Here is a 72,089-nt window from a genome sequence, read left to right as displayed (position 1 = left end):
CATGTGAACACCTATTTAAGGCCCAGCATTGGGAGTAACTTTCACTACAGGGGTTGAATGCTGGAAATTGTTTATTGATGGTTGTAAGTACCAGCGGAATGTTGTGACTAATTGTTACATTTTGTCTGCTGCCCTTCAACATACCGGTGTGCTGAAGCAATACAAATGAACATGTTTGTACATGTGGCAACTTGATTGATTTAGCTGTGTCGGGTGTACAAGAATGTACAGCACATTGGTATTGTGCTTGTGCAATCTAACCCAAAAATGTATTATGAATGATAACATTGGCCGTGAAAGCTTGCGTGTTAAATTTGCTTTACAAAATCCGATTAAATTTAACTCTTTCCAGGAACCCATTTCTTTTTAGTCACTGAAGAAAATCCCCTTCCCATACATCTTGCTCTTTCTCCTAAACCTGCTTCTGGAATATGGGGTGACATTTTAGTATATTGATGTGTCGCTCGTTGAAACTAGCTATTCGTAACATTAATTTCGGGCATTCATGCTGAGTCTTTGATTATTTTGTCTTAGCCTCCATTTGCTTGTTATTTGTCTGGTTTGTCTATGGTATGAGCATAATTTTATAGAATGAGCAGAGCTCAAAGTCTGAATTAATTACTCCATAATTATTAAACATCACACTTAACGTAAAGAAGTTGCACTGGCATAGCACTGTGTTCTGTTGTTTGCCTCCATCAAAGATGAAATTCTCAGGTGTGAATTTGACACAGTAAAATTGTTTACTTCCCCAATGTAAATACTTAGATCCAAGTGGTGCTTTGGTTAGGTTTTGATTTCAATGTTAAAAATTTTAAACCTGGTTTAGAGTTAACCCAGCAAGTTGATAAAATCAGTACCACGTTTTGGGAATTAAACCGAGTTGTGGCACTGTTCTGGATCACCACCGAAGATGACATTTGATATTTGTTGATTTGAATAGTATGTGGATCACGTTGTTAGTCCCAGACCATATTAAACGTTCCATTTGGAAAAAGTTAAATATATGTACTGGGTTCTGTGAAGGAGCAAGACAATTATTTGGTTCATTTCCATAAGTTGCGTAGCTTACCTTATTCCAGAAATGACTTTCCGTGTTTCTTACATATAGCCCGCATATGCATATAACCCGCAAACGCATATACCCCGCAAAAATAACGTTTTGTGTAAAACAAATTTCAGATAGTCCGCATCGTCATATTCCCCGCATGCATTCATAGATTTAACGTCGTTACCGCAGCTTAATTCCATCATTAATACGAAGTTTACATTTGTAATGCATTCCACTATCAATTGTTAACATTAAAATCATAACGTGCACAAAGAAAACAAACTAACCGGAAACGAGTGAACTTAAAACAGTAAATAAGTAAGAAAAGTAAATATCCAATAAATAAATAACACGTAACTGGTAGATAAGTATGTAAGCGTACTATTAGGCTTACCAGCATTCGACCTCATTATATTACAGCTACTGGACCGGTGGTTACCCTTGTACAAATTTTGATTTAAAGCTTTCGTGACTGCAGTAATTCATATTCTTAGCTCTTTCGGTAAAGTCATGTTGAAGGGAAACAATAAAATAATAAAATATATATAAAACAATAAAAATTATCACGACGTTTCGACCATAACACAAACGGTCGTCATCAGGTGTGAAAAAACCGACGGCAAGAAACATTTGAAAGTGTCGGTCCACATTAATTAATTAATTTTTTTACGGTGCATTTATTTAGAAGGACGAGTCCATCTATGTTCTGAAAAGAGGAGGGGGGAGACGAAAAATTAATGTATGCTGTCTGAAAGCCAACGTAAGTGTGAACAATCAATTAAGACCTGAAATGGTTAATCAAATCCTTCCAATGATTGCTAAGCCAGAATCCATCTTCTCGGTTGAAATTGTCTCTGTGCTTGTATACGTGGATAGCCTCATGAACGAATCTCTCATGGTAGCCAGATGGCTTACAAAGAACCTCTGTCTTGGAAAAGTCAATATCATGTGAGCCTACTGAATTATAACAATGATCTGCCACGGCCGAGGTGTTGGTCCTACCGTGTTTAACGTCTGCTTTGTGTTCACGAATGCGGTCCGAGACATGGCGTTTGGTTTCTCCAATGTAACTACTACCACAGAGGCAACTTAGTTTGTAGACACCAGGGTACTGTATGTCCGGAATCACATCTTTTACAGACGGAACCAGATCACCCCTGTACAGATTTAGCACTGGTAGATTGCGCACTGCGCAGACAATAGCGGCACTAACGCAATTGCCTCCTGGCAACAAAGCCATTGGAAGTTTGAAACAAAGCTCATGGTCGCAACTGTATAGTGCTCAGCCAATAGCAGTGGCCGAAGGGACTCGGCAATTATGATTCCGCATCTGGTAGATGCTTGTTAAGGCCTTCCCATTGTGCAATCCATAGCCTCAGTTGAAACTATCGCACCCCCCTACAGCCACTGAAAGAATTAAACATAGTGCGCCCACTTCAAACATTGTCGTTGCAGAGTGTTCTTGAGTGTGATTTTTGCAGTATACATACTGTTGTTTCGTGCGTGTTTCAAGTAATTAAAAGTCGCTATATCGTAGTTAACTATAATTCAAGTAATTAAAAGTCGCTATATCGTAGTTAACTATAATTACTTAAATAACCGTTGCGATAATGCCGCCAAAACGTAAGTGGTACACCACTGACTTCAAGCTTCAAGTTTGTGAATTTGAGGAAGATAAAGGCAACAGAGCTACGGGAAAAGCGTTTTTGGTCGACAAAAAGTCTGTTCGTGAATGGAGAAAAAATATTGCTGAACTGAAAACAATGAATCCACGAAAACGTGCTAGAAGAGGACCGAAGGCAAAGTGGCCACAGTTTGAAGACAACTTGTCCAAGTGGGTGAGGGCACAACGTGATAATAACCGGGCCGTATCAACAGTCGCCATCAAGTTGAAGGTGAGAGTTATGGCTGCCGAAATGAAGATTGCTGATTTTACAGGCGGCGTCCACTGGGGATTCAAGTTTATGAAACGCAATGGACTGTCAGTTCGTGCCTGGACAACAGTTGGTCAGAACCTACCAACCGACTGGCAGCAGAAAGTGGCCGACTTTCAAGCGTTCATTCACAAAGACATCGAGACAGAAGGGTTTGGTGCCGAGTGCAGTACACAACATGGACAAAGTGCCGATGCCGTTTGACATCCCTGCCACTCGCTCAGTGGCAGACAGTGACGTCAAGACGGTCGGCATTACAACAGCCGGCCACGAACGGACCTGCTTCACCGTCGTTCTGGCGTGTTCGGCTAGTGGAGAGAAGATAAAACCGATGGTTATTTTAAAACGAGTTACAATGCCACGTGAGCAATTGCCACCGGGCGTCGTCATCGTGTGTAACAAAAAGGGACTGGATGAACACCGAGGTAATTAAATACTGGACGGAGCGATGCTATCGCAGCAGAACTGGAGGTTTGTAGCGCTAATATAATTTCTACCATTGGAAGAATTTAAAATCGTAAAATGCTGTGCTCCTGGGTGGTTGGAGAGCTCTTGCTCATAAATTGGAGGGTGGATTGAGCTGCAACAGCTGCAGGGCCTGGTAGAGTTGACAGCTGGGGTGGTTTAGTGGCTGCAACTCATTGGCCATGATTAACTCTTTATTTAGATTTTCAGTAATATTTTTTCTTCCATTCCTAACTTCTCCAGTTAAATTACTCTTATTTCCCTGCACCCCCCCATTTAGCACGGTTGGCTACATACGAGCTGTACTGCCCCTACATCACCCCGTACTGTCCTTACACATTATTAGAAGGCTTGCCCATGTGGCATGTTCTAATCACGCCCAATAAAAAAAACCACTTGTTTGAATTTTTACAATCTCTTTGGTGATGCATATTTTGACTTTTTATTATACACACTTAAAAAATAGTGGCCCCCAGGCTGCAGCAGGACCCATGATAAATGGTAGCATGCGTAACGGTCTCCTGCACGTGAAGATCTAGCAGTGCTGTGAATTAAGGGGAATGCTCAACAGCCCATCTATGCTCTGAATGTAACTACCTCATTGAGACAACTGCCCTGTCTCCCAAACCGGCTTCTAAAGAATGTGTCAAGAATGTTTTGCATGGTTTAAGAGGAAGCTTTTCGTAGTGTATATGCCACCATGAGACCAGTTAATAATCTCTTGTTCACATGCTGATATTCGTTTACTTCCTGGGGCCAACGTTTCTCCTCCCTTATGGATGTCACAACACCTACATTTACGCGTGGAAGTGGTTAACAGTTACACTAACTCGTGCAACCCGACATACAAAGCAGTAAGGAAGATTTGAAGCTTTCGTGACTGCAGGAATTACTCTTCGGTTCTTTCAGTGAAGTCACGTAGACAATAACTGTGTGTTCGCCGACCCTCTGTGTTGCACTGCATTACACTTCTTAATTTGAATAACTTTGCTTTCTCAAACTTTAGATTTTTTTTGCTCTAAACCATTGTCTCTCCTCCGGCCACTGTGGTCCAGAATTCCACACTGCTATCCTCGTTTGTCTGCTGGTCACCTCGTTTTGGTCCGCCTCCGCAGTCCTCTCTCTGCCCCGGCCCTTCCCCCCACTCTCGATTTAAGGCTTTGGCACAGAGTCGTTGTCCTGTTCGTCTTGGTGTGTGTCTCGCTTGGTCTGTCTTTGTGTATGCCTCTCTGCATGTGTGTCTGCCTATGTTGTTTCCGTAACCCCCTACCTCCCCGCGGTGCCGGACGGGCAACGCTGTCGTGGACAGTGCTGTGGTGGAGAGGGTCAATTCCGAGTAACCCTCTCCCCTCATGGCGTCTGTGACTAAATGGGGGCTCTGGACGGGTGCGAGGGGCTGGTAATCCTTCCACCTTCAATAAATTACCACTAAACCACGTGAAAAATATCTAATTAATGAGTTTGTGCTGGAGGCTCCGGGGGGACAGGCGTCTATGACGTCTCCTGGCCAAACCCCATCTGGCGGAGCCAGGAGATTGAATCTTTACCCTCGGGGCTTCTCCAGAAACAACAAAAAGCCACTACGGGTGGCCACGTGGAATGTTCGAACACTCACTGCGGAGGAGAGGCTGCCACTCCTCTGTCGAGAGCTGGACCGGTACCGCCTGGATCTCTGTGGCAATCAGGAGTTCCAGTGGACCGGCTCTGGCTCCTGCCACCATGAGGCATGGACAGTCCTCGACTCGGGGCAGGAGACTGCCAAACAACAGGATGTGGCTCTTCTTCTGAACAGAGGACGTGGCGGTGAGGTGTATGAAGCTGTAAGCCCCAGGCTACTTTGGGCTTGCCTTCCCATCAACCGGAGGCGAGGAGTGGTGGTCGTGGTTACTTATGCCCCCACCGAAGATGAACATCCGTGGAGGGATGCAGGCAAGGCTGATGAGTCAGATGCCTTCTATGACCTCCTGTCACAGGTGCTGGCTAAAGTGGCCCCTCTGGATAGAGTCATCTTGTTGGGTTACTTCAATGCCCGAGTTGGTCATGATGCTGGCACCCGGTCTGGAGTGATTGGAAGGCATGGGCCAGATCAGCTCAATAACAACGGGAGGAGGCTGCTAGATTTTTGTGCAGCCCAAGGGCTTGTAATCACCAACACGCTGTTCCGGCATGGGCGCATCCACACAACATCATGGATGCATGCTGGGTCCAAGCAAGAACATCTGCTAGACTACATAGTGACGTACCAGCGGATGCGAGCCCATGTCCTTGACACTAGGACCTACCGTGGAGCTGATCTTCCCTCTGACCATCGACTGTCATCTGTAAGATGCGCCTGCCATTCTTCCACTCTGGTGGTGGGTGTACACCCAGGACCCCATTCCAACCTAAGGTGGCCTGGTCTCCGCTAGCTGATGAAAGTTGCAGGTGAGAATTTCATCATCGCTTGCAGCTGGGGTTGGCATTGTCCCCCACTCCTCCTGATGTCGAGGGTAAATGGGCGAGGTTTAGGACTGTGACTCATGCAGCTGCAATGGCTGCTCTGGGTACGCGGTCCAGACCTCCCCAGAGACCCTGGCTGACAGAGGAGGTGTTCAGCATGGTTGAGAAAAAGCGACAGGCCCACTCTCATCGGCTACAGCATCCCACGTCAGAAAATGGGGAGGCTTACCGCAGCCTTTGTTCGGAGGTTCGGAGAGCCGTGAGGCGCTGCAAGGATGGGTGGTGGTCGCGGGTTGCTGAGGAGATGGAGTCTTCCTCAATGGCCTGCGATCACAAATCCCTTTTTAACTCCATCAAAAAAGTAACCTGCAGCGTCACACCTGTTACCATCATTAGGGGAAAGAACGGTGATCCAATCTCCGACCCCCAGGAACAGGTTTGCAGATTTGCTGAGCATTTTTGTGAGATCCTGGGGGAGGGGGAATCCCTCAGCCTGGAAAACATCATGGGACAAAGTGGGGATGACCCTGCTGAGGCTGCGGTGCCTCAAATATTGGAGGAGGAAGTCACCCCCTGTGAGTGGCTGGCTGAGGTGCCAGGCGTTGAGTAAGTACTTAGGGCAATCCAGCGTCTGAGACCAGGAAAGGCACCGGGCAGAGATGATCTCCCAAGCGGAATGCTGAGGGAGGATGGCGTTTGTGCGCAGACTGCCCTACATGACATCATAAAAACAGTCTGGGCCACTGGACGGGTTCTGCAGGATTGGAAGGATGCCCTGGTGGTCCCCCTCTTTAAGAAGGGGGACCGCACAGACTGTAACAACTACAGGGGCATCTCACTCCTCAGTGTGCAGGGAAAAGTCCTGGCAAAGATTATTCAACATCGCCTTGCTAGGTACGCTGAGGAGAGGCTTGCGGAGCCCCAATGCGGTTTTAGGAAATGGCGGTCCTGCACAGATGCCATATTTTCTGTCCGTCTGCTACAGCAGAGGTGTAGGGAATTCCAACAAGACCTACATCTCTGCTTCATTGACCTGGTCAAGGCCTATGATACCATCAGTAGCCCTGGGATCTGGGTTGTTCTTCGTGCTTTCGGAGTCCCTGACCCTCTGCTCACGCTTATCAAGGACCTTCATGATGGTGAACAGGCCTGGGTAAAACTACGTGGCCAGGAGTCAGAGCCATTCCCTGTACACCTTGGGGTGAGACAGGGATGTCCTCTGGCTTCAACATTATTTAACATCTATTTCGACCATGTAGTTCGTGAAACCTTCAGTAGCTGTGCCAGAGAAATTTCCATCTGGTACAGATACAATGGGAGGCTGATTGATGCCAGGGTGCGGTCAAGGGATGGCTCCCTATCAACCACGTTATGTATGCCGACGACCTGATAATTGCAGCTCACTCAGAGGAGGAGTTGGAGGCGCTGCTGCTGAAACTGGAATGTGCCACTAATAGGTGGGGCCTTACCATAAACCCCACCAAAACGAAGCACCTGCCTGGGTATTTTGGACCATCAGGCACTCCACCCCCACAACTCCCAATCGGTGATGGGGCAGTTGTGGAGAGAGTGGAGAGTTTCTCATACCTGGGCAGTGTGCTCATGACCTGCTCCGGTTTAACAGCAGAGGTCTCACTCCGAATCAGTCGAGCGGCATTATCTTTTCATCGGTTGGGTAATGCTGTGTGGAAGCTACCTGGTCTGTCGCTCCGCACTAAGCCTCGGGTCTTTTCGGCCACAGTCATTCCCTCCCTTCTCTACGCTTGTGGACCTCCCTAATGGAACATCTTCGCCGGTTAGAAACATTTAGGCTGGCCTGCCTACGATTCATCCTGGGTTTAACCAGGCTGGATTGTGTCAGGAGCTCACAAATCTTCGAAAGATCTGTTCAAAGTCCCATCGGTGAGCACCTCCGGCAGGCAAGGCAGCATTGGCTGGGCCATGTAGCCTGCATGCCCAATCACCGCATGCCCAAACAGCTTTTGTTCGGCCGGATTGAGGGGGCTAAATGGGCGCGGCACGGGCTAGAGAAAAGATGGAGTGACGTGGTACAGGAGGATGTGGAGTTGAGTTGACTTGCCGATGACTGGTACCAGCGGTGTCAAGATCGGCCTCTGTGGAGGAGGCTCGTGAAGGACGCAACTGGACAGTTGGAGGCAGTCGCCCTCCAACAACAACAGAGGGCGGAGGAGCAACGCTCACAACAACGAGCAGAGCGCTGGGTGGCTAAAGCACAGCAGGTTGGCACAGTAGGGGGCACAGGTGGTGCTTCAGCCAGTCATCTCAGTCAGTCGACCCGTGGCACCTGGGTCTGCCCCGTGACCTCCTGACCTTAAGGTGCACATGGCCTGGCACAAGCGCCGTGGCTGTAAATGACATCACTGCCACTTAGTGGCGAAAGACGGTTGTTGTTGTTTCTGTGTCTGTGTTTCAGCATTCATTCTTACCTGATGATGGTTGCTTGTGTTGCAACCGAAACGTCATATTCTATTATTATTTGACTTAATTTTCTACGTGAATTTACCGAAAGAACCGAAGAGTAAGGAAGAATGCAGATATAATGCGTGGAGTTAATAGGGATCAACTTGAGAGGGTCTATGACAGGCTAACATTTTTGTATTAAGAGGGCTTATGAAATAGGGTCTACACTGGTAGATCCACGCATATCCTTCAGCTTAGTTGTCTGGATTACACCACTTCTGCATTCATAACTTTTTCATCGCAGTCCCAAGGGGTCTGTAGTACTCTAAAAGTTGGCTGTAAATGGCAATAGCCTCTTACTTATTTACACAATCCATATAGGGTGCCACGGTGGCGAGATGTTAACGACTTCGCCTGGTATACAGGAGGTCGTATTATTGGAGTTTGCGGTGTCTCTCTCACTGTGGTCGTGTTGATTTTTCTCTGGGTCCTCTGTTTTTTCTCTCCACATTTAGAAACGTGTTTACAGTAGTTGACTGCTATACATTACCACATGATGAACCGCTTTGTTGAGCTATCATTTGTGGCCAGGTCGCTTTTGAAAACGAGCTTAATAGCTCATTGGGCCTTACCTGGTAAAACATTTTTTAAAATCTACACTCTGGGAAATGCATTTGCCCCCTTTGCCAACACATTTTATTGTCCAGACTGTGCAGCACATGTGACATACACGAACTTTCTGCGTTGTGCAAACGGCGTGTCTGCTTCGTGTCTCTGCAGGACACAGGGCATCTGTGCTACGAGCAGGAACTTTACAAAAAGTTTGAGTACAAGCAACCACGCCCCTTCTCCCACACCTTTCTCGGCGACGTATGTGCAAAACTTGCTCATTCAATGAGCGCAATCTTTACCCATAATTCCACGTTTTTATATTAGACAATTAATGTTGGCTTATTTACTGAAAAACACAAAATAGCCGCAGAGGCTGAATATATATTTTCATGGAACTATTTGGTTTTTATTACCAACTGTACCCTTAATTGTAGGGATAGTTCTGTCAAGAGGTCCTTTAAAGAAAGCCCTTCCATAATACTGCTTGTTAGCAGAGCTACTTATCATGTCAGGGCATGACTGGAAGTTGGATACTTGCACAGCCACTTCTGGAGTTGCTTGAAAGAGCCATTCTTACCCAATAGACAGTTCTTCACCATAACACAGGGGTTTTTTTGGGGGGTTATATCGCGTAAATATATAAATGTGTCGTTAAATCTGCCACCACCCGACGCAGCCAACTAGTAAGGTTTGTCACGTAAACAGAAGACGCCAATTCGTCACTAGTACAGCTCACGCCGGTGTGTTGCAGAGTGAAGCCACAACGTTAACAATCTGAGTACGACTTGGCATGTTCTGTTTGTGACGAACCTTACAAATTGGCTGTCGGATGGTGGCGGGTTTCACGACACAGTTACGTATTCACGCGATCTAACCCAATAAAATCTACGAGGATATTTTGATTTAAAGCTTTCTTGACTGCAGGGATTCATATTCTTGGTTCTTTCGGTAAAGTCACGTAAAAGGGAAACAATAAAACCAAGAATAAGGATGATATTGGTCGCGAAAGCCGACGTGTTAAACAGTTCTTCACCACATTTCAATAATTCAGCAATGTATTTTAATCTCTCAAAGGTAAACTACCATATATGTAAATACAGAAAAACATTTTTTACAAGACTGATTGTTTGAGCTCTTGTTGAGAATCTAGTTTAATTTTGCACGCTCACCTGGGTTTGAATCCAGGATCGGCGGTGCTGGGCTCAGTGATTTGACGCAGCATTACACCTCAAAACCACCTGTCGACTTTCTCATTTATTTTGTTTATTTTTTACCTACATGACTTTACCAAAAAACCCAAAGAGTATGAATCCTTGCAGTCACGAAAGCTTACAATCTAGAAAAAAAAGTCTATTTTCTCTATCAGAAATGTGAGGTGGGACTTAACTTCTGCGACGAGGAGGAAGCAAAGCCCTTCCGTGATGCCGTGGAGGATACGCTGCGACCTGAGGCACCAGAAGAGCCGTGAGTGCACTTTTGTTGCCAAGTTGGGGACGGGTGTGCTCACGTTGACAAGTCAGCGGTGGACGTTCATGTGGTCTGAGCAGGTTAGAGTAGGTAGCATGTAAAACATCGCATCCCGTGCTTTATTAAAATACTTATTATTAAAATACTCAAATGCTACCATGTAACATTTTATAAGCGAAAAACTTTTCATCATTCTTGAGCTGACTTGTGTTCAGAATGACGTGACGGGTTGTGCATATGAGTGAAATGGCCGGCATCTGTAAATAGCACTGGGGGGGGGGGGATATGAGAGACTGATAAAAATGACAATGATGTAACTGCAGATACAGATAAAGGAGGCTGTGAAAGAAGAATCACATTTGTACATTACGTGTTACATGCCTAAAGTCGTGTTCTAGGATGGACCACCGAAGTGGGATTGAGAAAGACACTCACACACCGCTTTAAGGGATGCTCAAGGCTGCTGATGGAATGGTAGCCAAAGCAGAAATGACTCCCTCAAGGATGATCACCATGGACGTGGAGTAATGTGAAACGATAACGCACAGGCATCAGATGGATGGTATTAGCATCATCGAAAGACCATGTGGAATTGTATTGGCGTGGGAATGCTTTCATTCAGCGGTGGATATTTCTGAGCTGATGATGGCCTCATACTTGTTAATATTACTCTGATATTTAGTGCATGAATATGCACTTATAAAACAGTCTGCCTCAGCAGCAGGCCATGCTTTCCCACCTGATGATGGATGCTTGTGTTGCGCCCGAAACGTCGTGATTTATTTTATTTTACCTACTACGTGACTTTACCGAAAGAACCAAAGCGTATGGCTCCCATAGACTTCAATGTTAAAGGCTCCCATAGACTTCAATGTTAAAGTCTCACATAGACTTCAATGTTAAAGTCTCCCATAGACTTCAATGTTAAAGTCTCCCATAGACTTCAATGTTAAAGTCTTCCATAGACTTCAATGCTAAAGTCTCCCATAGACTTCAATGTTAAAGTCTCCCATAGACTTCAATGCTAAAGTCTCCCATAGACTTCAATGTTAAAGTCTTCCATAGACTTCAATGTTAAAGTCTCCCATAGACTTCAATGTTTAAGGCTCCCATAGACTTCAATGTTAAAGTCTCCCATAGACTTCAATGTTAAAGTGTCCCATTGACTTCAATGTTAAAGTCTCCCATAGACTTCAATGTTAAAGTCTCCCATAGACTTCAATGTTTAAGGCTCCCATAGACTTCAATGTTAAAGTCTCCCATAGACTTCAATGTTAAAGTCTCCCATTGACTTCAATGTTAAAGTCTCCCATAGACTTCAATGTTAAAGTCTCCCATAGACTTCAATGTTAAAGTCTCCCATAGACTTCAATGTTAAAGTCTCCCATAGACTTCAAAGAATATGGACACAGTAACCAACGTTATTTATTCACTCTAAGCCCTGCGCAGTTTTAATGAAGGTTATACCTGATTGTAAATCAAATGCTACTTCATTTAATTTCAAAGGCACAAACCAATAATGCTAATAAATAACAATGCGGGAATATAGATGAGTTCAAAATGAAAATGTGTTTTTTATTTGCAAGCTAACTGTATGAAAAATTACATCTGTTGAAGAAATAAATTACTTGCTCAAAGGATTAAATCACCTTCCATTACTCAATGCGCATCTCAGATTACTGTTTCTGTGACTAAAGACAATGCAAGTGATCATTGCTGAGATTTTTTGCCAAGATTTGTTCCACTTGCTTGTGTACAGTCTATATATATTACTTTCATGTTACTGTTTAAATAGAACGAAGACGTCGTAATGACCCAACACCACCTATTTCACGGCGTGACTCCACAGGTGAGCCAGGCGATAGGTTTAAGTTGTGCGTCTTCTCGACGATTGCCTTGACCTTTTCTAAGATTAGCCAAATAAGCGGATTCTTTACTCATCCATCCCTCGAAGTTGGCTGTATCACTTGGGGTAGCTAATGCCCACATTAGAATGAGCCAGCACCGTTTTTTTATGACAGACAGTAAAATAGAATGATGGATTGATCCATTGATATCAATATCGATTTCGCATTTAATTAAGCATGCATTGAATAGAATATGAAAACAATGGATTATTTGTATCTGAATGTTTATGCAATGGGCCCAAATTCACTACAATGTTATAAAAAACGGATAGATGATTTTATTTAAATTGCGGCAATTCATCTAATCACGAGGTGCAACTAGTGACATCATTGTTACACCTACATCAGAGAGCTACCTTGCATTTTCACTTAATTTGGATTCGACCAACTCTGAGAGTGAGATATAAGTAGCACATGTCAGATGACTGACACGCATTGAACTGCTCTAATGGAGCACAGGAATGTGCTGGTTAAGTGTGACCTCTTGAAGAGATGCCAGAAGATATTCTCGTGGTGTTTCTTGTGGCATCTTTACTAATTGAGACATCGATCTGCTGCCAGTAGGAATTTCCCTGCCTTGTGTATTGGCTTCGATATTACAATTCGGAACATAAATAGTTAAGCATTCAGAAAAATAGTAAAATAAAAAATACAACTGCACATTAAACATGTGCTCAGACACATTTGGCTAATCAGGGTGGAGTCTATTGTGAAACTGGCTGTTTGCTACTGGAAAATTGATTAAGTAACTGTACTCTTTGATTTACTGTAACCATCTCTGCGTAAAAACAAATTGCATTGTCTAAGGGTATCAGCTTTCCCTGTTCCTTGGCTGTTTGCTCACGGTTCTTCAAAATGTCACGGTTAGATCCGTGTTTAAACAAATAAGAGACACTGACCTTCAAAATGTCACGGTTAGATCCGTGTTTAAACAAATAAGAGACACTGACCTTCAAAATGTCACGGTTAGATCCGTGTTTAAACAAATAAGAGACACTGACCTTCAAAATGTCACGGTTAGATTCGTGTTTAAACAAATAAGAGACACTTACCTTCAAAATGTCACGGTTAGATCCGTGTTTAAACAAATAAGAGACACTGATCTTGAAAATGTCACGGTTAGATTCGTGTTTAAACAAATAAGAGACACTGATCTACAAAATGTCAGTTAGATTCGTGTTTAAACAAATAAGAGACACTGATCTTCAAAATGTCACGGCTCGATCCGTGTTTGCGACCTGAGCTCAAAACACAAAAGACACAAGGTGATGATGATGGTGGTGATGATGGTGGTGGTGACGATGGTTGTGATGTTGACGACGGCGGTGTTGGCGCTGACGATAGCGATGGCGGCGGCGGCGGTGGCGAGGAGCCTGCTTGCAGGCCTGCCTCACGGCTCCGTGTGTCTTGGAGGCAGCGGCAGGCCGTCAACACCGCTGCTGCCTCGTCAGTGACGACCGCACATCTCGGCCAGCGACCTGCGGCCGTGCCTGGTGGCCGCGCCCGTGGCCCTGTGCAGCGCCAGCGTGTGGCCACCGCCCTCCTCCTCCTCGCTCGCGACGAAGCCGACCGCGATCGCCGCCTCTCCTCCTCCCGATCCCTCCTCTTCCGACTCTCCCGAGCAAACGTGATGAAGGGCCGAAATGATGACGACGAGGAGGGGGACGATCACGAAGATGATGGTGAGGATGATGATGATCCACGGTAGACCACGTCCCGACTCCTCCGCTTCCTCCGCTCCTCCTGCGAGTGGAGAGAGACGGTGTGGGCAGAGAGCGCGGAGAGAGAGCAGAGAGAGAGGAGAGAGTGGTGAGAGGAGAGAGATAGAGAGGAGAGAACGTGGAGAGAGTGGAGAGAGAGAGAGGACAGAGTGGAGACAGATAGAGAGGAGAGAGATAGAGAGGAGAGAACGTGGAGAGAGGAGAGAGAAAGGAAAGAGTGGAGACAGATAGAGAGGAGAGCGAGTGGAGAGAGAGAGAGTGGTGAGTGGAGAGAGAGAGTGGTGAGTGGAGACAGATAGAGAGGAGAGAGAGTGGAGAGAGAGTGGTGAGTGGAGAGAGAGTGGTGAGTGGAGAGAGATAGAGAGGAGAGAGAGTGGAGAGAGAGTGGAGAGAGATAGAGGAGAGAGTGGTGAGTGGAGAGAGAGTGGTGAGTGGAGAGAGTGAAGAGAGAGTGGAGAGAGAGTGGTGAGTGGAGAGAGATAGAGAGGAGAGAGAGTGGAGAGAGAGTGGAGAGAGATAGAGGAGAGAATGGTGAGAAGAGAGAGAGTGGAGAGAGAGGACAGAGTGGAGAGAGACGGCGTGGGCAGAGAGCGTGGAGAGAGAGCAGAGAGAGGAGAGAACATAGAGAGTGGAGAGAGAGAGGACAGAGTGGAGACAGATAGAGAGGAGAGAGTGGAGAGAGTGGAGAGAGAGTGGTGAGTGGAGAGAGAGTAGAGAGAGAGTGGAGAGAGAGTGGAGAGAGTGGTGAGTGGAGAGAGAGTGGAGAGAGTGGAGAGAGTAGAGAGTGGAGAGAGTAGAGAGAGTGGAGAGAGTAGAGAGAGTGGAGAGAGAGTGGAGAGAGAGTAGAGAGAGAGTGGAGAGTGTGGAGAGAGTGGAGAGAGAGAGTGGCGTCTCTGCTAGTGGTATGTGAGAGAGAGAGAGACTCAGCGTCATCGCTGAGTCTCTCTCTCTCTCCTGCCGCCCCGGTTACCTTCCACTGTGACCTTGACGGATCGCGACCTCACCAGGCCCGGCACGGAGGGCGGCGAGGTGACGCACCGGGAGCGGCCGTCGCCGCCGCTCCCCCCGGACGGCCTCGCGTGCCGCGGGGCCGACGTGGCCCCGCCGGACACCGCCTCCCCGGCCTGAGGCACGTAGAGCGCCGGGAAGGCGACGGCCGTGAGGCTCCATGGAGCGTCGGGCGCTCTCTCTGCTACACCACCCCCCCCCCCCCCGGAACGCTCACCGACACGCGAACGCTCACCGACACGCGACGACGCGCCCACACGCGTCACCGCCAAGCGGCGGTGACGTCACCGCGGCGCTCGCGCCAGGCCGTGTGCACGTCGAGGCCACCACGTGAAGTGTCGAACGCCCGCGGGCAGGAGGTTCACGAGGCAGACCCAGCAGGTGCCACGGTGCCATGAGTCGACTGAGATGCCTTGCACGGTGCACCACCTGTACCCCCTACTGTGCCACTCACCTCATTCTCATCTTCGTAAATGTCACGCACCACCATCACCACCGTCACCACCGTCACCCCCACCGTCACCACCACCGTCACCACCACCGTCACCACCACCACCGTCACCACCACCGTCACCACCACCGTCACCACCACCGTCACCACCACCACCGTCACCACCGTCACCACCATCGTCACCACCACCGTCACCACCGTCACCACCACCGTCACCACCACCGTCACCACCGCCGTCTTTGTCTCCCCCGTGCTAGCGATGTTTACTACAAGTACTCATTAGAGGTTGAGTAGACCTAAGGGAGGCCCAGGACCGGTTCAGATAATCGCTATCACTGCTGTTGGCTGTGAGCGGGAATCAAACTCAGGTGGTGGTGGTGGTGGTGGCACGGTAGTGGTGGCACGGTGGTTATGGTGGTGACACGGTGGTGGTGGTGGCACGCTGGTGGTGGTGGCACGGTGGTGGTGGTGGCACGGTGGTGGTGGTGGTGACGGTGGTGGTGGTGGTGGTGACGGTGGTGGTGGTGACGGTGGTGGTGGTGGTGGCACGCTGGTGGTGGTGGCACGGTGGTGGTGGTGGTGACGGTGGTGGTGGTGGCACGCTGGTGGTGGTGGTGGCACGGTGGTGGTGGTGGCACGGTGGTGGTGGTGGCACGGTGGTGGTGGTGGTGGTGGTACGCTGGTGGTGGTGGTGGTGACGGTGGTGGTGGCACGGTGGTGGTGGTACGCTGGTGGTGGTGGTGACGGTGGTGGCACGGTGGTGGTGGCACGGTGGTGGTGGTGGCACGGTGGTGGTGGCACGGTGGTGGTGGCACGCTGGTGGTGGTGACGGTGGTGGTGGTGGCACGGTGGTGGTGGTGGTGGCACGGTGGTGGCACGGTGGTGGTGGTGGCACGCTGGTGGTGGTGGTACGCTGGTGGTGGTGCTGGTGGTGATCGTGACGCAGCGACTGGGTACCTCTGCGCACTTGTAGTCGGGTATCCCGGACGACGAGGGCGTGACCTGGGTCGCCCCGGCCGTGACCTGGGTCGCCCCGGCCGTGACCTGGGTCGCCCCGGCCGTGACCTGGGTCGCCCCGGTGGGGCCAAGCCTCACGTCTTCCGGGTCTGGCGAGGAGGACAGACGACAACCCCCCGCTGAAATCTCGATTTGAAGCTTTCGTGACTGCAAGGATTCATCTCCTTTGGTTCTTTCGGTAAAGTCACCACCACGTAGAATGAGAATAAAATAATAAATTGATAAAATAAAATAACGCGATAAAATTCTCACGACGTTTCGGGCACGACACAAGCGGCCTTCGTCAGGTGAAGGGACGAGACTGTCTGGACTGATGCTCCTGTTGTTTGTGGAGTGACTCATGCAGCTGGAGCTCCAGCGCTGTCCTCCAGACAGTCTCGTCCCTTCACCTGACGAAGGCCGCTTGCGTCGTGGCCGAAACGTCGTGAGAATTTTCATCGCGTCATTTTATTTCATCGATTTATTATTTTCATTCTCATTCTACGCGGCGGCGGCGACTTTTACCAAAAGGACCGAAGAAGACGACCGCCCGCTCACTCGCGGCCAAGCGGCGCCGTCCGCTCGCGACTTCCCCCCGAGGAGCCGCCGGCGGAGGAATCCGCGGAGCCGCGGGGCTCTCGGCGTGTCCCAGACGTCCAAGTCGGGGTCGCCTCCACCTCGTCTCGCGGTGACGACGACGACGACGATACAACGAGGTGGAACGGGTGGCACGAGGTGGGATGGGGTGGAACGACGATACAACGAGGTGGAACAAGGTGGAACGACGATACGAGGTGGAACGGGGTGGACGGGGTGGAACGAGCCGTCGCGCCCACCCCCACCGGGATTCCCCCAACGCGCGACGCGCGAGAGGCGACGGTTCAGCGCGAGGAAAGTCGTCCCCAGGCGACGTGGGTTCGACGCCTGGGCCAGGGCATCTCTCCCGCCTCGTAGCAGCAACAACAACAACAAAACAACAACAAAACAACAACACAAGAACAACACAACAACACAACAACAACAACAAAACAATAACAACACAACAACAAAACAACAACTCAAATAGTACAACACGCCATTCCATCCCGGGATGCCGCCTATTGTAGGTGCCACTGGTTCTTCACGTTCTGCAGCTATATATGCCACTGGTTCTTCACGTTCTGTAGATGTAGATGTCACTGGTTTTAAACGTTCTGCAGATGTAGATGCCACTGGTTCTTCACGTTCAGTAGATGTAGATGTCACTGGTTCTTCACGTTCTGCAGATGTAGATGCCACTGGTTCTTCACGTTCTGCAGATGTAGATGCCACTGGTTCTTCACGTTCTGTAGATGTAGATGCCACTGGTTCTTCACGTTCTGTAGATGTAGATGCCACTGGTTCTTCACGTTCTGTAGATGTAGATGCCACTGGTTCTTCACGTTCTGTAGATGTAGATGCCACTGGTTCTTCACGTTCTGCAGCTATAGATGCCACTGGTTCTTCACGTTCTGTAGATGTAGATGTCACTGGTTCTTCACGATCTGTAGATGTAGATGCCACTGGTTCTTCACGTTCTGTAGATGTAGATGTCACTGGTTCTTCACGTTCTGCAGATGTAAATGCCACTGGTTCTTCACGTTCTGTAGATGTAGATACCACTGGTTCTTCACGTTCTGTAGATGTAGATGCCACTGGTTCTTCACGTTCTACAGATGTAGATGCCACTGGTTCTTCACGTTCTGCAGATGTAGAAGCCACTGGTTCTTCACGTTCTGTAGATGTAGATGCCACTGGTTCTTCACGTTCTGTAGATGTAGATGCCACTGGTTCTTCACGTTCTGCAGCTATAGATGCCACTGGTTCTTCACGTTCTTTAGATGTAGATGTCACTGGTTCTTCACGTTCTGCAGATGTAGATGCCACTGGTTCTTCACGTTCAGTAGATGTAGATGTCACTGGTTCTTCACGTTCTGCAGATGTAGATGCCACTGGTTCTTCACGTTCTGTAGATGTAGATGCCACTGGTTCTTCACATTCTGCAGATGTAGATGCCACTGGTTCTTCACCTTCTTCAGATGTAGATACCACTGGTTCTTCACGTTCTGCAGATGTAGATGCCACTGGTTCTTCGTGTTCTGCAGATGTAGATGCCACTGGTTCTTCGCGTTCTGCAGATGTAGATGCCACTGGTTCTTCATGTTCTACAGGTGTAGATGCCACTGGTTCTTCACGTTCTACAGATGTAGATGCCACTGTTTCTTCACGTTCTGCAGATGTAGATGCCACTGGTTCTTCACGCTCTGCAGGTGTAGATGCCACTGGTTCTTCACGTTCTCCAGATGTAGATGCCACTGGTTCTTCATGTTCTGTAGATGCCACTGGATCTTCACTATCTGTAGATGTCACTGGTTCTTCACGTTCTGCAGATGTAGAAGCCAGTGGTTTTTCACGTTCTGCAGATATAGATGTCACTGGTTTTTCACGTTCTGCAGGTGTAGATGCCACTGGTTGTTCACGTTCTGCAGATGTAGATGCCACTGGTTCTTCACGTTCGGCAGATGTAGATGTCACTGGTTCTACACGTTCTGCAGATGTAGATGCCACTGGTTCTTCATTTTCTGCAAATGTAGATGCCACTGGTTCTTCACGTTCTTCAGATGTAGATGCCACTGGTTCTTCACGTTCTGCAGATGTAGATGCCTCTGGTTCTTCACGTTCTGTAGATGCCACTGGTTCTTCACGTTCTGTAGATGTAGATGCCACTGGTCTTCACATTCTACAGATGTAGATGCCACTGATTCTTCACATTCTGCAGATGTAGATGCCTCTGGTTCTTCACGTTCTGTAGATGTAGATGCCACTGGTTGTTCATGTTCTACAGATGTAAAAGCCACCACCGCCATCTATTGCGTGGCGGTTGAACTTACAACTCTCGTTCCGAACAGGCAACTGGACTTACAAACAGGTTTGAGCGTCTCTCTGAACGTTCAAAAGTCAAATGTTCATAGGCAGTGGTAGTCTCTGTGTTTAATTTGACCTTAACCCAATAAGATGGTCCGTCAGGCATGTATTTTCTGTTGTGCACGTCACACACATTTGTCTGTTGTGCACGTCACACGCGTTCGTTGTGCACCGGCGTCTGCCTGGTGTCCCGTGTACTCACAATGCAGCCCCACGTGGATCGTCTCCGAGGCAAAGGCCTCGCTCCTGCCGCCCGGCATCGTGTAGTTCACCACGCAGCGGTACCCGGCTCCCACATCCCGCTCCTCCGGTTTGTAGCTCAGGACGGATGTCACGGCGAAGGTGCCGTTGGCCTCCGTCGCTACCGTCCGCGTCACTTTCACGTCTAGCCACGCGCACGCATGCAAAGACAAAGATCCCCCGTGTGGACTTCAACAGACCGTTGGGACAAGTGCTGTTAGCGAGTGGCAGCCCGGCACGACACGCGAGGGGGTGGGCGGCCAGCACCACGCCCCGCCAGCTTTGTCCCCGCGGCGCTAGCGATGTTTACTCACTGCACCACGTAATAGTGTACACTATGCAATACACGGCACTATAGCAGACGTATTCACCAACAGATACATTAACCGACAGATACATTCACCAGCAGATACATTCACCAGCAGATACACTAACCAACAGATATATTCACCAACAGATACATTAACCAACAGATACATTCACCAGCAGATATATTCACTGGCAGATACATTAACCAACAGATATATTCACCAGCAGATATACTTACCAGGTGATGGCAAAAGGGGCAGGGAAGTCTTGTACCAGGTGATGTGGGGCTCTGGGTAAGCGTTGTGCACGAAACATTTACCAATCTGCACGAGAGGGAAACAGACCAACACACACAACAAAGAACCCCTGTATAGCCTTAACAGACTGTAGGGGCAAGTGCTGTTAGCGAGCACCTATAAAGGCCGGAACGGTACACGAGGGGGTGGGTGGCCAGCACCACGCCCGACCGCCTTTGTCTCCCTAGTGGCAATGTTTACACACCGCACCAGGTACTCATTTGAGGCTGAGTCGACCTAGGGGAGGTCCGGGACCGGTTCAGATAATCGTCACTGGTGTTGGCCGTGAGCGGGAATCGAACCCGGATCGCCAGGTTCATAGCGCAGCGCGCTAACCGCTACACTACCGCTCCTCACTCACACATAGACACTCACACAGAGACACACACAAACACTCACACACAGAGACACTCACACACAGAAACACACACAGACCAACACACACAACAAAGACAAAGAACCGATGTATAGCCTTAACAGACTGTAGGGGCAAGTGCTGTTAGCGAGCACCTATGAAGGCCAGAACGGCACACGAGGGGGTGGGTGGCCAGCACCACGCCCGGTCGCCTTTGTCTCCCCGGTGCTGGCGATGTTTTTACGCACCGCACCAGGTATTTGAGGCCGAGTCGACCTAGGGGAGGCACAGGAACCGGTTCAGATCATCGTCACCGGTATTGGCCGTGAGCGGGAATCGAACCCGGGTTGCCAGGGTAGTAGCGTTGTCCACGTCGGGATCGAACCCACGACCTCCTGCGTACCAGGCGAGGTAGTCGACATCCCCCTAACCAAAACTAAACCACGTTTGAATCTACGCACGAATCGGTGGCGTCTACAGCACAGCTGTTGGCGTGCGGCCGTTTTCGCGAAGGGGACGCCGTGAAGGTAAAAAAAAAACCAACCCTTAAATGACCGTCAGCGGACGGTGCAGCAGGAATTTGAAATAAAAAAATGTCAACGTATTCTAGATTTAAAGCTTTCGTGACTGCAAGGATCTCCATACTCTTTGGTTCTATTCGGTAAAGTCACCACGTAGGTAAAAAAGTAAAACAACAAAAAATCACGACGTTTCGGCCACAACACAAGCGGCCTTCATCAGGTGAAGGGATCAGGCTGTCTCGAGGACAGTGCTGGAGTGAAACACAGCCACGCTCAGACCGCGACCTTTAAGCGTGGCTGTGTTTCACTCCAGCACTGTCCTCGAGACAGCCTGATCCCTTCACCTGACGAAGGCCGCTTGTGTTGTGGCCGAAACGTCGTGATTTTTGTTTTATTTTTTACCTACGTGGTGACTTTACCGAATAGAACCAAAGAGAATGTCAACGTAGGCCAAGGGCTCACCTCGTGGCGCTGTCCGTTGAGCAGCACGGGCCGCTTGCTCGCCGTCACGGCCACCGTGGGGGCCGCTGGAAGGGAAGCGAGGGGAGGGGCCGTCCCGTGCGTCAATTTGTCGCGGGGCCGTCATCGGCCACTTGCTCCTGAGTCCGACCTCACTCCGAAATGTGGCCGGGTAGTGCGTCATGTATAGTAGCAGCAGTGTGCACGCCGTGCAACGCGTGTGGAATCGACGGGAGTGAAGTTGGACTTACGGGCAAAATAGACTAACGAACGTGGACCCTCTGGATCCCGGCTTGTTCGTATGTGGGTAACGTTCGTAAGAAGTAACGTCGGTAAGTAGTAGAGACCACGCAAAAATATTCGCGAGTGAGTCACTGTGGTAACGTTCGTAAGTAGAGGCGTCACGCAGTAACGTTCGTAAGCAGGGGAGCCCTCGTAATGTCCACTAAGGAGTCTCCGTAGCAACGTCCGTAAGTAAGGGGAGCCCTCGTAATGTCCACTAAGGAGTCTCCGTAGCAACGTCCGTAAGTAAGGGGAGTCCTCGTAATATCCACTAAGGAGTCTCCGTAGCAACGTCCGTAAGTAAGGGGAGCCCTCGTAATGTCCACTAAGGAGTCTCCGTAGCAACGTCCGTAAGTAAGGGGAGCCCTCGTAATGTCCACTAAGGAGTCTCCGTAGCAACGTCCGTAAGTAAGGGGAGTCCTCGTAATGTCCACTAAGGAGTCTCCGTAGCAACGTCCGTAAGTAAGGGGAGTCCTCGTAATGTCCACTAAGGAGTCTCCGTAGCAACGTCCGTAAGTAAGGGGAGTCCTCGTAATGTCCACTAAGGAGTCTCCGTAGCAACGTCCGTAAGTAAGGGGAGTCCTCGTAATGTCCACTAAGGAGTCTCCGTAGCAACGTCCGTAAGTAAGGGGAGTCCTCGTAATGTCCACTAAGGAGTCTCCGTAGCAACGTCCGTAAGAAAGGGGAGTCCTTATAATGTCCACTAAGAGGTCTCCGTAGCAACGTCCGTAAGTAAGGGGAGTCCTCGCAATGTCCACTAAGGAGTCTCCGTAGCAACGTCCGTAAGTAAGGGGAGTCCTCGCAATGTCCACTAAGGAGTCTCCGTAGCAACGTCCGTAAGTAAGGGGAGCCCTCGTAATGTCCACTAAGGAGTCTCCGTAGCAACGTCCGTAAGTAAGGGGAGCCCTCGTAATGTCCATAAGTAAGGGGAGTCCTCGCAATGTCCACTAAGGAGTCTCCGTAGCAACGTCCGTAAGTAAGGGGGGTCCTCGTAATGTCCACTAAGGAGTCTCCGTAGCAACGTCCGTAAGTAAGGGGAGTCCTCGTAATGTCCACTAAGGAGTCTCCGTAGCAACGTCAGTAAGTAAGGGGAGTCCTCGCAATGTCCACTAAGGAGTCTCCGTAGCAACGTCCGTAAGTAAGGGGAGTCCTCGTAATGTCCACTAAGGAGTCTCCGTAGCAATGTCCGTAAGTAAGGGGAGTCCTCGTAATGTCCACTAAGGAGTCTCCGTAGCAACGTCCGTAAGTAAGGGGAGTCCTCGCAATGTCCACTAAGGAGTCTCCGTAGCAACGTCAGTAAGTAAGGGGAGCCCTCGTAATGTCCACTAAGGAGTCTCCGTAGCAACGTCCGTAAGTAAGGGGAGTCCTCGTAATGTCCACTAAGGAGTCTCCGTAGCAACGTCCGTAAGTAAGGGGAGTCCTCGCAATGTCCACTAAGGAGTCTCCGTAGCAACGTCCGTAAGTAAGGGGGGTCCTCGCAATGTCCACTAAGGAGTCTCCGTAGCAACGTCCGTAAGTAAGGGGAGCCCTCGTAATGTCCACTAAGGAGTCTCCGTAGCAACGTCCGTAAGTAAGGGGAGCCCTCGTAATGTCCATAAGTAAGGGGAGTCCTCGCAATGTCCACTAAGGAGTCTCCGTAGCAACGTCCGTAAGTAAGGGGGGTCCTCGTAATGTCCACTAAGGAGTCTCCGTAGCAACGTCCGTAAGTAAGGGGAGTCCTCGTAATGTCCACTAAGGAGTCTCCGTAGCAACGTCAGTAAGTAAGGGGAGTCCTCGCAATGTCCACTAAGGAGTCTCCGTAGCAACGTCCGTAAGTAAGGGGAGTCCTCGTAATGTCCACTAAGGAGTCTCCGTAGCAATGTCCGTAAGTAAGGGGAGTCCTCGTAATGTCCACTAAGGAGTCTCCGTAGCAACGTCCGTAAGTAAGGGGAGCCCTCGTAATGTCCACTAAGGAGTCTCCGTAGCAACGTCCGTAAGTAAGGGGAGTCCTCGTAATGTCCACTAAGGAGTCTCCGTAGCAACGTCCGTAAGTAAGGGGAGTCCTCGCAATGTCCACTAAGGAGTCTCCGTAGCAACGTCCGTAAGTAAGGGGGGTCCTCGCAATGTCCACTAAGGAGTCTCCGTAGCAACGTCCGTAAGTAAGGGGAGCCCTCGTAATGTCCATAAGTAAGGGGAGTCCTCGCAATGTCCACTAAGGAGTCTCCGTAGCAACGTCCGTAAGTAAGGGGGGTCCTCGTAATGTCCACTAAGGAGTCTCCGTAGCAACGTCCGTAAGTAAGGGGAGTCCTCGTAATGTCCACTAAGGAGTCTCCGTAGCAACGTCAGTAAGTAAGGGGAGTCCTCGCAATGTCCACTAAGGAGTCTCCGTAGCAACGTCCGTAAGTAAGGGGAGTCCTCGTAATGTCCACTAAGGAGTCTCCGTAGCAATGTCCGTAAGTAAGGGGAGTCCTCGTAATGTCCACTAAGGAGTCTCCGTAGCAACGTCCGTAAGTAAGGGGAGCCCTCGTAATGTCCACTAAGGAGTCTCCGTAGCAACGTCCGTAAGTAAGGGGAGCCCTCGTAATGTCCACTAAGGAGTCTCCGTAGCAACGTCCGTAAGTAAGGGGAGCCCTCGTAATGTCCATAAGTAAGGGGAGTCCTCGCAATGTCCACTAAGGAGTCTCCGTAGCAACGTCCGTAAGTAAGGGGGGTCCTCGTAATGTCCACTAAGGAGTCTCCGTAGCAACGTCCGTAAGTAAGGGGAGTCCTCGTAATGTCCACTAAGGAGTCTCCGTAGCAACGTCAGTAAGTAAGGGGAGTCCTCGCAATGTCCACTAAGGAGTCTCCGTAGCAACGTCCGTAAGTAAGGGGAGTCCTCGTAATGTCCACTAAGGAGTCTCCGTAGCAATGTCCGTAAGTAAGGGGAGTCCTCGTAATGTCCACTAAGGAGTCTCCGTAGCAACGTCCGTAAGTAAGGGGAGTCCTCGCAATGTCCACTAAGGAGTCTCCGTAGCAACGTCAGTAAGTAAGGGGAGCCCTCGTAATGTCCACTAAGGAGTCTCCGTAGCAATGTCCGTAAGTAAGGGGAGTCCTCGTAATGTCCACTAAGGAGTCTCCGTAGCAACGTCCGTAAGTAAGGGGAGCCCTCGTAATGTCCACTAAGGAGTCTCCGTAGCAACGTCCGTAAGTAAGGGGAGTCCTCGTAATGTCCACTAAGGAGTCTCCGTAGCAACGTCCGTAAGTAAGGGGAGTCCTCGCAATGTCCACTAAGGAGTCTCCGTAGCAACGTCCGTAAGTAAGGGGGGTCCTCGCAATGTCCACTAAGGAGTCTCCGTAGCAACGTCCGTAAGTAAGGGGAGCCCTCGTAATGTCCATAAGTAAGGGGAGTCCTCGCAATGTCCACTAAGGAGTCTCCGTAGCAACGTCCGTAAGTAAGGGGGGTCCTCGTAATGTCCACTAAGGAGTCTCCGTAGCAACGTCCGTAAGTAAGGGGAGTCCTCGTAATGTCCACTAAGGAGTCTCCGTAGCAACGTCAGTAAGTAAGGGGAGTCCTCGCAATGTCCACTAAGGAGTCTCCGTAGCAACGTCCGTAAGTAAGGGGAGTCCTCGTAATGTCCACTAAGGAGTCTCCGTAGCAATGTCCGTAAGTAAGGGGAGTCCTCGTAATGTCCACTAAGGAGTCTCCGTAGCAACGTCCGTAAGTAAGGGGAGCCCTCGTAATGTCCACTAAGGAGTCTCCGTAGCAACGTCCGTAAGTAAGGGGAGCCCTCGTAATGTCCACTAAGGAGTCTCCGTAGCAACGTCCGTAAGTAAGGGGAGCCCTCGTAATGTCCATAAGTAAGGGGAGTCCTCGCAATGTCCACTAAGGAGTCTCCGTAGCAACGTCCGTAAGTAAGGGGGGTCCTCGTAATGTCCACTAAGGAGTCTCCGTAGCAACGTCCGTAAGTAAGGGGAGTCCTCGTAATGTCCACTAAGGAGTCTCCGTAGCAACGTCAGTAAGTAAGGGGAGTCCTCGCAATGTCCACTAAGGAGTCTCCGTAGCAACGTCCGTAAGTAAGGGGAGTCCTCGTAATGTCCACTAAGGAGTCTCCGTAGCAATGTCCGTAAGTAAGGGGAGTCCTCGTAATGTCCACTAAGGAGTCTCCGTAGCAACGTCCGTAAGTAAGGGGAGTCCTCGCAATGTCCACTAAGGAGTCTCCGTAGCAACGTCAGTAAGTAAGGGGAGCCCTCGTAATGTCCACTAAGGAGTCTCCGTAGCAACGTCCGTAAGTAAGGGGAGTCCTCGTAATGTCCACTAAGGAGTCTCCGTAGCAACGTCCGTAAGTAAGGGGAGTCCTCGCAATGTCCACTAAGGAGTCTCCGTAGCAACGTCCGTAAGTAAGGGGGGTCCTCGCAATGTCCACTAAGGAGTCTCCGTAGCAACGTCCGTAAGTAAGGGGAGCCCTCGTAATGTCCACTAAGGAGTCTCCGTAGCAACGTCCGTAAGTAAGGGGAGCCCTCGTAATGTCCATAAGTAAGGGGAGTCCTCGCAATGTCCACTAAGGAGTCTCCGTAGCAACGTCCGTAAGTAAGGGGGGTCCTCGTAATGTCCACTAAGGAGTCTCCGTAGCAACGTCCGTAAGTAAGGGGAGTCCTCGTAATGTCCACTAAGGAGTCTCCGTAGCAACGTCAGTAAGTAAGGGGAGTCCTCGCAATGTCCACTAAGGAGTCTCCGTAGCAACGTCCGTAAGTAAGGGGAGTCCTCGTAATGTCCACTAAGGAGTCTCCGTAGCAATGTCCGTAAGTAAGGGGAGTCCTCGTAATGTCCACTAAGGAGTCTCCGTAGCAACGTCCGTAAGTAAGGGGAGCCCTCGTAATGTCCACTAAGGAGTCTCCGTAGCAACGTCCGTAAGTAAGGGGAGTCCTCGTAATGTCCACTAAGGAGTCTCCGTAGCAACGTCCGTAAGTAAGGGGAGTCCTCGCAATGTCCACTAAGGAGTCTCCGTAGCAACGTCCGTAAGTAAGGGGGGTCCTCGCAATGTCCACTAAGGAGTCTCCGTAGCAACGTCCGTAAGTAAGGGGAGCCCTCGTAATGTCCATAAGTAAGGGGAGTCCTCGCAATGTCCACTAAGGAGTCTCCGTAGCAACGTCCGTAAGTAAGGGGGGTCCTCGTAATGTCCACTAAGGAGTCTCCGTAGCAACGTCCGTAAGTAAGGGGAGTCCTCGTAATGTCCACTAAGGAGTCTCCGTAGCAACGTCAGTAAGTAAGGGGAGTCCTCGCAATGTCCACTAAGGAGTCTCCGTAGCAACGTCCGTAAGTAAGGGGAGTCCTCGTAATGTCCACTAAGGAGTCTCCGTAGCAATGTCCGTAAGTAAGGGGAGTCCTCGTAATGTCCACTAAGGAGTCTCCGTAGCAATGTCCGTAAGTAAGGGGAGTCCTCGTAATGTCCACTAAGGAGTCTCCGTAGCAACGTCAGTAAGTAAGGGGAGTCCTCGCAATGTCCACTAAGGAGTCTCCGTAGCAACGTCCGTAAGTAAGGGGAGTCCTCGTAATGTCCACTAAGGAGTCTCCGTAGCAATGTCCGTAAGTAAGGGGAGTCCTCGTAATGTCCACTAAGGAGTCTCCGTAGCAACGTCCGTAAGTAAGGGGAGCCCTCGTAATGTCCACTAAGGAGTCTCCGTAGCAACGTCCGTAAGTAAGGGGAGTCCTCGTAATGTCCACTAAGGAGTCTCCGTAGCAACGTCCGTAAGTAAGGGGAGTCCTCGCAATGTCCACTAAGGAGTCTCCGTAGCAACGTCCGTAAGTAAGGGGGGTCCTCGCAATGTCCACTAAGGAGTCTCCGTAGCAACGTCCGTAAGTAAGGGGAGCCCTCGTAATGTCCACTAAGGAGTCTCCGTAGCAACGTCCGTAAGTAAGGGGAGCCCTCGTAATGTCCATAAGTAAGGGGAGTCCTCGCAATGTCCACTAAGGAGTCTCCGTAGCAACGTCCGTAAGTAAGGGGGGTCCTCGTAATGTCCACTAAGGAGTCTCCGTAGCAACGTCCGTAAGTAAGGGGAGTCCTCGTAATGTCCACTAAGGAGTCTCCGTAGCAACGTCAGTAAGTAAGGGGAGTCCTCGCAATGTCCACTAAGGAGTCTCCGTAGCAACGTCCGTAAGTAAGGGGAGTCCTCGTAATGTCCACTAAGGAGTCTCCGTAGCAATGTCCGTAAGTAAGGGGAGTCCTCGTAATGTCCACTAAGGAGTCTCCGTAGCAACGTCCGTAAGTAAGGGGAGCCCTCGTAATGTCCACTAAGGAGTCTCCGTAGCAACGTCCGTAAGTAAGGGGAGTCCTCGTAATGTCCACTAAGGAGTCTCCGTAGCAACGTCCGTAAGTAAGGGGAGTCCTCGCAATGTCCACTAAGGAGTCTCCGTAGCAACGTCCGTAAGTAAGGGGGGTCCTCGCAATGTCCACTAAGGAGTCTCCGTAGCAACGTCCGTAAGTAAGGGGAGTCCTCGTAATGTCCCCGAAGCAATGTCCGTAAGTAAGGGGAGTCCTCGTAATGTCCACTAAGGAGTCTCCGTAGCAACGTCCGTAAGTAAGGGGAGTCCTTGTAATGTCCACTAAGGAGTCTCCGTAGCAACGTCCGTAAGTAAGGGGAGTCCTCGTAATGTCCACTAAGGAGTCTCCGTAGCAAAGTCCGTAAGTAAGAGGGGTCCTCGTAATGTCCACTAAGGAGTCTCCGTCGCAACGTCCGTAAGTAAGGGGGGTCCACGTCGTAGGGGACGTCCCCCCCCCCCCCACAGCGCGTCATTCTAAAGTGAGTAGCCCCGACCGTGAGCTCGCTTACAAAACAGCCGCACTCTTGTGGTCGCCTCTGCCACGCCGGCCCGCCCCGCAAACACCTGGCAGATGAAGTCTCGCTCATCCGCAACCACCGTCGCGTCCAGCGCCAGTGCGGAATCATCGCGTTGGGCATCAATGCGGTCCGTGTAGCCGGTGTCCCCGTCGGCCACGAAGCGACGTAAGTCGCAGTACGATATCCTCACTCGCGAAGTTGTCGAAGTCTGCGCCGGGGGGGGGTTTGGCGACGGCGGTCGGGCGGATGACAGCGTGGTGAGTCTATGGGTAGCAGTGGGGAGTCTATGGGTGGCCGTGGTGAGTCTATGGGTAGCAGTGTTGAGTCTATGGGTAGCAGTGTTGAGTCTATGGGTAGCAGTGCTGAGTCTATGGTGCAGTGTTGAGTCTATGGGTGGCAGTGTTGAGTCTATGGGTAGCAGTGGTGAGTCTATGGGTGGCAGTGTTGAGTCTATGAGTAGCAGTGGTGAGTCTATGGGTAGCAGTGTTGAGTCTATGGGCAGTGTTGAGTCTATAGTTGGCAGTGCTGAGTCTATGGGTAGCAGTGTTGAGTCTATGGGTAGCAGTGTTGAGTCTATGGGTAATGTTGAGTCTATGGGTAGCAGTGTTGAGTCTATGAGTAGCAGTGGTGAGTCTATGGGTGGCAGTGTTGAATCTATGGGTAGCAGTGTTGAGTCTATGGGTAGCAGTGTTGAGTCTATGGGTAGCAGTGTTGAGTCTATGGGCAGTGTTGAGTCTATAGTTGGCAGTGCTGAGTCTATGGATAGCAGTGCTGAGTCTATGGTGCAGTGTTGAGTCTATGGGTGGCAGTGTTGAGACTATGGGTAGCAGTGCTGAGTCTATGGTGCAGTGTTGAGTCTATGGGTGGCAGTGTTGAGTCTATGGGTAGCAGTGTTGAGACTATGGGTAGCAGTGCTGAGTCTATGGTGCAGTGTTGAGTCTATGGGTGGCAGTGTTGAGTCTATGGGTAGCAGTGGTGAGTCTATGGGTGGCAGTGTTGAGTCTATGAGCAGCAGTGGTGAGTCTATGGGTAGCAGTGTTGAGTCTATGGGTAGCAGTGTTGAGTCTATGGGTAATGTTGAGTCTATGGGTAGCAGTGTTGAGTCTATGAGTAGCAGTGGTGAGTCTATGGGTGGCAGTGTTGAATCTATGGGTAGCAGTGTTGAGTCTATGGGTAGCAGTGTTGAGTCTATGGGTAATGTTGAGTCTATGGGTAGCAGTGTTGAGTCTATGAGTAGCAGTGGTGAGTCTATGGGTGGCAGTGTTGAATCTATGGGTAGCAGTGTTGAGTCTATGGGTAGCAGTGTTGAGTCTATGGGCAGTGTTGAGTCTATAGTTGGCAGTTCTGAGTCTATGGATAGCAGTGTTGAGTCTATGGGTAGCAGTGTTGAGTCTATGGGTAATGTTGAGTCTATGGGTAGCAGTGTTGAGTCTATGAGTAGCAGTGGTGAGTCTATGGGTGGCAGTGTTGAATCTATGGGTAGCAGTGTTGAGTCTATGGGCAGTGTTGAGTCTATGGGTAGCAGTGTTGAGTCTATGGGTAGCAGAGTTGAGTCTATGGGTAGCAGTATTGAGTCTATGGGTAGCAGTGTTGAGTCTATGGGCAGTGTTGAGTCTATAATTGGCAGTGCTGAGTCTATGGGTAGCAGTGTTGAGTCTATGGGTAGCAGTGTTGAGTCTATGGGTAATGTTGAGTCTATGGGTAGCAGTGTTGAGTCTATGAGTAGCAGTGGTGAGTCTATGGGTGGCAGTGTTGAATCTATGGGTAGCAGTGTTGAGTCTATGGGCAGTGTTGAGTCTATGGTGCAGTGTTGAGACTATGGATGGCAGTGTTGAGTCTATGGGCAGTGTTGAGTCTATGGATGGCAGTGCTGAGTCTATGGGTAGCAGTGTTGAGTCTATGGGTAGCAGTGCTGAGTCTATGGGTAGCAGTGTTGAGTCTATGGGTGGCAGTGTTGAGTCTATGGTGCAGTGCTGAGTCTATGGTGCAGTGTTGAGTCTATGGGTGGCAGTGTTGAGTCTATGGTGCAGTGTTGAGACTATGGGTAGCAGTGTTGAGTCTATGGGCAGTGTTGAGTCTATGGGTAGCAGTGTTGAGTCTATGGGTGGCAGTGTTGAGTCTATGGGTAGCAGTGTTGAGTCTATGGGTGGCAGTGCTGAGTCTATGGGTGACAGTATTGAGTCTATGGGCAGTGGTGAGTCTATGGGTGGCAGTGTTGAGTCTATGGGTGGCAGTGTTGAGTCTATGGGTAGCAGTGTTGAGTCTATGGTGCAGTGTTGAGTCCATGGGCAGTGTTGAGTCTATGGGTGGCAGTGTTGAGTCATTTGCTCACCGTACGTAGCCGCCCGTGACAAGTGGAGGTGTGCGGGGTGGGGTGGCGGTACTCACGATGTACCACTGAGTGACCACGCCGCTAGCCACGGAGACGTTGTACGTGCAGGGGACCACCAAAGGGCGTCCCAGTTCCACCTCGACCAGCGGCCTCACGGAGATGGAGATCGCTGCATGGCCACCTGCCACGATCACCGCACGCAGACTCCTAGTGTAGTGTATAGTGTAGTGTATAGTGTAGTGTATAGTGTAGTGTGTAGTGTATAGTGTAGTAGTATAGTGTATAGTGTAGTGTATAGTGTAGTGTAGTGTATAGTGTAGTGTATAGTGTAGTGTATAGTGTAGTGTATAGTGTAGTGTATAGTGTAGTGTATAGTGTAGTGTAGTGTATAGTGTAGTGTGCAGTAGTGTATAGTGTAGTGTATAGTAGTGTAGTGTATAGTGTAGTGTATAGTGTAGTGCATAGTAGTGTAGTGTATAGTGTAGTGTATAGTGTAGTGTATAGTAGTGTAGTGTATAGTGTAGTGTATAGTGTAGTGTATAGTAGTGTAGTGTATAGTAGTGTAGTGTATAGTGTAGTGTATAGTAGTGATGCCGCCGCTGTGCACTGCAGTGTGACGACGTACATGATGGCGATCATCACCTTGCAAGGAGGAGAAGGAGGCGAGGAGGAGGAGCAGCACCACCAGACACCGTGGCAACATTTGGTCGGCACCGTCCTCGCTGCAGATTGTGGAGCCGTCAAACCACCGTGGCCTTCCCGTCGCTAGTCCTAGTGTAAGTATTAAACGCGACGCATTTCACGATACACGTCGAGCGGTCCTCCACTCACAACGGAGATGCGTTACGACGACCCTCATCGCAGGTCTAAAATATCGTTAAGTCTAAGATGGCCTTGGCCTACCCGGGAGTCTTAAAGAATGGTGAATATTTAGCAAGACAGAGTTATTTACAGTACCCTACTGTGTAAACTATATACTGTATGTATTTATTAATTACAATACTGTATTGCACAGTAAAATGTAAAGTAAAAAAACAAGGTAAATTCTTCGCCTACCTAGGTCAACTGCAATTTAATAGAAAGTTTATTCAGGAAACAAACCTATCTGCTATAAAAAAAACTTTTAACGCGCATTTAACGTATAGTATCGTGCTAACCCTAACATGAAATCGCTAAACGTACCATACTCTACGTACCGTACTCCACGTACCGTACTCTACGTACCGTACTCTACGTACCGTACTGTACGTACCGTACTCTACGTACCGTACTGTACGTACCGTACTCTACGTACCGTACTGTACGTACCGTACACTACGTACCGTACTCCACGTACCGTACTCCACGTACCGTACTCTACGTACCGTACACGCACTGAACGTATCGTAACGTATCGCATTCTGCTGCACTCGCCAAGATTCGTACCTCGTAGTACGCCGCTGCGTTTGCCTGCCGCGCGAAGGTGAAAAAATTAAACGGAAAAAAAATATCTTCTTCAGTTCTTTCGGTAAAGTCACCACCACGTAGAATGAGAATAAAATAATAAAATAAAACAATAAAATTCTCACGACGTTTCGGCCACAACACAAGCAGCCTTCTTCAGGTGAAAGGAACAGACCTGTCGGACGACAGAGCCTCTTCTCTGTTCACAGAGCTACATTGTAGCTCTGTCGTCCCGACAGGTTTGTTCCTTTCACCTGAAGAAGGCCATTTGGGTCGTGGCCGAAACGTCGTGAGAATTTTATCGTTTTATTTTATTACTTTATTCTCATTCTACGTGGCGGTGACTTTACCGAAAGAGCCAAAGAGGATGAACCCTCACGGTCACGAAAGCTTTAAATTGAAACGCAAAAAAAATAATCAAATTAAATCACGACGTTTGACGGAAGCAACGCGAAGTGTGGTTCCACCGCTGGGGAGCAACTGGGCCGGCGGTCCCCTCTCGTCACACCCCCCCCCACGAACTCACGCACGCCCCACTAAACACCCACACGCACGCCCCACTAAACACCCACACGCACGCCCCACTAAACACCCACACGCACGCCCCACTAAACCTCCACACGCACGCCCCACTAAACACCCACACGCACGCCCCGCTAAACACCCGCACGCACGCCCCACTAAACACCCACACGCACGCCCCACTAAACACCCACACACACGCCCCACTAAACACCCACACGCATGCCCCACTAAACACCCACACGCACGCCCCACTAAACACCCACACGCACGCCCCACTAGACACCCACACGCACGCCCCACTAAACACCCGCACGCACGCCCCACTAAACACCCGCACGCACCCCCGTAGGGTCTCGAGGAGGGATCTACCCGGCACGATGGGTCTTCACCCGAGGGCCCCCGCTAGCGGGGACGTCCCGCGGTTTCCCCGGACCGGGAAATTGTCCGAGCCCCCCCCAGACCGAATTAAACGGCGGCCCCCCCTAAAAGGGGGCGTAGAGCTTGACAGGGCCGGCGGCGACGAAGCACGCGCAGCACGGGGGACGGTGACCCGAGGCGAGCTCCCTGCGGCAGGGCGCACGGCGGCGTGGGAGGGAACGGCCCCTAGGCGGACAGGAGGAGGATCTGAGAGAGCGAGGGACCGAGGGGACTGTCGGCGAGTCGGCGGTGGCGGGGGAACGCAGAGCGCTCAAAACGTTCGCGGGAAGGACACGTGACCCGGGGATTGACGGGCTTTGAGAACGTAACGGGGCAAATTGGGATCGGGGTTCTTCTGGAGCGGCGAGAGAGAAGACCAGCCGCCCTCGGCGGTCCGCGGGGGACGCCTCCGGGGCCGGGTTCGGCCGACGACGACCGCCCGGGGCAAAGTCTCCGAGGCTAGCGTCTTCCCCCAACAACGCCCCCCCCGCCGGCACGCAGCTGGAAAGGCGAGCGAGCACGGGCGGCCGATCCGGGCCCAGTTCGCGGCGAGCCCCAGCCGGGGGGACGGTCGCTCTCCGCCGAGGGGAGGCAGCAAGAGGTCAGGGCGCGGTCCGCAGGGAGCCGGCTGGAGGGGAGGCCCGCAAGCCAAGGGGTCGCTATTCACGCCGGGAGTAAAAACCTTGGGGCAGGGTTGGCCGGCCGACGCATTGCGCGTGAAGAGGACTCAAAGGAGCGGTGGGACAGCGATCGGCGTCACCGCTGTGCGTGTGGGCGACTCCGATCAGTGCGGGTACCACGTGATCCCACGTACTAACTAAATAATTAAATAGGCGACCGCTATTTATTTTTTAATTAATTGATTCCGAGCCGCCGGGCGGCTTGTTGACACGACGGCTTAGTGAAATAATTAATTGGTTATTTCATACCAGCTGCGAGCGGGCGATTACATCACGTTTAAACGTCATCACATTTAAACGTCATCACATTTAAACAACGTCATCACATTTAAACGACATGACGTCACATTTAAACAACAACATGACGTCATCCGCGCGGTTAGGACGCGCGCCAAATTAACCCCTAGGCTTCCGTCAAACGGCACAAAAAAACTTCAAAATTACTGTCTCGTAGAATCTTTTGTTCTGTTCAATTTATTTCAAAGCCGTCGTATGATGAGACGAATAAGCAATTTGTAAGTATCACGGTATAATAATAAATATTTTACGCGGCATATCTCACAAAAACTCGTGGTCAAACTCGATTATTTCGTGAAACGAGAAAATAATACATTAAATAATGGCAACACGACGTTTCGATCATGATCAGGTTTAAATGAAAGAGAAAACGAACCTAGTAAAGTTAATAATATTAATATAATTCAATAAAACACACACAGAGACGTCTCACACAACAGTCAACACCCTACCTGGTTGGTTGACGTTGGGAGACCACGCCCACACACGTGATCGTCTAACACGGTCGATTTCCACGTATTTACAGTAAGAATCGATTAATGAAGGTTCATTTTAGACCACTGTTGAGTCCCATGTTATCACAACGGAAATCGATTTCATTAGCCTAATCCACTATAAATCGATTCCCATGTTATACCAAAGGAAATCGACTCCATACATCCATAACTCTACTATAATAGATTCCTAATTGTATCCCATTGGGAATCGACGTGTGTATATTTAATCGAACATTAAATCGATTGTCTCTGCACGTGACTTGGCGTGTTGTGAATGGCGATGCGGAAACTCTTCGTCCTCCACCTCGTCACGTGGTGCAGCAGCCACGGTGAGCCGAGCCAATCGATACATCGGTGGAGCGGTGGTGCAGTGATTAGCGCACTGTGTGTGTGTGGGGAGCGGTGGCGCAGTGGTTAGCGCACTGTGTGAGTGGTGTGTCTGTGTGTTGTGTGTGTGGTGTGTGTGTGTGGTGTGTCTGTGTGTGGTGTGTGTGTGTGGTGTGTGTGGTGTGTCTGTGTGTGGTGTGTGTGTGTGGTGTGTGTGACTGTGTGTGTGGTGTGTGTGTAGTGTGTGTGTGTGGTGTGTGTGTGACTGTGTGTGTGGTGTGTCTGTGTGTTGTGTGTGTGTGGTGTGTCTGTGTGTGGTGTGTGTGTGGTGTGTGTGTGGTGTGTGTGTCTGTGTGTGGAGTGTGTGGTGTGTCTGTGTGTGGTGTGTCTGTGTGTGGTGTGTGTGGTGTGTCTGTTTGCGGTGTGTGTGGTGTGTCTGTGTGTGGTGTGTCTGTGTGTGGTGTGTGTGTGGTGTGTCTGTGTGTGTGTGGTGTGTCGTGTCTGTGTGTGGTGTGTGGTGTGTGTGGTGTGTCTGTGTGTGGTGTGTCTATGTGTGGTGTGTCTGTGTGTGGTGTGTCTGTGTGTGGTGTGTCTGTGTGTGGTGTGTCTATGTGTGGTGTGTCTGTGTGTGGTGTGTCTGTGTGTGTGTCTGTGTGTGGTGTGTGTGGTGTGTCTGTGTGTGGTGTGTGTGGTGTATCTGGTGTGGTGTGTGGCGTGTGTGGTGTGTCTGTGTGTGGTGTGTCTGTGTGTGGTGTGTGTGTGGTGTGTCTGTGTGTGGTGTGTGTGTGGTGTGTCTGTGTGTGGTGTGTGGTGTGTGTGGTGTGTCTCTGTGTGGTGTGTCTATGTGTGGTGTGTCTGTGTGTGGTATGTCTGTGTGTGGTGTGTGTGGTGTGTCTGTGTGTGGTGTGTCTATGTGTGGTGTGTCTGTGTGTGGTGTGTCTGTGTGTGTGTCTGTGTGTGGTGTGTGTGGTGTGTCTGTGTGTGGTGTGTGTGGTGTGTGGTGTATCTGGTGTGGTGTGTGGCGTGTGTGGTGTGTCTTTGTGTGGTGTGTCTGTATGTGGTGTGTCTGTGTGTGATGTGTCTGTATGTGGTGTGTGGTGTGTGTGGTGTGTCTGTGTGTGGTGTTTGTGTGTGTGGTGTGTCTATGTGTGGTGTGTGGTGTTTGTGTGTGTGGTGTGTCTGTGTGTGGTGTGTGTGGTGTTTGTGTGTGTGGTGTGTGACTGTGTGTGTGTGGTATGTGTGTGGTGTGTGTGGTGTGTGTGACTGTGTGTGTGTGGTGTGTGCGACTGTGTGGTGTGTCAGTGTGTGTGACTGTGTGTGTTGGTGTGTGTGACTGTGTGTGTTGGTGTGTGTGACTGTGTGGTGTGTCTGTGTGGTGTGGTGTTTGTGTGTGTGGTGTGTCTATGTGTGGTGTGTGGTGTTTGTGTGTGTGGTGTGTCTGTGTGTGGTGTGTGTGGTGTTTGTGTGTGTGGTGTGTGTGACTGTGTGTGTGGTGTGTGTGACTGTGGTGTGTCTGTGTGTGACTGTGTGGTGTGCCTGTGTGTGGTGTGTGTCTGTGACTGTGTATGTGTGGTGTGTGTGGTGTGTGACTGTGTGGTGTGACTGTGTGTGTTCTTCTCAGCCCCTCCTCAGAATTCACACGTGCATTAACGTTAATGGAAGTCAGCTTGAACTATTTGTTAAAATAAATTAAATTACCCCGATGTGATTTGTTAAAATAAATATCACCCTGTATATTTCATTTCAGGCAGTGTTATTGACTGTTTATTTTTTGTAAACGTTTAGAAGGTTGGTTTATAAAGGATAGTGCTCAAAGCCTTACAGAAACCAATGAAAATATATATTTTTTAAAACAAAATATTTAAAGTGACTGAAACATATTCTTGGTTCTTAATTACTTTCATCCAACTTGTTTTCCATTTGTAGGAGTTCTCAAAGTGAAGAAAGGAAGCATGTCCCTTCCCATCGACGACCTTTCAAAACACATTTATCGCCTTGGCCGGTTTGTAAATTGCCCATCAAATTTACAGCCACTGATACAGGATGTGGCCAAAGCTGGATTTGTTTTTACATCGGAAAGGTAAGACATTGTTGAATGCTTCTCCTGCAAAGGAGTGATCGGTAATTGGAAGCCAGGTGACTCGGCTTAAAGGTCGCGATCTGAGCGTGGCTGTGTTCGCTCCAGCGCTGTCCTCCAGACAGGTCTCGTCCCTTCACCTGATGAAGGCCGCTTGTGTTGTGGCCGAAACGTCGTGAGAATTATTTTATTCTCATTCTACGTGGTGGTGACTTTACCGAAAGAACCAAAGAAGATGAATCCTTGCAGTCACGAAAGCTTCAAATCGAAATTTGCAGAGTTTTACAAATTGTACGTTTGCTCGGTCACTGGCACAAGCTGCAAATGCTCAGACCTCCGGCGGAGCATCTGCACCGAGACATATTGCGGCGGCTACCAACGATGCATCCGAAATCACCCGTCATCATCATCATTCTCTGCCAACCTCCGATTGCCACGAACGAACCGCCTATGCAAAACGCTCCGACTTCCCTGCCGCACGTGAAGGCAGGGGCACCGTCCAACTGGGAGATGCGCGTCGAAGCAAACCGGCCGCTCTCATTCTCCACGTGGCCAGAAGTCATCTCCCGTTCGGCCTGAGGACTTAGCACGCGCCGGACTGTACTACGTGGGTCCCGGCGACCGGGTGGTCCTGCCTCTGTTGTTCCGGCGAAATGTCTCACTGGGAGGAGGGAGGGAGATGTTCTAGATTTGAAGCTTTCGTGACTGCAAGGATCCATACTCTTTGGTTCTATTCGGTAAAGTCACCACGTAGGTATTTTTTTACCTACGTGACTTTACCGAATAGAACCAAAGAGTAAGGAGGGAGATGTCCCTGTGAAGGAGCACGAGCGACATTTCTCAACCGGCGCTTTCGCGACGGGCAGCAGCAACGCCGGTGACGTCCAACTCGCTCAGGCCCAGGTGGGTGTTGCTAAATGGTCTCGTGCGTGTGCTTCTCAATTGTTGAATTTTTTGCCCGTAACCGTGTTCTCTGCGTTGTAAGATGCACTATCTTTCCTGTGCTTGAAAGCAATAAAATAAAATAATAAATTGATAAAATAAAATAACACAATAAAATTCTCACGACGTTTCCGGCCACGACACAAGTGGCCTTCATCAGGTGAAGGGACGAGACTGTCTGGAGGACAGCGCTGCAGCTCCAGCTGCATGAGTCACTCCACAAACTACAGGAGCATCAGTCCAGACAGTCTCATCTCTTCACCTGTAGAAGGCCACATGTGTTGTGGCCGAAACGTCGCGAGAATTTTATTGTGTTATTTTTTTAATTAATTTATTATTTTATTCTCATTCTACGTGGTGGTGACTTTACCGAAAGAACCAAAGATGATGAATCCTTGCAGTCACGAAAGCTTTAAATCGACAATTAAAAGCAGTAAGTTGAGGGTGAATTTTAGAATTAGGTATATGGCCTTTATTGCTGCCATGGCCACTTTAATGACGTGTAACCAGATTTCAATAGCTTTATTGGCACCGGGCACGGTCAATACCTTAATTTGCATTACCCAGGATGATGTCTTTTACATTTATCCTACAAAATAACGACATTTGGGCCATGTCTTGCTTTGCGTTTATAGACACCCTACTGATTTTTTTTATAACTCTTCCCAACAGGTCAGAGTGAATATTGTGAAAGCCATGCCTCCATATCTTACAGAGGAGAGTGTTAAACGATCTAACGAGTGTATTGAAATCACGTTTCTCCCTAATTTCTCCATTTTATTTGGTGGGGTATTTATAACTGGATCACCCCGTACGTTGTTGAATCCGGATGACATCGCTTGACAGAAAGTGCTGAACGTCAATAAGAATGTTACATTCCATGAGTAGTCGTGTTATTTTTTGGTGCGCGTCTTCTAGCAGGCCTCATTTTTGCCGGACGCTCAAAACAGTGCGCGCTCCGCATCTCCCACGGCGAGGACGAGGGCCAGGAATCCAGAAATGCATTCGGTGGTGGCGCGGCTTGCAACCTACCAGCCCTGGCCGTCCACTGCCTGTGTAGCTGCACAGCGACTTGCGATCGCTGGCTTCTGTTACACTGGTATGGCGGGAACATTCTCTGACGTGTAAATGTGTGGTGGTCCTAACCCTGTTTTTTTTTTAAACCGAGGGCCAAGACCCCCTTCCTTGCCAACACACGGCGCTACATCGCCCCCCCCCCTCCCCCCCCGCGAAGAAAAACAGCCATCCCGGCTGACCTCCGCACCTCGCATAGCGGCGGGACAACGAACGCAACAACGGCAACCATCATCCCCGCTCGCGAGCTAAATTAACGAGAACAGTAAGTAACCGGAACGATTACAAAATGATCGCGAACGCACGGCAATGACCCGGCCGCCGGGGATATGCAACCCCCAACGACCGTCGGCGTGCCGCAGCCCGCGGGCCCAGCAAGGACCTCGGTTCAACCGACGGCTCCGCCCTCGGCCACTCCCCTCCTTCTAGAAGCTACCAGAAGGTTCCCGGGCTTTGCCTCTGTCACCTTTGCCCCACTTCCCTCTCTCCGGCTTATCACGTGACCTGCTGGCGGACAGGGTTGCTACAACGGCGGATCCCCTTCTCTGCCAGCAGCCAGCGCTACGCGCCATGGCGGCCCATTCCATGTCACTACACTTGTAACAAGGACTTGTCAGCAAGTAAAAAATGTTGAATACTACTGTAGTGACATGGCGAGATGTCAGTGTGTGGTGCCGGCCCTAGAGAGGCATGTGGTTTAGCTTCATCGCGGACACCACCTGGGTGTGGGTGCGGCACCGGCCCTAGAGCGCTGGATGGCACCACGCTCGGCGTGCAGCGCCGGTCCCTACAGGATAGGTCTGCGGGAGTGCCGGCCGCGGAGAGACGGGGTCACTGTAGGCCGTGGCACTCTCGGTTGACCCCAGGGGACACCGAAGTCTACGCGGGGGGCCCGAGTGGGGGGGGGGGGGGGGGGCTAGGGGCGGTTACGTGTCAGGGTTGAGATTCCGCCGGAGGATTCTGGGAAGGCGGCCGTGGCCAAGGGGCGTAGGGGATGTCGGCCGTGTCCCCCAGAGGGACCGGCACTGTTTGTTCGTCCTGAAGAAAGCTTCGTCCACGTCGCCGCGGAATCTCCTGCACGTGGACCGGGACCACCCGGGCTGTGGTCCGGTGCGTTGTAGCTGGTGGCAGAGTAATTAGTGTAGTTAGCCCGGTGGTCACCACCACAGGTTGTTGTCCTGCTAAGGGGCAGTCACCATCGCGTGTGATTGGCGTTAATAAAAGCGTTGCCTCCAAAGGGTACGTCTGCGACTGGGTCGAACTCGCCGCACAATTATCAATTATCTTTTGTCGTTTTATTTTGGCAATCCAGTGTTTGGGAAATACTTTCCAGTGTCGCTGATTAGAAGGAATCTAATAGCTGGGGGTCCCTTTGATTGGGGGTAGGCAATGAAATATTTGATTGTGTTTACTTCTGCTTTGGATTTTTTTAAAAGTTGACCTTCATTAGGAGTTGGAATTGCCATAACCCCCCCCCCCACCCTGTTTCTACTCATATCCTTAATTGTGTTACTGAGGGCATTCTTCCCTCGGCAGTGGTGCCTCAGGAAGTATCTATAGCTACAACTTAAAACGTATTGAAATATCCTCTGCATATCACAGCATAAACGTGATTCATCGAGTAAATATGAATATCGAATATGCACAAACACTTTTTTTTACTTTCTGTGTATCCCTCCAACAATGTGTGCGTGCGTGTCCATGAGATACGCCAAATGCAGCGCAGGAGAATAACGTGCGGTATATATGTGTGTGTGTGGTCACAGGCGATGGCGACGGCGTGAAGTGCTTCCACTGTGACTGCGGTTTACGCAACTGAGAACAAGGTGACGACCCTTGGCATGAACATGCCACGTGGTTTCCCAGGTAATGCATTTTGGCACCTGCTACGTGGTGAAACGAACACCAGATAGGTGGACATCTCGATTTGAAGCTTTCGCGACTGCAAGGGTTCATCTTCTTTGGTTCTTTCGGTAAAATCACCACCTAGAATGAGAATAAAATAATAAATTAACACCATAAAATTCTCACGTCGTCCCGACAGTTCTGTACCTTTCACCTGAAGACGGCCGCTTGCGTTGTGGCCGAAACGTCGTGATAATTTTATTGTTTTATATTTGTATTTTTCTATTTACAGCTTTCGCGACTGCAAGGGTTCATCTTCTTTGGTTCTTTCGGTAAAGTCACCAACACGTAGAATGAGGATAAAAGAATAAAATAAAACAGAACGGCGCGATAATTTTATTGCTTTATTTTATTCTTTTATTCTCATTCCACGTGGTGACTTTACCGAAAGAACCAAAGAAGACCAGATGGACACTTCAAATACCCGAGCAACGCGATGTTCTATCAAGAGCTCTGACAAAGGGCTTGAAGTGAACACACTTGAATGTTGAATCTGCAAATGACGGCTGCGGCACTGACACCTGCGCTGTTTTTCTCTACAGATGTTCATTTCTTTTGCAACAGAAGGTGAAGCTTTCGTGAATGAAATAATGATGCAACATCCACAATTGATAGGACTTAGGGTAATGCACACTCGTTTTGTTGGGTATTATGTAATGTGCGTACTGACATTGAAAAACACAGTTCCCGTTTGTCTTAAATGTAGTGAAAAATACAATTGTCCGAGCCGACTTTCGTTTCATGTAGTTGATATAGATTTATGTTTATAGAGTATTTAACAAAAAAATGTTTTACGCGATTGGGTTTGCTCTGAATTCTGTTTGTTATTTTGAAGCTTTTGTGTGTCATTGTTTTGGCGCTGATTTTATTAATTCTGTTCTGATTTCTATTTGCTTCGATGTATGTACTTCTACGTTATTGCTTTTGTCATTGTGGTGACCTACGTCAGTGAGTTCTCAGCTGTTAAACAAAACAGACTAATGTTAAACTAAGCATGCAACAGAAATGCTGTAAATCGTTCAGCGTAATAATCTACAGTATTTGGCTGGTCACCAATATGCTTCGTTGTAAATAGAGCCTAGACTTAACAGGGCCTAGGCCCTCTTCCACTCGATACAAACATTGCCCCGGACCAATGCAGATGTCACTCCCCCGCTAATATTAGCCGTGGCTCATCTGTGTACTGGACGTCTGTGAAAAAGAGCTTCATAGCTCATCAGATTTGCCCAGTATATTCTGATTGCAACGCGCCAAAGTCTGGACCAACTCTCTAACCCAACGGCAAAAAAACCCAGTTTGAATAGCTGCCATTTAAATATTGAATGCACAAGTTGTTAAAATGCAGTTATTTTATTTCGATTTAAAAGCTTTCTTGACTGCAGGGATTCATATTCTTGGTTCTTTCGGTAAAGTCACCACCACGTAGAAGGGAAACGATACAATAATAAAAATATAAAACGATTCAATTGTCACGACGTTTCGACTGCAACACAAGCAATCATCATCAGGTGTGAAAACCACAGCAAGAACATTTTTGGAATGTTTTTCTCTTGCTCACTCACAAAGACAAAGGTCCCCCGTGTAGCCTTAACAGACTGTAGGGGCAAGTGCTGTTAGCGAGTAGCAGCGCTTATGAAGGCCGGCACGGCACACGAGGGGGTTGGTGGCCAGCACCACGCCCGGCCGCCTTTGTCTCCCCAGTGCTAGCGATGTTGACTACTACACACCGCTACACCAGCTACCCATTTGAGCCTGAGTCGACCTAGGGGAGGCCCAGGACCGGTTCAGATAATCGTCACTGACAGTGTTTGACCGTGAGCGGGAATCGAACCCGGGTCGCCAATTTCGTAGCAAAGCGCAGCGCTAACCACTACACCCACCACTCCCCCACATGACAACATAATTGATCATCGATTCATAGCACCGATCATCGATTCCACCGCCCCCTTTGTTGAAATGGTGGAAGAATCGATTCGCAATTTTTTATTCGAAGCGAGTATCGATTACTATGCGCGTGCTGGTTCAGTTTCAGTTTATTTTGGTGTATAGCCCTGTGAGCCATTCGGCTCTTGAATCGGAGTGCAACCACAACAAACACAAACACAAAAACACGAACAAGAAAAACATCTTACAGTGACTTTGTGTGACTGTGCAAACAGCACTCCCCCTGCTCTAAGCCACTCCCCCACGCTCTAAGCCACTCCCCCTGTTCTAAGCCACTCCCCCACGCTCTAAGCCACTCCCCCCGCTCTAAGCCACTACTCCCCCCGCTCTAAGCCACTCCTGCCGTCCTAAGCCACGCCCCCCCCGCTCTAAGCCACTCCTACCGTCCTAAGCCACTCCCCCCCGCTCTAAGCCACTCCCCCCGCTCTAAGCCACTACTCCCCCCGCTCTAAGCCACTCCTGCCGTCCTAAGCCACGCCCCTCCGCTCTAAGCCACTCCCCCCACTCTAAGCCACTACTCCCCCCGCTCTAAGCCACTCCTGCCGTCCTAAGCCACGCCCCCCCCGCTCTAAGCCACTCCTGCCGTCCTAAGCCACTCCCCCCCGCTCTAAGCCACTCCCCCCGCTCTAAGCCACTACTCCCCCCGCTCTAAGCCACTACTCCCCCCGCTCTAAGCCACTCCTGCCGTCCTAAGCCACTCCCCCCCGCTCTAAGCCACTCCCCCCGCTCTAAGCCACTACTCCCCCCGCTCTAAGCCACTCCCCCCGCTCTAAGCCACTCCTGCCGTCCTAAGCCACGCCCCCCACCGCCGTGGCCCCTCCCCTGGAGGCGCGGCTAGTGGCTTCGAACCGCCTCATTCCTGTTTGGCGCCAGCAAGCGCGACCGCCATTGTCTTCACGGGTCTCAGGTAAATGTTTACTTTAAAACTTTCGTGGCTGAGGTAGCAGCAGCCGCCTCCTCCTCACTCTCACCACCTCCTTCTCACTCTCACCACCTCCTCCTCACCACCTCCTCCTCACTCTCACCACCTCCTCACCACCTCCTCACTCTCACCACCTCCTCACTCTCATCACCTCCTCACTCTCACTACCTCCTCCTCACCTCCTCCTCACTCTCACCACCTCCTCCTCCTCACTCTCATCACCTCCTCCTCACTCTCACCACCTCCTCCTCACTCTCACCACCTCCTCCTCACTCTCACCACCTCCTCCTCACTCTCACCACCTCCTCCTCACTCTCACCACCTCCTCACCACCTCCTCACTCTCACCACCTCCTCACCACCTCCTCCTCACTCTCACCACCTCCTCCTCACTCTCACCACCTCACTCTCACTACCTCTTCACCACCTCCTCCTCACTCTCACCACCTCCTCACCACCTCCTCACTCTCACCACCTCCTCACCACCTCCTCCTCACTCTCACCACCTCCTCCTCACTCTCACCACCTCACTCTCACTACCTCCTCACCACCTCCTCCTCACTCTCACCACCTCCTCACCACCTCCTCCTCCTCACTCTCACCACCTCCTCCTCACTCTCACCACCTCCTCCTCACCACCTCCTCCTCACTCTCACCTCCTCTCTCTGAGGGGAAGGCGCCAAGCTCTCTCTCACCACACTCACGGTGTGCGCCCTTCCCTCTCTCTCTCTGTTACTCACCACCTCCTCACCACCACCTCCTCACCACCACCTCCTCACTCTCACCACCTCCTCACCACCTCCTCACCACCTCGTCACCACCTCCTCCTCACCACCTCCTCACCCTCGCCTCTCTCACTGAGGGGAAGGCGCCAAACTCTCTCACGAACCCTCTCTCTGTGTTCCTGACGTGGTGTACTCTGTGTGTGTGTAGATACAGTCTGTGTGTGTACACACAGACTGTCTCTACACACAGTCTGTATCTACACACAGTCTGTCTCTACACACAGTCTGTCTCTACATACAGTCTGTCTCTACACACAGTCTGTCTCTACACACAGTCTGTGTGTACACACAGTCTGTCTCTACACACAGTCTGTATGTACACACAGTCTGTCTCTACATACAGTCTGTCTCTACACACAGTCTGTCTCTACACACAGTCTGTCTCTACATACAGTCTGTCTCTACACACAGTCTGTGTCTCTACACACAGTCTGTGTGTGTACATACAGTCTGTATCTACACACAGTCTGTATCTACACACAGTCTGTCTCTACACACAGTCTGTGTGTGTACACACAGTCTGTCTCTACACACAGTCTGTCTCTACACACAGTCTGTCTCTACACACAGTCTGTGTCTCTACACACAGTCTGTGTGTGTACATACAGTCTGTATCTACACACAGTCTGTATCTACACACAGTCTGTCTCTACACACAGTCTGTGTGTGTACACACAGTCTGTCTCTACATACAGTCTGTCTCTACATACAGTCTGTCTCTACATACATAGAGTCTGTCTCTACACACAGTCTGTCTCTACATACAGTCTGTGTGTGTACATACAGTCTGTCTCTACACACAGTCTGTCTCTACACACAGTCTGTCTCTACATACAGTCTGTCTCTACACACAGTCTGTGTGTGTACACACACACAGTCTGTCTCTACACACAGTCTGTGTGTGTACACACAGTCTGTCTCTACATACAGTCTGTCTCTACACACAGTCTGTCTCTACACACAGTCTGTCTCTACATACAGTCTGTCTCTACACACAGTCTGTCTCTACATACAGTCTGTCTCTACACACAGTCTGTCTCTACATACAGTCTGTCTCTACACACAGTCTGTCTCTACATACAGTCTGTCTCTACATACAGTCTGTCTCTACATACAGTCTGTCTCCACACACAGTCTGTCTCTACACACAGTCTGTCTCTACATACAGTCTGTCTCTACACACAGTCTGTCTCTACATACAGTCTGTCTCTACACACAGTCTGTCTCTACACACAGTCTGTGTGTACACACAGTCTGTCTCTACACACAGTCTGTCTCTACATACAGTCTGTCTCTACACACAGTCTGTCTCTACATACAGTCTGTCTCTACACACAGTCTGTCTCTACATACAGTCTGTCTCTACACACAGTCTGTCTCTACACACAGTCTGTCTCTACAAACAGTCTATCTCTACACACAGTCTGTCTCTACACACAGTCTGTCTCTACACACAGTCTGTCTCTACACACAGTCTGTCTCTACATACAGTCTGTCTCTACATACACACAGTCTGTCTCTACACACAGTCTGTCTCTACACACAGTCTGTGTGTACACACAGTCTGTCTCTACACACAGTCTGTATGTACACACAGTCTGTCTCTACATACAGTCTGTCTCTACACACAGTCTGTCTCTACACACAGTCTGTCTCTACATACAGTCTGTCTCTACACACAGTCTGTGTCTCTACACACAGTCTGTGTGTGTACATACAGTCTGTATCTACACACAGTCTGTATCTACACACAGTCTGTCTCTACACACAGTCTGTGTGTGTACACACAGTCTGTCTCTACACACAGTCTGTCTCTACACACAGTCTGTCTCTACACACAGTCTGTGTCTCTACACACAGTCTGTGTGTGTACATACAGTCTGTATCTACACACAGTCTGTATCTACACACAGTCTGTCTCTACACACAGTCTGTGTGTGTACACACAGTCTGTCTCTACACAGAGTCTGTGTGTGTACACACAGTCTGTCTCTACATACAGTCTGTCTCTACATACAGTCTGTCTCTACACACAGTCTGTCTCTACACACAGTCTGTCTCTACACACAGTCTGTCCCTACACACAGTCTGTATCTACATACAGTCTGTGTGTGTACATACAGTCTGTCTCTACACACAGTCTGTCTCTACATACAGTCTGTCTCTACAACACAGTCTGTCTCTACACACAGTCTGTCTCTACATACAGTCTGTCTCTACACACAGTCTGTCTCTACATACAGTCTGTCTCTACACACAGTCTGTCTCTACATACAGTCTGTCTCTACACACAGTCTGTCTCTACATACAGTCTGTCTCTACATACAGTCTGTCTCTACATACAGTCTGTCTCTACACACAGTCTGTCTCTACACACAGTCTGTCTCTACATACAGTCTGTCTCTACACACAGTCTGTCTCTACATACAGTCTGTCTCTACACACAGTCTGTCTCTACACACAGTCTGTGTGTACACACAGTCTGTCTCTACACACAGTCTGTCTCTACACACAGTCTGTCTCTACATACAGTCTGTCTCTACACACAGTCTGTCTCTACACACAGTCTGTGTGTACACACAGTCTGTCTCTACACACAGTCTGTCTCTACATACAGTCTGTCTCTACACACAGTCTGTCTCTACACACAGTTTGTCTCTACAAACAGTCTGTCTCTACACACAGTCTGTCTCTACACACAGTCTGTCTCTACACACAGTCTGTCTCTACATACACACAGTCTGTCTCTACACACAGTCTGTCTCTACACACAGTCTGTCTCTACACACAGTCTGTCTCTACACACAGTCTGTCTCTACATACAGTTTGTCTCTACACACAGTCTGTCTCTACATACAGTTTGTCTCTACACACAGTCTGTCTCTACATACAGTCTGTCTCACATACAGTCTGTGTGTACACACAGTCTGTCTCTACATACAGTCTGTCTCTACACACAGTCTGTCTCTACATACACACAGTCTGTCTCTACACACAGTCTGTCTCTACACACAGTCTGTCTCTACATACAGTCTGTCTCTACATACAGTCTGTGTGTACACACAGTCTGTCTCTACACACAGTCTGTCTCTACATACAGTCTGTCTCTACATACAGTCTGTCTCTACACACAGTCTGTCTCTACATACAGTCTGTCTCTACACACAGTCTGTCTCTACATACAGTCTGTGTGTGTACATACAGTCTGTCTCTACATACAGTCTGTCTCTACACACAGTCTGTCTCTACACACAGTCTGTCTCTACATACAGTCTGTCTCTACATACAGTCTGTCTCTACATACAGTCTGTCTCTACACACAGTCTGTCTCTACACACAGTCTGTGTGTACACAGTCTGTCTCTACATACAGTCTGTCTCTACATACAGTCTGTCTCTACACACAGTCTGTGTGTACACAGTCTGTCTCTACATACAGTCTGTCTCTACACACAGTCTGTCTCTACACACAGTCTGTCTCTACACACAGTCTGTCTCTACATACAGTCTGTCTCTACACAGAGTCTGTCTCTACACACAGTCTGTCTCTACATACAGTCTGTCTCTACACACAGTCTGTGTGTACACACAGTCTGTCTCTACACACAGTCTGTCTCTACATACAGTCTGTCTCTACACACAGTCTGTCTCTACATACAGTCTGTCTCTACATACAGTCTGTCTCTACATACAGTCTGTGTGTACATACAGTCTGTCTCTACATACAGTCTGTCTCTACATACAGTCTTTCTCTACATACAGTCTGTCTCTACACACAGTCTGTGTGTGTAGATACAGTCTGTCTCTACACACAGTCTGTCTCTACATACAGTCTGTCTCTACATACAGTTTGTCTCTACATACAGTCTGTGTGTGTAGATACAGTCTGTCTCTACACACAGTCTGTCTCTACATACAGTCTGTCTCTACACACAGTCTGTCTCTACATACAGTTTGTCTCTACACACAGTCTGTCTCTACATACAGTCTGTCTCTACATACAGTCTGTCTCTACACACAGTCTGTGTCTACACACAGTCTGTCTCTACATACAGTCTGTCTCTACACACAGTCTGTCTCTACATACACACAGTCTGTCTCTACACACAGTCTGTCTCTACATACAGTCTGTCTCTACATACAGTCTGTCTCTACACACAGTCTGTGTGTACACAGTCTGTCTCTACATACAGTCTGTCTCTACATACAGTCTGTCTCTACACACAGTCTGTCTCTACATACAGTCTGTCTCTACATACAGTCTGTGTGTGTACATACAGTCTGTCTCTACATACAGTCTGTCTCTACACACAGTCTGTTTCTACACACAGTCTGTCTCTACATACAGTCTGTCTCTACATACAGTCTGTCTCTACACACAGTCTGTGTGTACACAGTCTGTCTCTACATACAGTCTGTCTCTACATACAGTCTGTCTCTACACACAGTCTGTCTCTACACACAGTCTGTCTCTACACACAGTCTGTGTGTACACACAGTCTGTCTCTACACACAGTCTGTCTCTACATACAGTCTGTCTCTACACACAGTCTGTCTCTACACACAGTCTGTCTCTACACACAGTCTGTCTCTACATACAGTCTGTCTCTACACACAGTCTGTCTCTACATACAGTCTGTCTCTACACACAGTCTGTCTCTACACACAGTCTGTCTCTACAAACAGTCTATCTCTACACACAGTCTGTCTCTACACACAGTCTGTCTCTACACACAGTCTGTCTCTACACACAGTCTGTCTCTACATACAGTCTGTCTCTACATACACACAGTCTGTCTCTACACACAGTCTGTCTCTACACACAGTCTGTGTGTACACACAGTCTGTCTCTACACACAGTCTGTATGTACACACAGTCTGTCTCTACATACAGTCTGTCTCTACACACAGTCTGTCTCTACACACAGTCTGTCTCTACATACAGTCTGTCTCTACACACAGTCTGTGTCTCTACACACAGTCTGTGTGTGTACATACAGTCTGTATCTACACACAGTCTGTATCTACACACAGTCTGTCTCTACACACAGTCTGTGTGTGTACACACAGTCTGTCTCTACACACAGTCTGTCTCTACACACAGTCTGTCTCTACACACAGTCTGTGTCTCTACACACAGTCTGTGTGTGTACATACAGTCTGTATCTACACACAGTCTGTATCTACACACAGTCTGTCTCTACACACAGTCTGTGTGTGTACACACAGTCTGTCTCTACACAGAGTCTGTGTGTGTACACACAGTCTGTCTCTACATACAGTCTGTCTCTACATACAGTCTGTCTCTACACACAGTCTGTCTCTACACACAGTCTGTCTCTACACACAGTCTGTCCCTACACACAGTCTGTATCTACATACAGTCTGTGTGTGTACATACAGTCTGTCTCTACACACAGTCTGTCTCTACATACAGTCTGTCTCTACAACACAGTCTGTCTCTACACACAGTCTGTCTCTACATACAGTCTGTCTCTACACACAGTCTGTCTCTACATACAGTCTGTCTCTACACACAGTCTGTCTCTACATACAGTCTGTCTCTACACACAGTCTGTCTCTACATACAGTCTGTCTCTACATACAGTCTGTCTCTACATACAGTCTGTCTCTACACACAGTCTGTCTCTACACACAGTCTGTCTCTACATACAGTCTGTCTCTACACACAGTCTGTCTCTACATACAGTCTGTCTCTACACACAGTCTGTCTCTACACACAGTCTGTGTGTACACACAGTCTGTCTCTACACACAGTCTGTCTCTACACACAGTCTGTCTCTACATACAGTCTGTCTCTACACACAGTCTGTCTCTACACACAGTCTGTGTGTACACACAGTCTGTCTCTACACACAGTCTGTCTCTACATACAGTCTGTCTCTACACACAGTCTGTCTCTACACACAGTTTGTCTCTACAAACAGTCTGTCTCTACACACAGTCTGTCTCTACACACAGTCTGTCTCTACACACAGTCTGTCTCTACATACACACAGTCTGTCTCTACACACAGTCTGTCTCTACACACAGTCTGTCTCTACACACAGTCTGTCTCTACACACAGTCTGTCTCTACATACAGTTTGTCTCTACACACAGTCTGTCTCTACATACAGTTTGTCTCTACACACAGTCTGTCTCTACATACAGTCTGTCTCACATACAGTCTGTGTGTACACACAGTCTGTCTCTACATACAGTCTGTCTCTACACACAGTCTGTCTCTACATACACACAGTCTGTCTCTACACACAGTCTGTCTCTACACACAGTCTGTCTCTACATACAGTCTGTCTCTACATACAGTCTGTGTGTACACACAGTCTGTCTCTACACACAGTCTGTCTCTACACACAGTCTGTGTGTACACAGTCTGTCTCTACATACAGTCTGTCTCTACATACAGTCTGTCTCTACACACAGTCTGTCTCTACATACAGTCTGTCTCTACACACAGTCTGTCTCTACATACAGTCTGTGTGTGTACATACAGTCTGTCTCTACATACAGTCTGTCTCTACACACAGTCTGTCTCTACACACAGTCTGTCTCTACATACAGTCTGTCTCTACATACAGTCTGTCTCTACATACAGTCTGTCTCTACACACAGTCTGTCTCTACACACAGTCTGTGTGTACACAGTCTGTCTCTACATACAGTCTGTCTCTACATACAGTCTGTCTCTACACACAGTCTGTGTGTACACAGTCTGTCTCTACATACAGTCTGTCTCTACACACAGTCTGTCTCTACACACAGTCTGTCTCTACACACAGTCTGTCTCTACATACAGTCTGTCTCTACACAGAGTCTGTCTCTACACACAGTCTGTCTCTACATACAGTCTGTCTCTACACACAGTCTGTGTGTACACACAGTCTGTCTCTACACACAGTCTGTCTCTACATACAGTCTGTCTCTACACACAGTCTGTCTCTACATACAGTCTGTCTCTACATACAGTCTGTCTCTACATACAGTCTGTGTGTACATACAGTCTGTCTCTACATACAGTCTGTCTCTACATACAGTCTTTCTCTACATACAGTCTGTCTCTACACACAGTCTGTGTGTGTAGATACAGTCTGTCTCTACACACAGTCTGTCTCTACATACAGTCTGTCTCTACATACAGTTTGTCTCTACATACAGTCTGTGTGTGTAGATACAGTCTGTCTCTACACACAGTCTGTCTCTACATACAGTCTGTCTCTACACACAGTCTGTCTCTACATACAGTTTGTCTCTACACACAGTCTGTCTCTACATACAGTCTGTCTCTACATACAGTCTGTCTCTACACACAGTCTGTGTCTACACACAGTCTGTCTCTACATACAGTCTGTCTCTACACACAGTCTGTCTCTACATACACACAGTCTGTCTCTACACACAGTCTGTCTCTACATACAGTCTGTCTCTACATACAGTCTGTCTCTACACACAGTCTGTGTGTACACAGTCTGTCTCTACATACAGTCTGTCTCTACATACAGTCTGTCTCTACACACAGTCTGTCTCTACATACAGTCTGTCTCTACATACAGTCTGTGTGTGTACATACAGTCTGTCTCTACATACAGTCTGTCTCTACACACAGTCTGTTTCTACACACAGTCTGTCTCTACATACAGTCTGTCTCTACATACAGTCTGTCTCTACATACAGTCTGTCTCTACACACAGTCTGTGTGTACACAGTCTGTCTCTACACACAGTCTGTCTCTACATACAGTCTGTCTCTACATACAGTCTGTCTCTACACACAGTCTGTGTGTACACAGTCTGTCTCTACATACAGTCTGTCTCTACATACAGTCTGTCTCTACACACAGTCTTTCTCTACATACAGTCTGTCTCTACACACAGTCTGTCTCTACATACAGTCTGTCTCTACACACAGTCTGTGTGTACACACAGTCTGTCTCTACACACAGTCTGTCTCTACATACAGTCTGTCTCTACACACAGTCTGTCTCTACATACAGTCTGTCTCTACATACAGTCTGTGTGTACATACAGTCTGTCTCTACATACAGTCTGTCTCTACATACAGTCTGTCTCTACATACAGTCTGTCTCTACACACAGTCTGTGTGTGTAGATACAGTCTGTCTCTATACACAGTCTGTCTCTACATACAGTCTGTCTCTACATACAGTCTGTCTCTACATACAGTCTGTGTGTGTAGATACAGTCTGTCTCTACACACAGTCTGTCTCTACACACAGTCTGTCTCTACACACAGTCTGTCTCTACATACAGTCTGTCTCTACACACAGTCTGTCTCTACACACAGTCTGTCTCTACATACAGTCTGTGTGTGTACACACAGTCTGTCTCTACATACAGTCTGTCTCTACATACAGTCTGTCTCTACATACATACAGTCTGTCTCTACACACAGTCTGTGTGTGTACACACAGTCTGTCTCTACATGCAGTCTGTCTCTACACACAGTCTGTCTCTTCATACAGTCTGTCTCTACACACAGTCTGTCTCTACACACAGTCTGTGTGTGTACACACAGTCTGTCTCTACATACAGTCTGTCTCTACACACAGTCTGTGTGTGTACACACAGTCTTTCTCTACACACTGTCTGTCTCTACATACAGTCTGTCTCTACATACAGTCTGTCTCTACATACAGTCTGTGTGTGTAGATACAGTCTGTCTCTACACACAGTCTGTCTCTACACACAGTCTGTCTCTACACACAGTCTGTCTCTACACACAGTCAGCAACTTAGGCTTATTAAATAGGCTTATTCAGCAACTTAGGTTTATTAAATAGGCTTATTTCAGCAACTTAGGCTTATTAAATAGGCTCATTCAGAAACTTAGGCTTATTAAATAGGCTTATTTCAGCAACTTAGACTTATTAAATAGGCCTATTAAATAGGCTTATTAAATAGGCTTATTTAAGCAACTTAGACTTATTAAATAGGCCTATTAAATAGGCTTATTAAATAGACTTATTAAATAGGCTCATTAAATACTTATTAAATAGGCTTATTAAATAGACTTATTAAATAGACTTATTAAATAGGTTTATTAAATAGGCTTATTAAAAAGGCTTTTTAAATAGACTTATTAAATAGGCTCATTAAATACTTATTAAATATGTTTATTAAATAGGCGTATTAAATAGGCTTATTAAATAGGATTATTAAATAGCCTTATTAAATAGCCTTATTAAAAAGGCTTATTTCAGCAAGTTAGACTTATTAATTAGGTTTATTCAGCAACTTAGGCTTATTAAATATGCTTATTCAGCAACTTAGGCTTATTAAATAGGCTTATTTCAGCAACTTAGGCTTATTAAATAGGCTCATTCAGAAACTTAGGCTTATTAAATAGGCTTATTTCAGCAACTTAGGCTTATTAAATAGGCTTATTCAGCAACTTAGGCTTATTAAATAGCCTTATTTCAGCAACTTAGACTTATTAAATAGGCTTATTCAGCAACTTAGGCTTATTAAATAGCCTTATTAAATAGGCTTATTTCAGCAACTTAGGCTTATTAAATAAGCTTATTTCAGCAACTTATGCTTATTAAATAGGCCTATTAAATAGGCTTATTAAATAGGCTTATTTCAGCAACTTAGACTTATTAAATAGGCCTATTAAATAGGCTTATTAAATAGACTTATTAACTAGGCTCATTAAATACTTATTAAATAGGCTTATTAAATAGGCTCAATAAATAGGCTTATTAAATAGGCTCAATAAATAGGCTTATTAAATAGGCTTATTAAATAGGCATATTAAATAGACTTATTAAATAGGCTTATTAAATAGGCTTAATAAATAGGCTTATTAAATAGGCTTATTAAATAGACTTATTAAATAGGCTTATTAAATAGACTTATTAAATAGGCTTATTAAATAGGCTCAATAAATAGGCTTATTAAATAGGCTCAATAAATAGGCTTATTAAATAGGCTCAATAAATAGGCTTATTAAATAGGCTCAATAAATAGGCTTATTAAATAGGCCCATTAAATACTTATTAAATAGGCTTATTAAATAGACTTATTAAATAGAGTTATTAAATAGGCTTATTAAATAGACTTATTAAATAGGCTTATTAAAAAGGCTTATTAAATAGACTTATTAAATAGGCTCATTAAATACTTATTAAATATGTTTATTAAATAGGCGTATTAAATAGGCTTATTAAATAGGCTTATTAAATAGGTTTATTAAATAGGCTTATTAAATAGCCTCATTAAATACTTATTAAATAGGCTTATTAAATAGGCTTATTAAATAGGCTTATTTCAGCAACTTAGGCTTATTAAATAGCCTTATTAAATAGGCTTATTTCAGCAACTTAGACTTATTAAATAGGTTTATTCAGAAACTTAGGCTTATTAAATAGGCTATTTCAGCAACTTAGACTTATTAAATAGGCCTATTAAATAGGCTTATTTCAACATCTTAGACTTATTAAATAGGCCTATTAAATAGGCTTATTAAATAGACTTATTAAATAGGCTCATTAAATACTTATTAAATAGACATATTAAATAGGCTCAATAAATAGGCTTATTAAATAGGCTCAATAAATAGGCTTATTAAATAGGCTTATTAAATAGGCTTATTAAATAGGCTTATTAAATAGGCTCAATAAATAGGCTTATTAAATAGGCTCAATAAATAGGCTTATTAAATAGACTCAATAAATAGGCTTATTAAATAGGCTCAATAAATAGGCTTATTAAATATGCTCAATAAAAAGGCTTATTAAATAGGCTTATTAAATAGGCTTATTAAATAGGCTTATTAAATAGGCTTATTAAATAGGCTTATTAAATAGGCTCAATAAATAGGCTTATTAAATAGGCTTATTAAATAGGCTTATTAAATAGACTTATTAAATAGGCTTATTAAATAGGCTCAATAAATAGGCTTATTAAATAGGCTCAATAAATAGGCTTATTAAATAGGCTTATTAAATAGGCTTATTAAATAGGCTCAATAAATAGGCTTATTAAATAGGCTCAATAAATAGGCTTATTAAATAGGCTTATTAAATAGGCTTATTAAATAGACTTATTAAATAGGCTTATTAAATAGGCTCAATAAATAGGCTTATTAAATAGGCTCAATAAATAGGCTTATTAAATAGGCTCAATAAATAGGCTTATTAAATAGGCTTATTAAATAGGCTTATTAAATAGGCTTATTAAATAGGCTCAATAAATAGGCTTATTAAATAGGCTCAATAAATAGGCTTATTAAATAGGCTTATTAAATAGGCTTATTAAATAGACTTATTAAATAGGCTCAATAAATAGGCTTATTAAATAGGCTCAATAAATAGGCTTATTAAATAGGCTCAATAAATAGGCTTATTAAATAGGCTCAATAAATAGGCTTATTAAATAGGCTTATTTCAGCAACTTAGGCTTATTGAATAGCCTTATTAAATAGGCTTATTTCAGCAACTTAGACTTATTAAATAGGTTTATTCAGAAACTTAGGCTTATTAAATAGGCTTATTTCAGCAACTTAGACTTATTAGATAGGCCTATTAAATAGGCTTATTAAATAGGCTTATTTCAACATCTTAGACTTATTAAATAGGCCTATTAAATAGGCTTATTAAATAGACTTATTAAATAGGCTCATTAAATACTTATTAAATAGGCTTATTAAATAGGCTTATTAAATAGGCTTATTAAATAGGCTCAATAAATAGGCTTATTAAATAGGCTCAATAAATAGGCTTATTAAATAGGCTTATTAAATAAGCTCATTAAATACTTATTAAATATGTTTATTAAATAGGCGTATTAAATAGGCTTATTAAATAGGCTTATTAAATAGGCTTATTAAATAGCCTCATTAAATACTTATTAAATAGGCTTATTAAATAGGCTTATTAAATAGGCTTATTTCAGCAACTTAGGCTTATTGAATAGCCTTATTAAATAGGCTTATTTCAGCAACTTAGACTTATTAAATAGGTTTATTCAGAAACTTAGGCTTATTAAATAGGCTTATTTCAGCAACTTAGACTTATTAGATAAGCCTATTAAATAGGCTTATTAAATAGGCTTATTTCAACATCTTAGACTTATTAAATAGGCCTATTAAATAGGCTTATTAAATAGACTTATTAAATAGGCTCATTAAATACTTATTAAATAGGCTTATTAAATAGGCTTATTAAATAGGCTTATTAAATAGGCTCAATAAATAGGCTTATTAAATAGGCTCAATAAATAGGCTTATTAAATAGGCTTATTAAATAGGCTTATTAAATAGACTTATTAAATAGGCTTATTAAATAGGCTCAATAAATAGGCTTATTAAATAGGCTCAATAAATAGGCTTATTAAATAGGCTCAATAAATAGGCTTATTAAATAGGCTCAATAAATAGGCTTATTAAATATGCTCAATAAAAAGGCTTATTAAATAGGCTTATTAAATAGGCTTATTAAATAGGCTTATTAAATAGGCTTATTAAATAGGCTCAATAAATAGGCTTATTAAATAGGCTCAATAAATAGGCTTATTAAATAGGCTTATTAAATAGGCTTATTAAATAGACTTATTAAATAGGCTTATTAAATAGGCTCAATAAATAGGCTTATTAAATAGGCTCAATAAATAGGCTTATTAAATAGGCTCAATAAATAGGCTTATTAAATAGGCTCAATAAATAGGCTTATTAAATAGGCTCATTAAATACTTATTAAATAGGCTTATTAAATAGACTTATTAAATATACTTATTAAATAGGCTTATTAAATAGACTTATTAAATAGGCTTATTAAAAAAGGCTTATTAAATAGACGTATTAAATAGGCTCATTAAATACTTATTAAATATGTTTATTAAATAGGCGTATTAAATAGGCTTATTAAATAGGCTTATTAAATAGGCTTATTAAATAGCCTCATTAAATACTTATTAAATAGGCTTATTAAATAGGCTTATTAAATAGGCTTATTTCAGCAACTTAGGCTTATTGAATAGCCTTATTAAATAGGCTTATTTCAGCAACTTAGACTTATTAAATAGGTTTATTCAGAAACTTAGGCTTATTAAATAGGCTTATTTCAGCAACTTAGACTTATTAGATAGGCCTATTAAATAGGCTTATTAAATAGGCTTATTTCAACATCTTAGACTTATTAAATAGGCCTATTAAATAGGCTTATTAAATAGACTTATTAAATAGGCTCATTAAATACTTATTAAATAGGCTTATTAAATAGGCTTATTAAATAGACTTATTAAATAGGCTCAATAAATAGGCTTATTAAATAGGCTTATAAAATAGGCTCAATAAATAGGCTTATTAAATAGGCTTATTAAATAGGCTTATTAAATAGGCTTATTAAATAGGCTCATTAAATACTTATTAAATAGGCTTATTAAATAGGCTTATTAAATAGACTTATTAAATAGGCTCAATAAATAGGCTTATTAAATAGGCTTATTAAATAGGCTTATTAAATAGGCTTATTAAATAGGCTTATTAAATAGGCTCAATAAATAGGCTTATTAAATAGGCTCAATAAATAGGCTTATTAAATAGGCTTATTAAATAGGCTTATTAAATAGACTTATTAAATAGACTTATTAAATAGGCTTATTAAATAGGCATATTAAATAAGCTTATTAAAAAGGCTTATTTTAGCAACTTAGGCTTATTAAATAGGCTTATTTCAGCAACTTAGACTTATTAAATAGCTTTATTTCAGCAAGTTAGGCTTATTAAATAGGCTTATTTCAGCAACTTAGGCTTATTAAATAGGCTTATTTCAGCAACTTAGACTTATTAAATAGGCTTATTTCAGTAACTTAGGCTTATTAAATAGGCTTATTCAGCAACTTAGGCTTATTAAATAGGCTTATTTCAGCAACTTAGGCTTATTAAATAGGCTCATTCAGAAACTTAGGCTTATTAAATAGGCTTATTTCAGCAACTTAGACTTATTAAATAGGCCCATTAAATAGGCTTATTAAATAGGCTTATTTCAGCAACTTAGACTTATTAAATAGGCCTATTAAATAGGCTTATTAAATAGACTTATTAAATAGGCTCATTAAATACTTATTAAATAGGCTTATTTAATAGGCTTATTAAATAGACTTATTAAATAGGCTCAATAAATAGGCATATTAAATAGGCTTATTAAATAGGCTCAATGAATAGGCTTATTAAATAGGCTTACTAAATAGGCTTATTAAATAGACTTATTAAATAGGCTTATTAAATAGGCTCAATAAATAGGCTTATTAAATAGGCTCAATAAATAGGCTTATTAAATAGGCTCAATAAATAGGCTTATTAAATAGGCTCAAAAATAGGCTTATTAAATCGGCTCATTAAATAGGCTTATTTTAGCAACTTAGGCTTATTAAATAGGTTTATTTCAGCAACTTAGACTTATTAAAGAGCCTTATTAAATAGGCTTATTTCAGCAACTTAGGCTTATTAAATAAGCTTATTTCAGCAACTTATGCTTATTAAATAGCCTTATTAAACAGGTTTATTTCAGCAACTTAGGCTTATTAAATAGCATTTTTGAATAGGTTTATTTCAGCAACTTAGACTTATTAAATATACCTTTTTAAATAGGCTTAGTTCAGAAACTTAGGCTTATTAAATAGTCTTATTTCTGCAACTTAGGCTCATTAAATAGCCTTATTAAATAGGCTTATTCAGCAACTTAGGCTTATTAAATAGCCTTATTAAATAGGCTTATTTCAGCAACTTAGACTTATTAAATAGGTTTGTTCAGCAACTTAGGCTTATTAAATAGGCTTATTTCAGCTACTTAGGCTTATTAAATAGCATTTTTAAATAGGTTTATTTCAGCAACTTAGACTTATTAAATATACCTTTTAAATAGGCTTAGTTCAGAAACTTAGGCTTATTAAATAGCCTTATTTCAGCAACTTAGACTTATTAAATAGGCTTATTCATCAACTTAGGCTTATTAAATAGCCTTATTAAATAGGCTTATTTCAGCAACTTAGACTTATTAAATAGGTTTATTCAGCAACTTAGGCTTATTAAATAGGCTTATTCAGCAACTTAGGCTTATTAAATAGGCTTATTTCAGCAACTTAGGCTTATTAAATAGGCTCATTCAGCAACTTAGGCTTATTAAATACGCTTATTTCAGCAAATTAGACTTATTAAATAGGCCTATTAAATAGGCTTATTTCAGCAACTTAGGCTTATTAAATAGGCTTATTAAATAGGCTTATTTCATCAACTTAGGCTTATTAAATAGGCTTATTTCAGCAACTTAGACTTATTAAAAAGCCTTATTTCAGCAACTTACGCTTATTAAATAGGCTTATTTCAGCAACTTAGGCTTATTAAATAGCCTAATTAAGTAGGCTTATTTCAGCAACTTGGGCTTATTAAATAGGCTTATTTCAGCAACTTACGCCGATTAAAAAGGCTTATTTCAGAAACTTAGACTTATTAAGTAGGCGTATTAAATAGGCTAATTAAATAGGCTTATTTCAGCAACTTAGACTTATTAAATAGGCCTATTAAATAGGCTTATTAAATAGACTTATTAAATAGGCTCATTAAATACTTATTAAATAGGCTTATTAAATAGACTTATTAAATAGGCTCAATAAATAGGCATATTAAATAGGCTTATTAAATAGGCTCAATAAATAGGCTTATTAAATAGGCTTATTAAATAGGCTTATTAAAAAGACTTATTAAATAGGTTTTTTAAAAAGGCTTATTAAATAGACGTATTAAATAGGCTCATTAAATACTTATTAAATATGTTTATTAAATAGGCGTATTGAATAGGCTTATTAAATAGGCTTAATAAATAGGCTTATTAAATAGGCTTATTAAATAGACTTATTAAATAGACTAATTAAATAGGCTTATTTTAGCAACTTAGGCTTATTAAATATGTTTATTTCAGCAACTTAGACTTATTAAATAGCCTTATTAAATAGGCTTATTTCAGCAACTTAGGCTTATTAAATAGCATTTTTAAATAGGTTTATTTCAGCAACTTAGACTTATTAAATATACCTTTTTAAATAGGCTTAGTTCAGAAACTTAGGCTTATTAAATAGGCTTATTTCAGCAACTTAGGCTCATTAAATAGCCTCATTAAATAGGCTTATTTCAGCAACTTAGGCTTATTAAATAGGCTTATTTCAGCAACTTAAACTTATTAAATAGCCTTATTTCAGCAACGTAGGCTTATTAAATAGCCTTATTTCAGCAACTTAGACTTATTAAATAGGCTTATTCAGCAACTTAGGCTTATTAAATAGCCTTATTAAATAGGCTTATTTCAGCAACTTAGACTTATTAAATAGGTTTATCAGCAACATAAGCTTATTAAATAGGCTTATTCAGCAACTTAGGCTTATTAAATAGGCTTATTTCAGCAACTTAGGCTTATTAAATAGGCTCATTCAGCAACTTAGGCTTATTAAATAGGTTTATTTCAGCAACTTAGGCTTATTAAATAGGCTCATTCAGCAACTTACGCTTATTAAATAGGCTTATTTCAGCAACTTAGGCTTATTAAATAGCCTAATTAAGTAGGCTTATTTCAGCAACTTGGGCTTATTAAATAGGCTTATTTCAGCAACTTACGCTGATTAAAAAGGCTTATTTCAGCAACTTAGACTTATTAAATAGCCTTATTTCAGCAACTTAGACTCATTAAATAGGCTTATTTCAGCAACTTATGCTTATTAAATATACTTATTTCAGCAACTTAGGCTTATTAAATAGGCTTATTTCAGGAACTTAGACTTATTAAATAGCCTTATTTTTCACAACTTAGGCTTATTAACTAGGCTTATTTCAGCAACTCAGGCTTATTAAATAGCCTCATTTCAGCAACTTAGATTTATTAAATAGGCTTATTTCAGCAACTTAGGCTTATTAAATAGGATTATTCAGCAACTTAGGCTTATTAAATAGGCTTATTTCAGCAACTTAGGCTTATTAAATAGGCTCATTCAGAAAAATAGGCTCATTAAATACTCTTATTTCAGCAACTTAGACTTATTAAATAGGCCTATTAAATAGGCTTATTAAATAGACTTATTAAATAGGCTCATTAAATACTTATTAAATAGGCTTATTAAATAGGCTTATTAAATAGACTTATTAAATAGGCTCAATAAATAGGCTTATTAAATAGGCTTATTAAATAGGCTCAATAGATAGGCTTATTAAATAGGCTTATTAAATAGGCTTATTAAATAGACTTATTAAATAGGCTTATTAAATAGGCTCAATAAATAGGCTTATTAAATTGGCTCAATAAATAGGTTTATTAAATAGGCTCAATAAATAGGCTTATTAAATAGGCTCAATAAATAGGCTTATTAAATAGGCTCATTAAATACTTATTAAATAGGCTTATTAAATAGACTTATTAAATAGGCTTATTAAATAGGCTTATTAAATACGCTTATTAAAAAGGCTTATTAAATAGGCTCAATAAATATGCTTATTAAATAGGCTCAATAAATAGGCTTATTAAATAGGCTCAATAAATAGGCTTATTAAATAGGCTCAATAAATAGGCTCATTAAATAGGCTCATTAAATACTTATTAAATAGGCTTATTAAATAGACTTATTAAATAGGCTTATTAAAAAGGCTTATTAAATAGACTTATTAAATAGGCTCATTAAATACTTATTAAATATGTTTATTAAATAGGCGTATTAAATAGGCTTATTAAATAAGCTTATTAAATAGGCCTAATAAATAGGCTTATTAAATAGACTTATTAAATAGCCTCATTAAATAGGCTTATTTTAGCAACTTAGGCTTATTAAATAGGTTTATTTCAGCAACTTAGACTTATTAAATAGCCTTATTAAATAGGCTTATTTCAGCAACTTAGGCTTATTAAATAGGCTTATTTCAGCAACTTAAACTTATTAAATAGCCTTATTTCAGCAACTCAGGCTTATTAAATAGCCTTATTTCAGCAACTTAGACTTATTAAATAGGCTTATTCAGCAACTTAGGCTTATTAAATAGCCTTATTAAATAGGCTTATTTCAGCAACTTAGACTTATTAAATAGGTTTATTCAGCAACTTAGGCTTATTAAATAGGCTTATTCAGCAACTTAGGCTTATTAAATAGGCTTATTTCAGCAACTTAGGCTTATTAAATAGGCTCATTCAGCAACTTAGGCTTATTAAATACGCTTATTTCAGCAACTTAGACTTATTAAATAGGCCTAATAAATAGGCTTATTAAATAGGCTTATTTCAGCAAATTAGACTTATTAAATAGGCCTATTAAATAGGCTTATTTCAGCAACTTAGGCTTATTAAATAGGCTTATTAAATAGGCTTATTTCAGCAACTTAGGCTTATTAAATAGCCTAATTAAGTAGGCTTATTTCAGCAACTTGGGCTTATTAAATAGGCTTATTTCAGCAACTTACGCTGATTAAAAAGGCTTATTTCAGCAACTTAGACTTATTAAATAGGCGTATTAAATAGACTGATTAAATAGGCTTATTTCAGCAACTTAGACTTATTAAATAGGCCTATTAAATAGGCTTATTAAATAGACTTATTAAATAGGCTCATTAAATACTTATTAAATAGGCTTATTAAATAGGCTTATTAAATAGACTTATTAAATAGGCTCAATAAATAGACATATTAAATAGGCTTATTAAATAGGCTCAATAAATAGGCTTATTAAATAGGCTTATTAAATAGGCTTATTAAAAAGACATATTAAATAGGCTTATTAAATAGGCTCAATAAATAGGCTTATTAAATAGGCTCAATAAATAGGCTTATTAAATAGGCTCAATAAATAGGCTTATGAAATAGGCTCAATAAATAGGCTTATTAAATAGGCTCATTAAATACTTATTAAATAGGCTTATTAAATAGACTTATTAAATAGACGTATTAAATAGGCTTATTAAATAGACTTATTAAATAGGCTTTTTAAAAAGGCTTATTAAATAGACGTATTAAATAGGCTCATTAAATACTTATTAAATATGTTTATTAAATAGGCGTATTAAATAGGCTTATTAAATAGGCTTATTAAATAGGCTTATTAAATAGACTTATTAAATAGACTAATTAAATAGGCTTATTTTAGCAACTTAGGCTTATTAAATAGGTTTATTTCAGCAACTTAGACTTATTAAATAGCCTTATTAAATAGGCTTATTTCAGCAACTTAGGCTTATTAAATAAGCTTATTTCAGCAACTTATGCTTATTAAATAGCCTTATTAAACAGGTTTATTTCAGCAACTTAGGCTTATTAAATAGCATTTTTAAATAGGTTTATTTCAGCAACTTAGACTTATTAAATATACCTTTTTAAATAGGCTTAGTTCAGAAACTTAGGCTTATTAAATAGGCTTATTTCAGCAACTTAGGCTCATTAAATAGCCTCATTAAATAGGCTTATTTCAGCAACTTAGGCTTATTAAATAGGCTTATTTCAGCAACTTAAACTTATTAAATAGCCTTATTTCAGCAACGTAGGCTTATTAAATAGCCTTATTTCAGCAACTTAGACTTATTAAATAGGCTTATTCAGCAAATTAGGCTTATTAAATAGGCTTATTTCAGCAAATTAGACTTATTAAATAGGCCTATTAAATAGGCTTATTAAATAGGCTTATTTCAGCAACTTAGGCTTATTAAATAGGCTTATTAAATAGGCTTATTTCAGCAACTTAGGCTTATTAAATAGGCTTATTTCAGCAACTTAGACTTATTAAATAGCCTTATTTCAGCAACTTACGCTTATTAAATAGGCTTATTTCAGCAACTTAGGCTTATCAAATAGCCTAGTTAAGTAGGTTTATTTCAGCAACTTGGGCTTATTAAATAGGCTTATTTCAGCAACTTACGCTGATTAAAAAGGCTTATTTCAGCAACTTAGACTTATTAAATAGGCGTATTAAATAGGCTGATTAAATAGGCTTATTTCAGCAACTTAGACTTATTAAATAGGCCTATTAAATAGGCTTATTAAATAGACTTATTAAATAGGCTCATTAAATACTTATTAAATAGGCTTATTAAATAGGCTTATTAAATAGACTTATTAAATAGGCTCAATAAATAGGCATATTAAATAGGCTTATTAAATAGGCTCAATAAATAGGCTTATTAAATAGGCTTATTAAATAGGCTTATTAAAAAGACGTATTAAATAGGCTTATTAAATAGGCTCAATAAATAGGCTTATTAAATAGGCTCAATAAATAGGCTTATTAAATAGGCTCAATAAATAGGCTTATTAAATAGGCTCAATAAATAGGCTTATTAAATAGGCTCATTAAATACTTATTAAATAGGCTTATTAAATAGACTTATTAAATAGACGTATTAAATAGGCTTATTAAATAGACTTATTAAATAGGCTTTTTAAAAAGGCTTATTAAATAGACGTATTAAATAGGCTCATTAAATACTTATTAAATATGTTTATTAAATAGGCGATTTAAATAGGCTTATTAAATAGGCTTATTAAATAGGCTTATTAAATAGGCTTATTAAATAGGCTTATTTCAGCAACTTAGGCTTATTAAATAAGCTTATTTCAGCAACTTATGCTTATTAAATAGCCTTATTAAACAGGTTTATTTCAGCAACTTAGGCTTATTAAATAACATTTTTAAATAGGTTTATTTCAGCAACTTAGACTTATTAAATATACCTTTTTAAATAGGCTTAGTTCAGAAACTTAGGCTTATTAAATAGGCTTATTTCAGCAACTTAGGCTTATTAAATAGCCTTATTTCAGCAACTTAGACTTATTAAATAGGCTTATTCAGCAACTTAGGCTTATTAAATAGCCTTATTAAATAGGCTTATTTCAGCAACTTAGACTTATTAAATAGGTTTATTCAGCAACTTATGCTTATTAAATAGGCTTATTCAGCCACTTAGGCTTATTAAATAGGCTTATTTCAGCAACTTAGGCTTATTAAATAGGCTCATTCAGCAACTTAGGCTTATTAAATAGGCTTATTTCAGCAACTTAGACTTATTAAATAGGCCTATTAAATAGGCTTATTAAATAGGCTTATTTCAGCAAATTAGACTTATTAAATAGGCCTATTAAATAGGCTTATTAAATATGCTTATTTCAGCAACTTAGGCTTATTAAATAGGCTTATTAAATAGGCTTATTTCAGCAACTTAGGCTTATTAAATAGGCTTATTTCAGCAACTTAGACTTATTAAATAGGCTTATTTCAGCAACTTAGGCTTATCAAATAGCCTAATTAAGTAGGCTTATTTCAGCAACTTGGGCTTATTAAATAGGCTTATTTCAGCAACTTACGCTGATTAAAAAGGCTTATTTCAGCAACTTAGACTTATTAAATAGGCGTATTAAATAGGCTGATTAAATAGGCTTATTTCAGCAACTTAGACTTATTAAATAGGCCTATTAAATAGGCTTATTAAATAGACTTATTAAATAGGCTCATTAAATACTTATTAAATAGGCTTATTAAATAGGCTTATTAAATAGACTTATTAAATAGGCTCAATAAATAGGCATATTAAATAGGCTTATTAAATAGGCTCAATAAATAGGCTTATTAAATAGGCTTATTAAATAGGCTTATTAAAAAGACGTATTAAATAGGCTTATTAAATAGGCTCAATAAATAGGCTTATTAAATAGGCTCAATAAATAGGCTTATTAAATAGGCTCAATAAATAGGCTTATTAAATAGGCTCAATAAATAGGCTTATTAAATAGGCTCATTAAATACTTATTAAATAGGCTTATTAAATAGACTTATTAAATAGACGTATTAAATAGGCTTATTAAATAGACTTATTAAATAGGCTTTTTAAAAAGGCTTATTAAATAGACGTATTAAATAGGCTCATTAAATACTTATTAAATATGTTTATTAAATAGGCGATTTAAATAGGCTTATTAAATAGGCTTATTAAATAGGCTTATTAAATAGGCTTATTAAATAGACTTATTAAATAGACTAATTAAATAGGCTTATTTTAGCAACTTAGGCTTATTAAATAGCATTTTTAAATAGGTTTATTTCAGCAACTTAGGCTTATTAAATAAGCTTATTTCAGCAACTTATGCTTATTAAATAGCCTTATTAAACAGGTTTATTTCAGCAACTTAGGCTTATTAAATAGCATTTTTAAATAGGTTTATTTCAGCAACTTAGACTTATTAAATATACCTTTTTAAATAGGCTTAGTTCAGAAACTTAGGCTTATTAAATAGGCTTATTTCAGCAACTTAGGCTCATTAAATAGCCTCATTAAATAGGTTTATTTCAGCAATTTAGGCTTATTAAATAGGCTTATTTCAGCAACTTAAACTTATTAAATAGCCTTATTTCAGCAACGTAGGCTTATTAAATAGACTTATTTCAGCCATTTAGTCTTATTAAATAGGCTTATTCAGCAACTTAGGCTTATTAAATAGCCTTATTAAATAGGCTTATTTCAGCAACTTAGACTTATTAAATAGGTTTATTCAGCAACTTAAGCTTATTAAATAGGCTTATTCAGCAACTTAGGCTTATTAAATAGGCTTATTTCAGCAACTTAGGCTTATTAAATAGGCTCATTCAGCAACTTAGGCTTATTAAATAGGCTTATTTCAGCAACTTAGACTTATTAAATAGGCCTATTAAATAGGCTTATTAAATAGGCTGATTTCAGCAACTTAGACTTATTAAATAGGCCTATTAAATAGGCTTATTAAATAGGCTTATTAAATAGGCTTATTTCAGCAACTTAGGCTTAGTAAATAGGCTTATTAAATAGGCTTATTTCAGCAACTTAGGCTTATTAAAATAGGCTTATTTCAGCAACTTAGACTTATTAAATAGCCTTATTTCAGCAACTTACGCTTATTAAATAGGCTTATTTCAGCAACTTAGGCTTATTAAATAGCCTAATTAAGTAGGCTTATTTCAGCAACTTGGGCTTATTAAATAGGCTTATTTCAGCAACTTACGCTGATTAAAAAGGCTTATTTCAGCAACTTAGACTTATTAAATAGCCTTATTTCAGCAACTTAGACTCATTAAATAGGCTTATTTCAGCAACTTATGCTTATTAAATATACTTATTTCAGCAACTTAGGCTTATTAAATAGGCTTATTTCAGGAACTTAGACTTATTAAATAGCCTTATTTTTCACAACTTAGGCTTATTAAATAGGCTTATTTCAGCAACTTAGGCTTATTAAATAGCCTCATTTCAGCAACTTAGACTTATTAAATAGGTATATTTCAGCAACTTAGGCTTATTAAATAGGCTTATTCAGCAACTTAGGCTTATTAAATAGGCTTATTTCAGCAACTTAGGCTTATTAAATAGGCTCATTCAGAAACTTAGGCTTATTAAATAGGCTTATTTCAGCAACTTAGACTTATTAAATAGGCCTATTAAATAGGCTTATGAAATAGACTTATTAAATAGGCTCATTAAATACTTATTAAATAGGCTTATTAAATAGGCTTATTAAATAGACTTATTAAATACTTATTAAATAGGCTTATTAAATCGGCTTATTAAATAGACTTATTAAATAGGCTCAATAAATAGGCTTATTAAATAGGCTTATTAAATAGGCTCAATAAATAGGCTTATTAAATAGGCTTATTAAATAGGCTTATTAAATAGACTTATTAAATAGGCTCAATAAATTGGCTTATTAAATAGGCTCAATAAATAGGCTTATTAAATAGGCCTATTAAATAGGCTTATTAAATAGGCTTATTTCAGCAACTTAGGCTCATTAAATAGCCTTATTAAATAGGCTTATTAAATAGACTTATTAAATAGGCTCATTAAATACTTAATAAATAGGCTTATTAAATAGGCTTATTAAATAGACGTATTAAATAGGCTCAATAAATAGGCTTATTAAATAGGCTTATTAAATAGGCTCAATAAATAGGCGTGTTAAATAGGCTTATTAAATAGGCTTATTAAATAGACTTATTAAATAGGCTTATTAAATCGGCTCAATAAATAGGCTTATTAAATAGGCTCAATAAATAGGCTCATTAAATAGGCTCATTAAATACTTATTAAATAGGCTTATTAAATAGACTTATTAAATAGGCTTATTAAAAAGGTTTATTAAATAGACTTATTAAATAGGCTCATTAAATACATATTAAATATGTTTATTAAATAGGCATATTAAATAGGCTTATTAAATAGGCTTATTAAATAGGCTTAATAAATAGGCTTATTAAATAGACTTATTAAATATCCTCATTAAATAGGCTTATTTGAGCAACTTAGGCTTATTAAATAGCCTAATTAAGTAGGCTTATTTCAGCAAATTGGGCTTATTAAATAGGCTTATTTCAGCAACTTACGCTGATTAAAAAGGCTTATTTCAGCAACTTAGACTTATTAAATAGCCTTATTTCAGCAACTTAGACTCATTAAATAGGCTTATTTCAGCAACTTATGCTTATTAAATATACTTATTTCAGCAACTTAGGCTTATTAAATAGGCTTATTTCAGGAACTTAGACTTATTAAATAGCCTTATTTTTCACAACTTAGGCTTATTAACTAGGCTTATTTCAGCAACTTAGGCTTATTAAATAGCCTCATTTCAGCAACTTAGATTTATTAAATAGGCTTATTTCAGCAACTTAGGCTTATTAAATAGGCTTATTCAGCAATTAAATAGGCTTATTTCAGCAACTTAGGCTTATTAAATAGGCTCATTCAGAAAAATAGACTTATTAAATAGGCTTATTTCAGCAACTTAGACTTATTAAATAGGCCTATTAAATAGGCTTATTAAATAGACTTATTAAATAGGCTCATTAAATACTTATTAAATAGGCTTATTAAATAGGCTTATTAAATAGACTTATTAAATAGGCTCAATAAATAGGCTTATTAAATAGGCTTATTAAATAGGCTCAATAGATAGGCTTATTAAATAGGCTTATTAAATAGGCTTATTAAATAGACTTATTAAATAGGCTTATTAAATAGGCTCAATAAATAGGCTTATTAAATAGGCTCAATAAATAGGTTTATTAAATAGGCTCAATAAATAGGCTTATTAAATAGGCTCAATAAATAGGCTTATTAAATAGGCTCATTAAATACTTATTAAATAGGCTTATTAAATAGGCTTATTAAATAGGCTTATTAAATACGCTTATTAAAAAGGCTTATTAAATAGGCTCAATAAATATGCTTATTAAATAGGCTCAATAAATAGGCTTATTAAATAGGCTCAATAAATAGGCTTATTAAATAGGCTCAATAAATAGGCTCATTAAATAGGCTAATTAAATACTTATTAAATAGGCTTATTAAATAGACTTATTAAATAGGCTTATTAAAAAGGCTTATTAAATAGACTTATTAAATAGGCTCATTAAATACTTATTAAATATGTTTATTAAATAGGCGTATTAAATAGGCTTTTTAAATAAGCTTATTAAATAGGCTTAATAAATAGGCTTATTAAATAGACTTATTAAATAGCCTCATTAAATAGGCTTATTTTAGCAACTTAGGCTTATTAAATAGGTTTATTTCAGCAACTTAGACTTATTAAATAGCCTTATTAAATAGGCTTATTTCAGCAACTTAGGCTTATTAAATAAGCTTATTTCAGCAACTTATGCTTATTAAATAGCCTTATTAAACAGGTTTATTTCAGCAACTTAGGCTTATTAAATAACATTTTTAAATAGGTTTATTTCAGCAACTTAGACTTATTAAATATACCTTTTTAAATAGGCTTAGTTCAGAAACTTAGGCTTATTAAATAGGCTTATTTCAGCAACTTAGGCTTATTAAATAGCCTTATTTCAGCAACTTAGACTTATTAAATAGGCTTATTCAGCAACTTAGGCTTATTAAATAGCCTTATTAAATAGGCTTATTTCAGCAACTTAGACTTATTAAATAGGTTTATTCAGCAACTTATGCTTATTAAATAGGCTTATTCAGCCACTTAGGCTTATTAAATAGGCTTATTTCAGCAACTTAGGCTTATTAAATAGGCTCATTCAGCAACTTAGGCTTATTAAATAGGCTTATTTCAGCAACTTAGACTTATTAAATAGGCCTATTAAATAGGCTTATTAAATAGGCTTATTTCAGCAAATTAGACTTATTAAATAGGCCTATTAAATAGGCTTATTAAATAGGCTTATTTCAGCAACTTAGGCTTATTAAATAGGCTTATTAAATAGGCTTATTTCAGCAACTTAGGCTTATTAAATAGGCTTATTTCAGCAACTTAGACTTATTAAATAGCCTTATTTCAGCAACTTACGCTTATTAAATAGGCTTATTTCAGCAACTTAGGCTTATTAAATAGCCTAATTAAGTAGGCTTATTTCAGCAACTTGGGTTTATTAAATAGGCTTATTTCAGCAACTTACGCTGATTAAAAAGGCTTATTTCAGCAACTTAGACTTATTAAATAGGCGTATTAAATAGGCTGATTAAATAGGCTTATTTCAGCAACTTAGACTTATTAAATAGACTAATTAAATAGGCTTATTTTAGCAACTTAGGCTTATTAAATAGGTTTATTTCAGCAACTTAGACTTATTAAATAGCCTTATTAAATAGGCTTATTTCAGCAACTTAGGCTCATTAAATAGCCTCATTAAATAGGCTTATTTCAGCAACTTAGGCTTATTAAATAGGCTTATTTCAGCAACTTAAAATTATTAAATAGCCTTATTTCAGCAACGTAGGCTTATTAAATAGCCTTATTTCAGCAACTTAGACTTATTAAATAGGCTTATTCACCAACTTAGGCTTATTAAATAGCCTTATTAAATAGGCTTATTTCAGCAACTTAGACTTATTAAATAGGTTTATCAGCAACATAAGCTTATTAAATAGGCTTATTCAGCAACTTAGGCTTATTAAATAGGCTTATTTCAGCAACTTTGTTCTTATTAAATAGGCTCATTCAGCAACTTAGGCTTATTAAATAGGCTTATTTCAGCAACTTAGGCTTATTAAATAGGCTCATTCAGCAACTTACGCTTATTAAATAGGCTTATTTCAGCAACTTAGGCTTATTAAATAGCCTAATTAAGTAGGCTTATTTCAGCAACTTGGGCTTATTAAATAGGCTTATTTCAGCAACTTACGCTGATTAAAAAGGCTTATTTCAGCAACTTAGACTTATTAAATAGCCTTATTTCAGCAACTTAGACTCATTAAATAGGCT

At 43.3% G+C, this 72,089-nt stretch overlaps 1 protein-coding gene across 1 annotated transcript; it reads right to left on the bottom strand.

Moving 5' to 3' along the window:
- Positions 1–11,939: 11,939 nt before the first annotated feature.
- LOC142910484 (basal cell adhesion molecule-like) lies at positions 11,940–31,774 on the bottom strand. The gene is made up of 9 exons (XM_076060004.1): positions 31,647–31,774; positions 31,061–31,185; positions 28,664–28,880; positions 21,599–21,663; positions 20,203–20,287; positions 19,618–19,800; positions 16,434–16,582; positions 14,988–15,141; positions 11,940–14,039 (listed from the first exon to the last, which is right to left on the bottom strand). Exons 1-9 carry the CDS (start codon positions 31,705–31,707, stop codon positions 13,744–13,746), a joined length of 1,335 nt encoding a protein of 444 aa, XP_075916119.1. The 5' UTR covers positions 31,708–31,774; the 3' UTR covers positions 11,940–13,743.
- Positions 31,775–72,089: the final 40,315 nt, after the last annotated feature.

This window comes from Petromyzon marinus, unplaced genomic scaffold, assembly GCF_048934315.1.
Source record: "Petromyzon marinus isolate PM22_M1 ecotype Great Lakes invasive population unplaced genomic scaffold, UKy_Petmar_22M1.pri1.0 PM_G_Scaffold_145, whole genome shotgun sequence".
Lineage (NCBI taxonomy): Eukaryota > Metazoa > Chordata > Hyperoartia > Petromyzontiformes > Petromyzontidae > Petromyzon > Petromyzon marinus.
Note: the sequence above shows the minus strand (reverse complement) of the source record. Positions and strands in the feature narration are given on the sequence as shown.

Coding starts and splice junctions, on each gene's coding strand:
- LOC142910484 (XM_076060004.1), bottom strand. CDS start 31,707: ATGTTGCCACGGTGTCTGGTGGTGCTGCTCCTCCTCCTCGCCTCCTTC. Junction 20,288..21,598: donor TCAACGGACAGCGCCACGAG/GTGAGCCCTTGG, acceptor CCTCTCGTGCAG/ATTGGTAAATGTTTCGTGCA. Junction 19,801..20,202: donor GCCCCTTTTGCCATCACCTG/GTAAGTATATCT, acceptor GCGCGTGGCTAG/ACGTGAAAGTGACGCGGACG.